The following is a 60,948-nucleotide window of genomic DNA, read 5'->3' on the forward strand; positions in this document are numbered from 1 at the left end:
TTTTTCCTATTGCTAATCTATTGGTTTATAGTGAGGAAGGCAGCCAGTGAGTGGGCACAGCAGAAGGGAGCAGCATTCCCTCTCTGAGAGGGCTGAGCTCAGTGCCCATGGATGAGCCCACAGATGAAGGCAGACAACACAGACTAACACAGACTCTTCCTCTCCTGCCAAAGGGGGCTGGAAGTGATCTGAAGTGCAAAAAGAGACAGAAACCACTGACTTCAGTGGAATGTGAAGCATGCTTTCTCCTTTGTTTTCCAGCATGTTTGACTGTTCAAAGAAAACATTGTCTCTAGCTTTGAATCTTTCCAGCTATAACATCAGTCAAAGCTAAAAGGTGCTGAGCCCTTTCTGAGAAGGTGCAGAGCGCCATGAATTCCCAGTAAGGCAGGAAATGCTGAAGGAGCAGCCTTCCAACACTGAAACGTTTGCAGCTTTCAAACCCTAGTGTTTCTGTGTAATAAAACTGCCCTGCTGGTACTAAATCTAATCAGTACCACGTGCCCCATCTCCCATGTAAGCATGTTTTGGAGAATACTTTCTACAATAGCTCATCTGTGGATTCAACCACAAATGAAATGTCTTGCTTGCGTTGCACTCCCTTTCCTGCCTGCCTGCACAGAGTAAAATGAACTGTTTCTTCAGTTATCAGGCAGTTTGTCTTTCTCTCTTCTTCAGTCCCAATATATTCAGCATCCCTCCAGGGTTATTGTATTTCTGAATTCGCTGTATGCACATAGATGCATAGACATGCAAATATAAAGATAACATGACAGTTTCCTATAGCAATGCAAATGGGAAAAAAAATATGGAATTCTTCTGACTGAAAAGACTTTATGAAGCATTCTGTCACTGAAAAGCTTTTAGTTCTAATTATACATATCTGAAATCAACAGAGTCCTATGAATTGCTAAGTATTTTAGGTAACAAAAATAATACATTTCCAGTGAAATTTTACATTTCTTGAAAAAAAACTGGAAATCAAAATTACTAATATTTTTTAAAGTCTAGCTGTTTTCTTACTTATACACTCCCACTGTCCACTAAGCCACTTGGCCATTCACCAGCATCTCTGAGGAACCTTTCTATCCACAGTTAGAACTTATTACCATTCCCTAGGAAAAATGTTTTGGAAAAAAAAAAATTAATCTTCATGTATGTTAAAAGCTTGCAGGTTCTCTTTTTATTTATTGGATTCCTGGGAAAAATGGGCTTTTCTAACCCTTCCACACTGGCCTCTCCATATACTTTCCTGCACTAAAATTCTGTGTTCCTTACACAGTATAGAGCAAGGTTCCCTAATTCTTGGCTTCCTGAGAGATGGAAGACTGGATCATTCCTTTTGGATTTGTGATAATATTATCACAGCCCAGCCCAGCTCTGCATGCCTTGCATTGCTAAAATGAGTCAGCTTTTGATACAAAATGGTTTCATTTTCTTGACTGAAATTTGAACAGGCTTCTGGTGTGCTTGCCCAGTATACTTTGAGAGAAGTCACATACTAGTTTGAGTTTCATTCTGAGAGGGCTCATTTGTCTTTCTGAGGTATCTCTACTGTTTTTTACACACTGTCACTCCTGAATGGTAGAGGAGGATCCTCTGATTTAGATCAGAGGAAATCATGGACTATTCTCTGATTGACCAAAGTGCATTTTTTAGGTCAATCATACAGCATAGGTGAATGAATGAAAGAAAACCAACTGGAATATATTTGTTATTTCCTCCGTATTTTGGTCTCCTTAAAAGCTCTCTGAGAAATGAAACATATTTCATTAGCAATAATCAGCCATAACCCACTCATGAGTTACTGACCCATTTTAAAGTTGAGGAAATAACAGGAAAGAGATCAAATCACTTCTTTTGAGTCATAAGAGAAACATCAATGTTGGTATTCCAGGAACATGCAGAGGCTGCATCTGAGATTTTTGCTTTAAGGGCTGCACAAATGAAGAGCCTCCAGTTCCACAGAACTGAAATCCTAAATGAAGATAATTAAGAGGTTATGGTGGGAATGGAAGGACAAGAGGGGTAAGTGACTTTCCTGTAGTCACACAGACAGAAATCCAGTTCTCTGATGCCACACCGAGATAAACAGCATAAATGTCAAACCTGCTTCCTAGACAAAGTCCAGACATGTTGTTCTATGCCAGAGGAGCTAAACGACCCTTTTCCCTCCCCTGTCAATCTTTTCTCATTCTTCTTCCATTCTTATATGCTCTTAATCACAAATGTTATTCCAAAGGTTTTCTGGTTTCTAGATATCTTCTTGGATGGGAAACAAAGTCTTAGCTTTCTCAGAACAGAGAGCTACATTCTCCTGTAAAACAGGTACATAGTCAGCCAGAACATGATCCTCCCTTTAGCTCTCAAAGCTACAAATACTTTACAATACATGTTCCATCAATGCTTTGGCAGAACTATTCCAGTAATGATTGCAGGGAAGCAATAAATTGGGAAGCACCTATTATAAAACTTCTTATGTACAAGTCCAGAAGATACAGTAAATGTTTGCATTTTCTCTATTTCTTTTATTTCAATTAGCAGCATACACAATCTACATAGGTTCCTCTCTAATAAAACAAACAAGTCAACCATGCTTTATAAAAAACAAAAGTTAATGGTAATTTGAAGTCCAGTAGGAAATTATCAGGATTATTAATATGTTTTTGGGATTCTTTTACAGTTTGATTACCTTCAGGATTTATGTGAAAGATTAAATTACCTATATAACCAGTTTTGGAGCTATTATTTGTTATATTTGATTATCAAGAGTCAACATCCTGGTAAAAATCATATTGCAGAAAGCATGAATTATTGTGGAGTAACCTCTGGTTCAATGAGACCTGGAGTGGCCAAATCACACGCCCAGGGGAGCAAGAACTCTCTGCTGTATTCCTTCTTCTCATCTCCCAGTTGGACAAGAAGTGCAAAGAAGCAGACAGTGGGCCAATCCTTGGTTCTATTCACAACTAGAGCATTAGTGAGACTGTATGAGCCCAATTGAAACGTTAAATAAATGTATTTTTTTTCAAAATTGCAATCTGTAAAAGACAACAAAAGATTGTCGTCTCTTCCATAGGTTATCTGAGCTGCTTCTAAGAATGGCTCAGACAGAAGTCTTCTGGAAGCTGTAAAGACTATACCATGGTAGGTTTTACCTAAAGTTTATATTGACTATTTAATACCTTATTATTTGAGTGTTTCTTTATAAAGATTAAAAATAAAAGGTTTTTTTTATTGTGATACTGAAAACTAAGTACCCCTCCTCCTTCACCTAGAAAAGAATGTTATTTCTTTCTGTAAGAAAAGTGATTTATACAAAAGATAAATCTTGTTAAATTGAGTCTAAAGCAATTAACCTATTTCTAACTGTCAGATTCAATTGTAATTTGACCTAAATGAAGAATAAAACCTGTCCTATACCAAATTACGTTTTTGTGTTGAGCCTGAAAAAATATCACAACTGAAACAGGCTGTGCATATCTGAATGAAACAAACTCAAATGAGGAGCTGCTTTAGGATCGGTATTTTGGAGGCTGGGTATTTTTTTTCAGTCAAGGGTAAAGCATATCATCAGAAATTCAGTGTGTATTTCGTATTGTGTTCTGGTTTTTTAAAAAAAAAAAACATTTTGAGATGTCCTGTAATGACACAGTTTGTTCAATGTTTAAGCTGAATAATCAGGGGACATATACACACACACATAAATGTATATCTATGACATGATACACCTATAAACAATGCAAAGATCTCCTCCATACCATATCTATGATTATTTGAGCTTGTCTGGAGAATGTCCAGATGTGTTCCCTTTCCATTTTAGTGTCCTGCCCTGAATTACAGACAACCACAAGTGGGAGGCAGTCTGAATATGTACCAAAAAAAAGTAAAAATACTTTGTAGCAGCTTGTTAGAGCAGAGGAAATCACTTGACTGCACCACGGTCTGTGGGATTTGTCATTCCAATAGAGCTTATTTTGACTCCACTGGAGATTGCATGAGATGATTGAATACTTGGGTTTCTACCTCTTTTGCCTGAAAAATGACCAGCAACCAGAATTATCACATTTTGACAGATGGAAAACAACTGTTCTGTATTCTATAAGAACTAAGGTTTTCTTTTTGTCTTGATGGATGTTCAACAATGCAGTTCCACCTCTGCCTCTTCATGTTATAACATGAGAAGGATATAGGAGCAATATTTTGAAATTTAACTTAATTCTTTATTGCTCACCTACAGCATGACTGCACAAAGAGAACACATGACCCCATAAATCCTGCAAGTTGCAAAAGGCCATGGCTATGTCAATTGATTAATTTCTCTGTTACTGGAAAACCACCTTTGCTACAGTAACATGTTGTACTTTAAGGGTCACAGTGAACAGGGCTCTGATAAATCAAGCTTAACACCCACATAGAGGGTCCATGATAACAAAATAGGCTTTAAAATAAGTAAACAGTAGGTAGATCAGCGAGAATTCCATCTTAGCCTGATTAGAACAGAAAAATCATAACTAGGAAAGCAGCACATTTTCTGCTGTCTGAGGCATTTTTCAGGTCTCATCACAGTATTAATTCCAGGAGGACAGGAATCTCATACAGTTCTTTATCCTATATACTTGCTATTAGACATATGTAGACAATCTGGCCATTTCTTCAGAGAAAAAAACATTTCAATTCCTAAAAAGAAATTATGCTTCAAAATTCTTGCCCATAATGGTAACTTCAATTGTCACCTGTAAGACTGAGAATAGAGGGATGAGATCAAATACATTCAAATGAAATTTTAAATACCAGATCTTCTGCAATAACAAAGTAATGTTACATAGATGACCAAGTCTGAGAGAGTCTGGCAAGAATATGCTTCTGGATTTCACAGAGAGACAACAAACAGACGTTTTACTCTCAGGATATACAAAATTGAGTGTAGTGGTTTTGATTATTGCTTTCTGTGTGTTTTATGCACAGACTCCCCATTTATATAATCTAGCCATCTGCATACTCAATGTGCCCATTTGTCTCAGCAGCCAGAAAGGCACTTGCATCCACAAGGCCTTGCTCTGGCTTTCAAGTTTCTTAGTGAAGTTCAAATGTAAGAATTTAATTTATTAAAATACAAGGTGTATATTGCACTTGTGGAGCATTAACATCATAATTAAAATTAGTATAGCAGGAAGGCACCAGAAGATAGCAGCTACTTTCTGCATCTAAAGAAAAATGTCTAAGAAAGGAGAGCTGTTGAAATAGTTACATTAAATTATCAAAATCCTAACCACCCATATGATTGAAATGCTACAGTGTTTTGATTTTGTCTGAATGTATATTTAGTTCTATATCTCAAGATTTAGTCTGAAATTAGCTCACTATATCTCAAATTATCACACAGTATAGACCTAAGGAAACAATGTCAGACTCTCTTTTCCCCCAGACTTCCTTGAGCTACTCCAACAATCCCAACAGTGCTAAACCCTGCTAATTTATTTGGGATTATGTTTGTTTATCACAGCAATCACAGTATGATAGATTAGTTTGCTAGAGAGAACATGAGGCACTGTTATGTCTGTTATGTAGAATAAGGTACAATGCAGTGATTAATGAGATACTGCTACCTCAAACGACTGTTTTTATATGGCATGACACACTGTCAGTAGAGATACCATCTTAGGTACAAACCCCCAAAGTAACTATATTTACTATTTTCTCTGAATATTAATAATTGGATTTTTAAATTAAAAATAAGACCCAAATGTCAGAATACTCTGTGTGCAATGGTGACTAGAAATCGGATTTTATCACAGGAATGGAACAAAAAAAACCAGGGTGCCTGCAGCAGGTTTTGTTTTCATAAAGAGCTTAGAGAAAAGGTATCTGACCAAGTAGACAGGCCAAAAAAATGTCAACTGATCCACTGTAGAGAAGCTTGTCACAAACTGTAAATAGTTCTGCTTTGATGTCATAAATAAAGCCCTTCATACAAACTGGAATGCTTGGTTAATTGAATGTGACTCTTTCATTGATGTGATATGAAAACTCCCAAGGCAACTTCTGAATTTTATCTGACTTCCTTTTCCTCATTTAAAGCTGAATGATTTCCTTCCATGGTTTTATCACTGGGCCAGAAAGGCTGATAATATTGCTTCCTTCCCCTGTTAGATGTGTTTGGACTTCTGCCATCTGTCTTGAAAAGTAATACATTTGATTTCCTGTCCTGAGTAGAGCAACTGCCTTCATTCATAAAATGGAAGATTAACGTAAGCAATGGAAAATCAAGTGAAGAGACAGTTTGCATCTGAGCTATTTGAATTCCCAGACATTGTCCCCAGTAATTTACTGCTATAAGGACATGCTTGAGCAGCATGAAGCACATGTCTCCTCAGAAGACTGACTGCTGTGAACTACTGTGGCCACTCTCCAAGAGGGAGGTGCTAAGGGTCTCAAACTCTCCTCCCACCTCTCCCTTATGGTTCCCCTCTTCCCTCCTCTTCCCCATCACGCACTTTTGATACAGAGCTCTGTTCTTATCAGCCCTGTGCACACCAGAATGAAGTAGGTGTAAGGGAGATGAAAGCATGACCTCATTTAATCCTTCACTGCACCTCTCCTATGAAGGAGAATTTCTTGGGCTACAGCCAAAAGTGATTCTGCACTTTTGAGGCATAATAGAAAAACTATTTCCCTTCCTACTTCAACTCCTCAGCAGGAAGAATAATTTTAGACTTAACAGAATTGTCAATATTTATCATAAATGTTCTTGCATCCCCTCAGCCCAAGGCATGAGGAAGTGCAGCAGCTACAGGGCAGTGACACAGCTCCTGTACAGAAATGCTACGAGGCGTGAATCATTAAAGTTCTCTGGTTCCTGAGCACAAGCACAAAGAAAACAACTGTATTCACAAGATACACAGTACCACATCCTACTGCACCTAAAAGAAAGAATCAGTCCTGAACTGCTGCATTAAATAAAAAATACCCCCACTGATTAATATAAAGTTTCCATAGCTTGTTTTTTGTGTCAGTTTGAAACATATTTAATTTGTCAGGCAGTTTTCCAATAACATTAACCTCAGTCTGCTGTAGCATTCTCATTTCTTTGCCAGGAAGACCTTTTGGAGAACTCAATGCAATCTGAATCACAGCCTTTCTTTGGAAATTTCAGAAGTTATGGGAGAAATATCAATTTCTGTCTATATTGATTATTTTGGTAATTATTATGACCTGATATCTATACTCTGATATTGTGATTTTCTCTTAGGAAATCCATTCTTTAAAGAACCAATCAAACTTCCAGGCCTGCAGCTATATGCATCTTTTTGTTTATATTTTACAGTAAAATTTTACCTAGGAAGTTATTTGCCTTTTTACATTTGGCAACTTAAGTATAACACACAGTAAATATAGACAAATGAACATCACTGCGTGTTTGGAACTGAGTCCTGATTTTGTGGCAATAGGAGATACTTCTTTGGTTTTGCTTTTCTCCTCTGGGTTATAAAGTTGTCACTTCACAGGATATTATTTTGACATCAATTCTCAAAGCAAACACAACCCCAGCAGTCAGCTCTTCTGAGACAGTTACAGAGCAGTCTCTGCTCCCCCTAGCTCCACAGAGTATCTGTTCACCTGTCAGTGAACACTTGTGGTTTTTGGAAGATGCTGCTGCCAGGCACCAGGGACAGTCTTCAGTGCCAGTCTTCAGAAGAGCCACAGCTGTGTGAATGCAGTAGCAGAAGGACAATACAGATCGCAGCTGAATAAATGCAAATTTTTTATACTTTCAAAAATAGAAATTTAGACAGTCATTGTGCCATATTCATTTAATCAACATTAAATCAAACATTTGATATTGCCTCTGCTTTTATGAAGCTAGACAGCATTTTAACATTTTGCTGTACTTATGGCAATGGGATTAGACCTCCAGTAAAAGTTATGGAACTGAAGAAACTTAGCTCAAAAGAAAGTTCACCAGATTCTCTGAACCTGGTGTTTTCTTTCCTCAAAATACATCCTCATTCCTTCTGCTACATTTTAATGTAACTCACTATATGCCTTATCTTAGACAGCATCCAAAGTGGTAAATCGCCTCATAGAGGCCATTATATGATTTGTCTCTCTTTCCTAGGAACTTACTGATAATTTAATTCTTCTCCAGAACTTAGCTTTGTATATTGGGAGCCTTTTCCTCATTTCTTGAAATCCTGCCTAGAGCTGAAAGCGACTCCAAATGAACAGGATATATTGCCTTTCCAGCCCACGTTGGTTGGGAATGTGTGGCATTCACAGTCTCAGAAGCATAACTGTCAAAGCTGGAGAATGGAACAACCAGACACATCAGGAATTGCTTATTTCATTATTTCTGTCTATATGCAGCTTGAAAATCTGTGGAGGCTGTGATTTTCTTTACTTAAATAATTGACAATTATGGATGAAAATTTACAAATTTTCAGCACAATAATTCTTGGTCCATTGTTTGAATAAATCTTTAAGCCTTTGTCATTTCCAAATGTGCATTTTGAGAGGTGTTCCCAGAATCTTAAGTCAGCAGACTGTTTTTTTCTCCTTTGTTGACAAATGACAGATAGGTAATTAGAATATGTAAGTATGGAAAATTGATTTTTAAGTGTTTATAAGGATTTTTTTATTTTAGTATTTTTCCTATTTCTGTCAGTCCATTGCATCCACTCACCCATATCCTCCTCAGGTATTTCTGTCCTTCCAGAATATCCTCTAAAATTTAAAAAAGTAACCCAGAGTAAGACAATCATCCTCTCTCTTTAAATCAGTCTTTCCTCTTTTTTCTTACAATGCATACATTTTCAAGCAATGATGGATATAGTGGTTATGCTAAGATATTTCCTTGGGTGTTTCCCTGATTGACTTGCTCTCATCCTGTGTGTTCCTTATCTGTGAACAGCAGATTCTTTCGTTTCTTTGAATAACTTACATAAGTTTTCATTCCCAAGGGTTAGTGAGACACTATTATTTTAACGTCATTTGAATTGTAATAGTATCTAGAAACTTCATCTCTACATACTGTAATATTTCCTGTACAAAGTAATACATTATATTCCCTTATAATCCAAGAAAAGAGCAGCCGTTAGCTCTGCCAAGGCATGATGGGCCCCTTGTATTTCCAGTGGATTTTGTTCATCAGCTCCTGAATGTTCCAAATGATTTTGTTTTCAGCACTTATTCTTGGAGACTATTTCACAATCAAATATGTCACTCTGTCACAAAGTTCCTCCTGCTATTCAGCTGACAATTTCTGTTCCCTTTTAAAGTGTAACATTTCTGTTTGAATTGCCCAATGCACCTCAGAACAGAACCTCTGGTAAGAGCCACAAGAGGATTTTGACTCATTGGGTTCTTTTACATCTGGGATAACTGTACAGGAAGTAATATGCTTCTCCAAATTTTCTCATTTTATATTTTGATGTATAAACTAAAGTTGTCTATGAACACCTAGAACGTGCCATGCTCAGAAAGAGTATGAGTTTGTAGTTACATAGACATTAAAAGTTCTTTATCCAAGGCTTAATCTGCAATATTTTCTTTATTTCCTATCCTGCTTGCTGCTGGACTGCTTTTGCTGTCATCATTCTTGCACCATATTTTGTTGACAGCCCTACTGTCCAAATTCTATGACATTGTGACAGTCAAAAATGCTCAATCTGTATTATCTTCCCTTTTCCCTGTTCAATTCATATTAAAGGAATTTACTTTTTATTTATAATTTGGGAGAAGATTGAGGCAACCTGCACAACCTTTGCCTGTGCTCAGACCAGATCTAAGCCTTTGAACACCTAGTTGTTAAGTTCAATCCTTCTGTAACAAAGAGGAAAAAAAGAGCTGTGTTTTTAAACTTGAGTTACAACATTTGTAATTTGACATGGTAACTGGCAACTGTGAAGCTCTGAGTACCCTAAGAGAAATTAAGAATGTTGTATTTAGTACCTCAGTTTTCAGATTGTGATTTTTAAAACTAAGTGGCAGAGCAAAAAACCCCATTCCTTTATTTGTAAACTGGGCATACATAGAGTTTTTATCTCTATGTTTTTCCTAATCCTTCAAGAGCCTTTATAGATACAGTCTGTATTACATTTAAAGGCATAATTAATCCCTGGAACAAATCTACTAATTTCTACAAATTTCATTCTACATGAAAGAAACATTTGAATCCCCAAACTTTAAAAGAAGATGTGCCGGGTCTGAATAAGTTAATACATTTAGTGAGACCACAGTCCTAGTGATCTCACTTTTAAAAACTTATTGTTTGATAAACCTAAACCACAGCAGATGGAATCATTATTCTGTGTGTCTCTGTATGTCTCCTGGTCACTGCATTCTTCAGGCAGAAGAAATCCTGCTTGTGATTAGAATGAAAGCAGAGTGGCTGCCAAACATCTGCGAGAAATTGAACATTTTTCATTTATAATCTGAAACCTGAGTGGACAGCTGGTTGTTGGCCTCTTCTGTCTAGACTGGTGTTGTTCCCCACCCCCAACTCCATGTATAAGGGTCAGCCAGGAACCTGCAGGATGGAAAGAAAATGGTCCAAAATGACTAACACTTTTTATTCAAGTAATCAGAGTTCACTTCTCCACTCATTTCTTCCACCTCCATCAAAGTATAAGCAAGAGGAAAGTCTGATTTTAGAGTTGACACCTATGAAAATAAAATGCCTGGCACAGGTTCTAAGAAAAGGCATGCCCTGGTTTTAATTTGTGTTACGTAGAGGGCCCCTAAAAGTGAAAAAGCATGTGCTCAAGGCCCCTTGCAGCTATGAGACTGCAAGGGGAGTAAGATCTTTATGCCCTCACTTTATTTACAGTCCTTTCCTCATGAAGGTGATTTTTTAATTACTCAGAGTTTCATCCTTAACTATGTCTTTGAGCTTTTACTCTAATAAAAATCTCTCTTACAAAGGACACTGTGCCATGTTAGTTAAGCTTCCCAAATAATGCTTAGGTCAAAAAAGTTAATTATAGTCCTTCCTTTGACAGACTGGAAAAGTGAGTTATGGCAATGTATTTTTAGAAAAAAAGTAGTGAGGAAGATGTTTAAACTTACATGCCAACATTTCAAATTAAGAGCAATTATAAGTAGTTAGAGGCTGAATTTTGGAAGGTTGATCATTCAGAAACTCAACTAAGTTTAATAACTAATTAATAACACAAGCCTAGCTATGAAATTGTACTAGGAAATTGTATAAATGAAATGTATAAGCCTGCTACATCCACTGTATCAGTTTGTCCATAAGGAATTAAACAAACAGTGTTATGTGGGAAAGGTGGAAGGATTTGGATGCAGTTAATATCAGCATGAAGCCAGCATAGCACAGCTCATAGGTCAAGATCTCACCAGAGAGATTCCCAATGAAGCTGGAGTCATGCCACAACAGGTCACAGCACCAGTGGCAGGAAGTAGGGGAAAGATGGTGCTGATGGGAGCTCATATATTCAATAGATTTTGAAAATTTATCTTTTTTTGCAAATAAGAGCTGTAATTCTACATTTTAGTTTCCTTTTCATCCATGAGATGGGAGAGTATCATCTTGCAAGATGACCCTATTGTTATTTAAATGCAGCTTTTAGCATTTAATCATTATAATAGAGTTTTGTACCAGCAGATTATATACAAGAATTTGTATAGTAACATCTGTGATTAACATGACAAATTGCCTCTTTTTTAGTTCCCATGACATTATCTCTACTGAGAACTGGATTTTATTTCTTTCAAAAATATTAAGTAAATCTGTGAATTCTATTGTACTTTTATCCACTTAACAGTGCAAATGTTCTGATTCATGGGAAGTGCTTTTTGCTAATAATGACACAGGAGCTATAATATCTAGGAGTTTGTGCTAAACCTTTAATCAAATTCCTCCTGGTTTGCTTTTGCTCTTGGGTATAAAACCAGAAATGGTCACAGAATTGCGAGCTTGGAGAAAGATCAAAGAGACAGTGAAAAAATAAAGCAAGTACACATAACTGCAATGAATATTGCTGATAAGCACATCCCAGTGGGTGCAGAAAACACACGGTACTGTTATGACCATTCTCAATGTTTGAGTTGGAACTTGGTATTTGACTGAACAGAGAAACAAAGCTTGTAAATACATTACAGTTTATTTCTAGTAAAATCAGTTTTTATTACCATAGAGTCTAGACTGAATTGAGATTGGAATTCAAATCTTCATAGGTACTGTGCACCTAAAAAAAGGATAGAAGGAAATGTTGAAGAAACATGGTAATTTTTTCCATTTTATAGGTTGGAAACTAAAACACAAAATGGTTTCAAGCTTAACTCAAATCCCAGTGATTTCTATGGGCTGTGGTCAGACTCTTGGATCACACCCAAGGTGTAGCACCTGCCCAGCTGCAGGCAGGACAGTGCAATGGTGTTGGCAAGATAAGGCAATAATGCAGGTGGCTCTGCTGAATATGGGATAAGGCAGCAGAGACATTGCTAACCAGGACCATGGAGGTCTGCAAGGACTCATGGGAGGAGTGGGTGTTTCTGGAGACATCCCTTAGTCTACTCACAGTGTGTCTTTATGACTGCCCAGGAGCAATCAAAATTTAAGGCTGAGATCATGAGGGAATTTGGCTTTAAGGATACTATAACAGGCATTCTTTTATTCATACAAAATATAACTCAATGCTATATGAGCATTTGAATTTAGACCCAAGCTTCCCATAATTCAGGAATAACCCATTCCTCTAGTTTGAGTCCTTCAGAAATCAAACAGTTCAGTTCAAACACATGCAAGTTTGGATGCTTCTCTAAGTCTCCAGAGTATGCAAAAGCAGGGCAATAAATCTCAAAAAATGTGTGTGACTTCAAGGAGAGTTCTCTGCCAGGTGTGGCTGCAGAATCAAATCTGATGAAGCATTCCTTTTGCTCCAACTTCATTTTCCAGATCCCCCCTGGTAGATTTGGTTCCATGCACATGATGTACCTGGGTATGAGCTATACAGACATTCCCTCATCACCCAAAAGTGGGGTGTATTCATGGAAGACAGAGAAATTCTCATTCCAATGATTTAAAAAGATTGAGGTTAATGACCTGAATCCATGTCCCTGCCAAACAAAACTATATTAAACTAAAGAATTTGAGTGTTTCTGTACATTCCATTCTTGACTGAAAGTTTGTCAGTCAGGTCACCCTTTCTGAAAACACAAAGGATTCACGATCATTAGATTTAGTTTTGTATTTTATAGCTGAATTTTAATCACTATTTACCAAAAATAGAAATGACTATATATATTGTAAGTTATGTTCTCATTTAGTCCACACTGCATTTCTCAATGTATTCTTTAATTTTTAAAATTGAAATTATTCTGTATTAATATTGCATTTCCCATTGTCTTCCATGTATAAATCCCAGCATCATTGCTATATGATTTCTGATTTGTGTGGAACGAAGCACTTGCAGAAGATGTGTTCAGTGCTCAGTTTCAGCAGAGCACACATTTTTAAGGGCATAGAGTCCAGCATTTTTAAGCTACAGAATGAATAGACCCTTAGAATCTCAGACGAATACAAAGCCTTTTCTTGAGATTTTAACAGCAATATGTAGACACGGGTTCCCTGAAAAATCAAAGTCCAACCTGTTTACCATGTACCTTACAAAAGAGTCTTTATTGCTGTAGGTTCTGCAGACTATGTGGTCTGTTAAAAACTTCACAATAGGTCCAAAATAACAAAGTGCAACATTTTTACTATTTTGTTTCTTTATTGCACTTGATGTTCTTGATTTTAAAAACAATTTTTGTAATCCTCCAGCCTTTGACAGCTGCAGTTGCTCTGCTGCTTTGCTCTTTAAAAACGTCTATCATCATTTTCTTCCTTTAGTATTTTGTGAAATTTCCATCTCTACAAATAACCTGCCTTTATAAAGTGATGTAGAAATATGACTAAATATTAGGGCTCAGATCAGCATGCAAGAATTATAATAATATTTTAAATTATTATTTTGATTTTTTTTAACTTTGACAATATTCCTCATATTTACAAGACATGCTGATCCTCAAAAACTATTTCTAGTAGACAATGTGCTATATCCATATAATAATGCAATGACATACAGAGTATGTTTGCAATTGCAGCATGAAACATGCACTAACATTGCTTAAAGCTTTCTAGCTTCTTTTCAGCATTTTTACTGCCTCATTTAGGAAAGCATTGAATAATTGAATAATGCAAAGGTATTTTTAAACTGAAATGTATAGCTTATAGTATTTGACACTAATGGGAACAAGCAGTACTATAAGATGCTTAGCTTAGTCAGTGAAAAACTTATGTGAATTACCATAAGCTTTTAGTCAGACATTCAAGTGAAATCTGTAAAAATTGTTTCCAACAATTCTGAGGCCATCAATCCTACCTTAAAATGACACACCAACATCCATCATTCTTTTCAGATTAGGATTTTCTTCTCTTCTGCCTGGGCCTTGAAGGTTACATTACACATAAATATGTATAAACTACATTTATGTCCATATTATACAAATACTCATTCTCTTTCCTCTGAAAGTCTACTCCACATGTACAGTATTTTTATTTTACATTTACTTTTAATCTAAATTTGTTCAACTCCAAATTTTTTAAGACATCTGCTTGCCTTACACAATTTATTCTAGTGCATTTACTCATTTATTTTAGCCATAGACACCATATGAGCACACACAACTCCTCACCACTGCCCTCTGCCACAGCTGCCACCTTCCCCTCCTGTGTCTGCAGCTCACTCGGGCCCTGGTCTTGCAGTACCAAAGGCTGCAGAGGATCATGTGGGCCCCTCAGTGGGATTTCTCAGTCACAGACTTTTCCCAGCAGGACAGAGAAAGCCGGAGGAGCCTCATCCTCCTGGAAGTGAAGCCTGCAGAGCTCTGTACAGCTCTGCTGCAGTAGTGCAGAGCTGTACGGAGAGGACCCATTGTCTGTGGGTACCCTGCAGCAGGGGAGCACTGGGGCTCTGTCTCACTGCTCACCCTGGGAGAAAAGTCTACATTCGCCATATGCAGTTATGTTTTATTCCACAAAGAATAGACACGGATTTGAGAACTGCAGCTAAAAGCAAGCCCATGAGAAGTTTTAGATGTTGGGATCTTGGACAAAGATCAGATGACTCTGCTCTGCCTGACAATTTGTTTTATGTCATCTGTCTGTAGTAAGCACTTTTTTAAAACGGGTTCAAGTACCTTCTTTCCTACTACTACTCAAGTTCAAACCTCCTCGTGTAAATCCTAGTCTGCCCTCAGTTTGTTTTTGCTAATCAGGAGTTCTTGGAACAATACAAACACATTTGTATTTTTAGCACACATTATGTCTTTTCCATCTGCAAGACAATTATTTAAGCTACTTCCCTTTTCTACTGGCTAAACTATTTTATTATTCTGTATTGATTATTTGGATTTATGATCATAGTAGAGTTTGAGATAGTATTAGGATTTCTGACTTCATAAAACTGGCCAAAGAAGTAGGAGAGCAGAAATAAAATTAAAATTTAAATTAGTGTCTTTTACACTTTTAGCATTTGTTCTCACTGGAATAAAACATATGACTTCGGAACAACTTAGCGATTTAAGAAACTGTTCCTTATAGAGCACGGCCTGCGCACGGAAGAGGCGCTGACCACGGCGCAGGGATAGAAGAGGCCGGCATTTTGAGCTCTGCAGGGGCCAGCTCCGAGGACGGGCGGACAGAAGACAGGAGTAGAAAGAAAAGGAAGAGCCGGCAGCAGAGGTGCAGTGTGCCCTGGGGGGCTCGCTGGTCACAACAAGTCACTAATCACCGGCCTAACCCACCTCCTGCTAAGCTGACACTGCGCTTCAGTAGATAATGCAACTTCTCAGCACTGTGTTGCAGAACAAGTTGTACTTGGCAGACTGCCATGGTGCTGAGTGATCCTTCTCCTGCGGGATTCCAAAGCTTCCACAAACACAACAGGTCACTTTCCACTAATGTGACATAAAAGAAAGGGATTGAAAATGTCAGTGTTGACATTGGCTGCCTGATGAAATCAGTATGCAGAACCAAGCTCTGTTTACAAAGCCAGAGTTAAGGGAACTCATGTAACTCCCTCTGTCCCCGAACTTCCCCTCTCCCACACGCAGATTCCCCACCACGCTGAACAGCTGGCTGGAGCCTGACCTGAATGGCCACAAAGTAATGAATCTCAACCATTTTTAACGAGTGCGCAGCTAGTTTAGGATGAGAATGGCTGAATATCAAAGCTGCATTGTCCTGCTGCACAAACAAAACCAATACTTGATGCCTGAATATGACTTATGAATGAGGAGAATGGCATACAAATAAATTGATGACCTGCAAACATTTCCTAGGTTAGATTGTTAGAAAATGTGATCACAAAACTATTAAATGGAGAGGAAAATAGCTAATATGCTGTGGAACACCATTCATATCACACTTCAGAAGAGGATATGTCAAAATACACGGAGGACTATTGATTCAGCTCTAGCTGGCTTACAGCTATCTGGATTAATTTCCCAAAGCTCTGCTGTGTTCATACCCAGGAGAGTAAATTCTTTAATGAAATCATGAGAACTAGATCAATTTGCATAATGGCAGGTAAAACCCACAGTATTCAGGAAAGACTAACAATTTAAATCAGGATGGTTTTGCTTCCTAAACGGTATTTGGAAACAGCAAAAGCCTTGGTAGGCCATTCTATAAAAACCACCACTATACGAATGCTAATATTTCAGTCATATGCCATCCTCTATATCCCATTACTTTTACATTAGTGAGTAAATGAACTGTGAAAAGACATTAGAAAACACAGGAGACATACATAACACATGCATCTGTTCACCAGCCAAGTTTTAGATTTTTTTAAATTTCATTTATGCCATGCTTCTCTCATCCAGTTGTATGGCACAGCATACCTAGCTCACCACTTCCTGCTTGTCTGGCTTTATTTCTGCCCACTTGTGTTAGTACTGGAGCTGGCTGCTTACAAATTCCATAACTCCATGGATTAGCTCTTCTATTTTCATACATTTTCTGAAGCTCTGGGGCAACTGAATATTAAAATCAATCTAGAGTCTGTTTTTGAATCCTTGCAGTAAATATAGCAATTTAGTTAGTAAAAATTTTGCCTACTGTGGGACTCCAAATCAATCAATAGGTAATCACTATATAACATTAATTTAGAGACACTAATAGAACACTGTATCAGCTATTTTTAGTGGAATGTTGGTCTTAAAATTCTTCTGGCTTTCCTATTATCTCAAATGAAGATAATTATTAATATTAAGATATTGTTAAGATATTATTAATGTGTATTCTTTTGATATTCTACAATATACTATTTATTGAAACTCTTACCATAGCAGTACAAATAAAGAAGAAGATACAGTCACCTCCTGTGTTTGCAATTCTTCCGTTTGTGTGACTGTTTGTGTGAAAAACTGGTCTAGTACACTGATCCAATTCACAACTAAAAATCATATTCACATTTATGTATGTTCTTAAATCACAACACAGCTAAGATTTGAATCTCAGATGCTGTTCTACTGCTGAATGTTTGCATCTCCTGCTACATTGGTTTCATAGACATGAGACATTGAAAAATAAGAAAACAACAGAAGTTCTCTCATTTATTGTACTTTAATTATTATTACTGCAAGAGTTTGAGCCAGTTTTTCTCTGTGAATCTAAGGGTGGAAAGTTGAGCAGTAATTCTTCTCCATATTCTAGACTAACCCCCCCAGTCCAAGAAACTGAAATTTCAGAAAGGCTTTGTCTTTCACAAATATGTGAAACCTACACAAAAAACTGAATAAACAGTAAAAGGGCTACACTGCACTGAGCTACATATGCTGACAGCTACGAAACCCACTGTGAAAACTGATCCTTGATTCTTCTCTATCCTTTAACCACTTGCTCACCCAAGTGAGGATTTTCCCTCTTTGCCTTTGCCAGGTTAACTTCTATGGGAGTATTTGACGTGATTTTTTAACTGACTTTTACAACTAGAAGTAGACTGTATAAACTGCTCTCCTCTCATCTATCTGCTCACTGATTTCTTTAAAGATTACAATAGATTTGTGACAAAAGATGAGTTGACATTTCTTGAATATATAATATTTATAATTGCATGAACTTACGCCACTCTAGGAAGTTTCTATTAGTTTGCCCGGTATGGTTTTCAACATATTTATTATTCTAAGAGAGGGAAACATTATGCATACTTTCTCTTGAATATCACAGAAAAGGGATTTCTAAGACAGACTTTGATTTAGCCATCACTATTGCACATCAGTTACCACCTGGGATCTTGCATAACCCTGTACACTGCACTTAAATGTTAGGTGGCTGATTAAAGAATTTCCAAAATGCTGCATTAGTTAACAAGTTAACTAGTTTACAAAAAGCAATTCTAGCTACTGAAGACAGAGTGCAGAAAGTCACTCAAGGTACGAGAATTAGAAAAAGCTTGACATGAACACATAAGTTAATGAGAATATTTTCTATTGGTTTATAATCCTATTTTGCTCAGTTGCACAGCATGTAGTTTAATAATATCAGAGTGGTGTCAAAAGGACAGGGTGTCTCTGACCTGCAGGCTGAAATGCACCATGGAAATACTCAAACCTATCTTATAGGGTTAATTCAGGTGTCAAAAGCACAACCTGGGGTGTTAGGGAATTCAGCTGGGCAATTTATTCTACCAAATAGAACCCTACCCTTTCTTAAGATGACTCAAGTCATCCACTATAACAATAACTCAGGAATGCTGGGCAGTTTACAATGGAACTATTATAAGTTTTTATCTAATAACAATATATTAATACCTAATTAATATTTTCTGAAACCCAGTATTTTCTCACAGTACAGTGTAGGGCACCTGTGCTGTACCTGAACTGGATGTTGTAGGGAATGTTTACCCAGCAGACACTGGGCAAAGCAGCTGTACAGCTGTGCTGCCAAGGCTGTTGACGTGGTAAGGCTGAGCAGAGGGCCCTGTTACTGAGCTGTGCTGCTCTCAGGAGCTGAGCTATCCCTGCACTGCACCATGGCAGCATCCTGGAGACCCTCTGCTACAGCTCAGGTGTGGCATAAGCACCGTGTGAGCTGCCCACATCACCTTCCTCATTCACTCTAAAGTCCTCCCAAGGAAATATTTCTGCAGGCAAGAAGGCAGACCAAGGCTTTAAATCCCACAGTATTAGGCTTCTCCAGTGAGACTACCAACTGCATTTTTAAGAAAAGCCAGGCTGTGATGTGTATCAGCTAAATGGCAGCCTAATGTTAGTTAAACTTACTGTTAGCTTGTGCCAAAAATTGTCAGTGTTCTTGCCTGTCAGCTCTTGCCCCCACATTCCCAATCTCTTCTGTGTCATGGAATAGCCTAAAGATTTTGACATCCTATGTTTGAATTCCTGCCATAGAAATAAAGCTGTTTGCTTACATCTTACAACTCCAATACCTACAAAGTAGAAAGCCTGGCTCTATCTCTGCTGCTATCCTAACAGAGAACCTTTTGGCTATCAAGTCTGTGAAACCAAAGGCAAACCTTTCTTCACAAATATTTTGGGGTTTTTTTTGTTTGTTTGTTTGTTTGTTTTGACCAAATATCACAGTGGCTTCCTCTGTGAAAAAAAACCTGCTTCTAATGATACTTTCTCAGCCTTCTCTTCTCAGTTCTTTTCCCATTAAAACTTAGTTCTTTCCAAGGTTAATATCACACCACAAGTAGGGAACTGTATAAGGAAAATTTCAGAGTATACACAAAGTACACAGTGGATATTCAGCAAAGCAGTTTTCTAAAATAAACTTTTTGAAGTGATCTTGTGGGTTTTTTGTTAACAACAGTTTATTAAATGTAGAAGAGGGGTTTTCTTACTGAACAGAATCATCAGTAAGAGCTCAAAGCAAAAATTACTTTCAAATTCGGGAAAGATAATTGAAAGGATTGTTACACCTTGCCAAAAGCCTTCTAGATGAACATTTAAAAAATGAACGGAGATTATGGATGTGGTGGTGTTCAAATCTAGATACAGCACTAAATACAGGGTATGTTTTCTCATGAAATACATTCCTGGATTAAAAATTAAAGGAATCACAGACCTGTTGCCTCATCTAGCTGTTGGAGCACAGTGAATTTTCATCTTGAAGCAAGCAGCGATGAGGCATTGAGCAATCTCATTGCTGTGTTAGCTGTGGTAGGACATTAACAGACAAACAGAAGATTCTTCGTGTTTCTGGTCCTTAAAGCCCATCTGCTCTTGTAGAAAGGTCTTGTTTATTTCTTTCTTTCAAGACTAACTCATAATCTGTTATCTTTGATTCAATAGTGTATTTTTACAAAAAAAAAGCAAATGGCATTTCTGACAGTTAAGAATCTAAATCAGACCTGCAGTTCAATTTTTGTTGACTTTCATTTGTGTACTGCATTCAAACCCAACAATTCCTACAGAGCTTTGTCTTAAGTTATACTGAAAAGATCTTCTGCTGGGTCTTGCAGCCTGGTTTCGTAACAAAGAAAAATACATTGCATTACTGTAGGGAAGTTTTGATGTGAATCATGCTATTAAAAATGGTATATTAGAAGAAAATGAATCACTGCTTGGTCTGTGAGCACTCCAGCACACTGTAGGTACAAGTATTTTTCATTCAGATGTGTAGTAGCTTCACTAAAACATTCAATACTTAAATATTTTAGCCATAGACACATTCTCCTCCTGGAATTTGTAACTTCCTTACTTTGGGAACAGACATTCCATTCCGTACACACTGATAGAAACAAAATCACTGTAAGCAAAATAATCCATCCAGTACTACCAGGTGCATGTGTATTTTTTTTCTCCTGGTAGTCTGCCCACACAGACTGAGAGTCCTCAACCCCATCTGATCCTGGAAATGAAACACTACCAGCCCAGGTTAACATTTAAATGGGAAATCATAAGGTAAAGAATCATGGCTGATGAACAACAAATACTTGTGACTAATTAGTCAAAAAATGTTATGCCTCATATATCAAAAGATTCACTTTATTTAGTCCTACTGTTCCTGCTAAATTGCTAGAGAAGTAAAATAAGAAAAATCAAGAATGATGAATTTCTATCTAGAAATGTAATAATTCCACAGATATTTTTCCCCTTTCTAGAAAAAACAGGCAAGAAAATACCACAATAAGTTCTTTCTTCCTTCCTATATCAATTCACAGTGAATAAATCTATAAACTGTTTTAGTTTTCAAAACTGAAAACATACAGTGTTAACAGTTGAGTTTCAAGCAAAGAAAAAAGGAAAAAGTATTTCAAGAAACATGTAACACTTTTTACACTATTGCACTATTTAATCACAAAAAGTAGTCTATTAAAATACAACTGAAATTAAATGCAACTGATTTTAGCCTAAAGGTTTTAACTGTAAACAGTTTGCTCTGTAATTGGATAAATGATAATTTAAAAGTTAATAAATTGTATGAAAACAGAAATGATCATTACTTGTCAATAGGATGGAAGAAAGACAGAGTATGTTATTATAATTAGGGACCTGTATCCTCTTTCTGCAAAAACAAAAATTCTGTTTTCCTCAAGATGAGACATAAATATTTTCTACTTTATCAATTATAAATGCATTAGTATAACATTTAATATATTTAATATATGTTAATATAACATTTTTCATTCCAGTGATTGAATGCAAGATAAATACAGCATTTCAAATGCCACTGTTTTCTATCGACTGACAATAAATTACTTATTCAGTTCACTATTAGGCAAATAGTGCTTTGATACAGCTGACCTGTTGGAAAAGTAATTAGTAATAAAATACGCTTAAATATTTTGAAGGGACTGATCCTACCAGCATGTCTGAGCTGAGCACAGCAGCTTTATGAATTAAATTCACTTTATAAGGTGTAAATGCTGAGTTCTCTAGACATCCACAAAATATGAGATAGGATCTCCCTAACAGAACCCTCTCAAAATTAATTTGTCCATCTTTACATAGAACATAAAAGGAAATTAAAAATCAAAGATCTCTGTTGATTTAAATTGTTTATATTGACGTTATTTTAGTTTACAGTTTTGTTTATAATTTTAGTAGATCTATTAGCAATTTATATTTATTGTCTATAGAAGATTAGAAAACCATTCAGCTGCAGTTTTGCCAGGATAAAAACTGTCCCAGAAAGTTTACAACATTCTTACATATTGTTAACATATTTTCACGATTAAGACTTTTTCCAGTATTTTATATAATTATTTATGTTTGGCATTCTATGCATGACTAACACCAGACTGGGTTCTATAGACCTTTAACTAGCATGTTTCTCATTACTTTATTGTTGTTACAGAGCCATTGGAAACAGGCCATGATAGATACAAACATTGTTGCCTTGGTGTAAACATCCAGTTTTTAGTTAATAAAAAAGAGATTTTTTTTTTTTTTTAAAATTTTTTTAGTTATAAAGAAATTTTACTTCTGGATTCAGTTACTCTTGCAAATTCTGAACTATTTTACAAAGCCACAGCAAGCAGCTGACTTCTGGAGTGCCACTGCCGTCCCGTGCCTACAGCGGGCTGCACTCCCGCCCAGTCTATTGACTCATGAACTCCGTGCCCACTGTTATTCCTACAAATCCTTGTTCTTGCATGTGAGACACAAGTTCACAAACAATACATTTCTAGAGTCTCTATCTTGGTTGTCAGCTTATCACCTGTGAACTCCCTACAAATATTTAAAAAACAAGCCAGGACAGTTGTGTTGACTCAACGGTGTCAGCACCTTTCGGTCAGGTAATGCTCAAAAGGGGAGTCCTCTCTCATTAAAGATACTGCCAAAGGATCAAATCTTGCCTTTTCTGGCAAACCAGAAGAATAGCTCTGTTAGATGCTTTAAAATTTAGAGAAATGTAAAATCCTTGGCACTGTTACTCGCTTCTGCTTGCACAGGCAGGCTCTAACACCTTTTATCCCCTTCAAATTAAACCCTAAATGCATGGGATCACAGACAAAAGAAAACCACTTACCAAAACCTCTATCTTTCCCTTTTACAATTCTAAATATCTAAGTCTAACATCTAAATGCAATTTCATCTTAAGATTTTCATGCATGAATTGTTACATATGCACAAACATTGCAATTTGTACAGATGGACCAGAAGTAATTATTTTACCATTCTATAGATTCAACATCAAGCCCAAAAACATACTAACAGCTATGGAAATAATGAGTGCACCAATTTTTGCATAAGACTTTAGACAAACAAATTCAGACTTCATATAAGCAAACACCCATAGGTGTAAAAAGTTTTAGAAGATGCTTGTGAAAAATACAGTTCTTATCTGAGATTTAACAGGGTAGGTTTTCCTACTGTATTGGAATCAAAAAGTTAGTCTTTGCACCTATTCTTCAGTTTTGAATAAAATTATATGTGACTTTCAGCAAAGCAGGTCAACAGCTTTCAGTGCTTTGAGATCCTAACCAGTTGGAGCTTGTCAAACTTTCAGAAATCTTTCCTGTAACATTAATCAAGAAATCATTTCACGAATATGATCCCACAAAAGCACACACTATCATATTTTTGTGAAGGCACCAAAGTTCAGAGATAAGGCAGTGAGAAACTCACATAAACATCCAGTTTCAAGATACAAAACTTTTAATGTAACATAAATAAAAATTTCAAAGTATTTCCTTTCTCTGTCAAGTGATCTTACTTTCCACGAAGCTGCTCTAGACTTACTGTGCAGCTAAGGATGAGGCTCACAAGGAAGTTACTCATACTGTAAGTAACTTCTTTGCAATGAAAGCACAACGTTCCCTCCCTTTTTGCTCTAAAAGTGTAAGACAGAATTCTCTTTGCAATGCTTGCAGATAGAAAACAAGCATGCAGAAGCACAGGACACCACCCTGGCCTCCCAGTTCAGGCTGCACCCACTCCCAAATCCGCAGTGCTTGTGCCATGCAGCAATTCACTCCCAGCAGCTCTAGAGGAGGTCTGTAGACACAAGCAGAGAACTTAAAAACCTCTGTGAGTAGCAAAAATATTTATGTTTATAATTTGATTAAAAATATCAAGCATTAAATGTTTACCTAAGAAATGTAATAGTTGTTTACAAGAACTTTGAGAATTATTGCAATTAAACACATATTTTAGCTCACCCATGCAAATACGAGCAGCCTTATGCAGTTGTCTTTGTTTTCTGTACTTATTACTCCAGCTAGCAATTATTTTAAAAATATCACAACATGATGTTGTTGCATAATATTATCTGATATTCATTTGAAAACTAATCTCTGTCAGTTCTCCCATGAAATAGAGTAAGACTTTCTATGAAAAATCCCACCCAAAGTAACATTCCTTCTTCTCTATAGCAAGTTCCTTCACCCCCAAAATTTGGAAACATACCAAAACCCCTCTAAAAATACCTCATTTCTTTTTCCACACGAGAGGCAAAGATAGTTTAAGTGATTTAAGTGTGAATATAATCCAACAACTCATTATCAACATTACACAATCTTTCCAGAAAACACCAAAGCTGTGAGGAAATGATCCCTAATTGCAGATATATTTGTCAGACTATTCCCCAAAGATATTATGAAACACAGTTCTGTTTTTTCAGTCTTCAGATTCATGATAGATAATAATGTTAACTTCATTAATGACATTTAAATCTTATTCCCACAAGCAGGCAAGCTACTTTGCAGACCTTGTAGCCATTATAGTTTCTTTTGGCTTCTAATCTAAAGGGAAGTGCAACATTGGTTCATAAATGGGGCAATTTCCAGAGCCAGCAGCTTTCTGGATCCCAGCATTCCGACTCTCGTGTAACCAAAAGCCAAATTCCTGCCCAGCGAGTGCTTTTCAGCCCCAGACACAGCGGCAGGGCCAGATGTCTCATGGACCCAGTAACAGGGCATTTACCCTGACAAGCACTGAAAAGGTGTTTTCAAGACAGAGAATGTAATGAAACAGCAGAGGATGTGCTTCTTAACTGAGCAGGAACACAAGATTTCTGGATAAAGATAAAAGGGTTTTGAATTAATCGACAGCAGCAAAATAAAGACGAATGGAGGAAAGGATTTTATAGTGAAAATTTCCATGCAAATCTTATTTTCCCAAGTTACAGAAATTGACTTTCCCTTTTATCTTCAGCAATGCCAATTTTAAATGAATCTCTCTATTTTTTTGTGTGTGAAATGTTGATAGCTACATCAATGACAGAATGAACCATTAACAGAAATTAAATTTTATGGATTCCAAAGAAGCTTTGGAAAAACAAGAAAAAATTAAATTCCATCTCATAAAAACACTTATAATTTTGGGACCACAATGTGGTTCCAGAAGTGTGTATCCACAAAGGTGAATTTTACATCACATCCTAATTGTCAGATTTGGAGTGAAGTTTGATTCAGAAAGAATGCAATTTCAAAAGTGCAATGATTATACTCTCCTTGTAAAGGTCTGTCTTTCTTATATTAGTATGAACTAATGGACTAACAGGCTTTAGATATTTTTTTGATTCATTCTGTACAAATGCCATCAAATTTTTCTCAGTGCTGTCATTATTGTCCTTTTTATCTTCCCATCTCAGTTTTCTACAATTCCTTATTTTCAGTTCATTTGAAGCATCATTTCTGGGGTTTATGTTTGTATTGTAGATGTGACACAATGAACTTTTACTTATTTTTAATTTTTTTTTATCAATTTACCTCTACTTTTTTTTTACAAGTAAAAGGTCTTTGTGCAACAAAGAGATCAGCAGACAGGGAAACTGTAATGAGGACCATGTTGTGCTACTGATTTATGCTGAAGACAAAACAAAAGGTATCAATCACTAATAATACTTGATGTATATTTACATTATTTTAATACTGTATCCCATTATTTTATTTTATTTTATTTTATTTTATTTTATTTTATTTTATTTTATTTTATTTTATTATTTTATACTGTATTACATTATTTTAATACTGTCAAACTTTGCACATTTCCTATTGTTGTTATGGGAATACAGCTGAAAATTCAAGAAAAAAGCTTTCCTAAATGTAATGCCACACACTGTGGATCCAAATTTACCCTAACCACCGAATGACTCTGGGATCCAGTTCCAGCACTGAAACGTTTCCTTCCCAGCAGAGCAGGCGTGACTGCCGGACTGAGTCAGCGATAACCACCAAACCTACCCAACCACGGACATCCTTTCTCGTAACATGACGGATTTTTCTTACACATCTTCCATTCAAGTACAGACTAGGCCCAAATCTGCTCAGTTTCTGAGATAATACATGATCCTTCCTCAAGCAAAAAAGCATTTAAACAAACATCCTTTCTTAACATTAATGAACATGTTACCTCTTGCTAATTTTGTGACTCAAAGAACAAGACATTGCTCATTTCTGAAGTTTTGTTAGATTTATGTACTTTTCCCACTACTGCAGCAATTGCAGCCTGTATGAAATGAGACACTAAATGAGACTATTACTATAAAAATCTTTTAAAATACCTATATATAAATTAATTACAGAGATGTAGGTAGTATATGTGTAAGAAACCAAATTATTACCTCAAGCCCCATATAATATACTCAATGCTACCACTGATTATTTAATGACTAAATCTATTCATTTAGATATCCATAATTTATAAGTTGTATATGAATGCTCTTTTCTGTTCTGAAATGCTTGCTCCCCAGTGAAGGTGCCTTGTGCATGGATATTGGGCATTACTATACACACCCACTGGCAGACCTGAACTCCTGTTACACTGAGGCAAAGCAACTCTGAAAAACAAAGTCACAAACCACTTATCCATTTCAGAAGAGATTCTGGCTCCACTTGTACTAATATTTACCTTTAAGATACCAGCATAAAGATAAGAGGACCATTAATTTGTAACACAAAGACACTTGGCAAATAACATAGGATTAATGTTACTGTTTGGCTTAGTTATTTATTTATTTGATCTTAGAATGTGAAGGAATAATTAAGGGTGGCTAAAATATGTTTGGAACAGGCAAACTTTTTAATATCTCCCTTACCTCTTCCTACATATTCTAATGCCACCAATTCCCATTTTATTCTTTCAGTTCCATTCTTGCTACTAGACAAATGACTGCTCCCACTCTCTTTGTGTTGCACTCTTAATTGGTAAGAAAATATTTTTGCCTTCCTTCTTTCACCCATATTTTCCCATAACTTCTATGGGCTCCACTTTGATAGTCTTCCAGAGATTTGAAATTACCCCGCGTATCAGTGACACTTTGATGTAAAATGGGGTTAACAAGGTCACTTTGACAGGACCAGAAGTAATGTTTGTTTTGAAATCGAGTGCTCTGTTTAAATCTATTTATTTCTGCACTAAGTCAAGGCACTTTGAGCTGTCATGATGACTCAGAGCAAAGTTGCAAAGCCTCAGTTCTACAAAGAGATTAGTCATTTTGTTTTTTTGCACTGAGCTGCTCTGAGTCAGCTGTAAATTGTTGCACATCGAGTACCTGGGTACAACTTCAAATAGTGCAGGTAACTTCAGTGCAAATTCCTGAAGGAAAGCAGTCTCTGTATCTGAGCAAATGATTGACTAGGTCAACCTTCTCCAGTATATAACTGGGTTTGACAATGAAAAAAATTAGAACTGTGTGAACATTGATTTACATTTTTTCATTAGAAGGAGAAATTTCAGAGTTAGCAGGCTGAGTTTAATAAGCTCTGACTATACTGAACAATCAGTTGAGCTGTGCTCTTAATTCATTAATTATGTCAGAGATAAAAAATCTAGACATCAAAAGGTTTACTCTTTTTTGTCTTAATCTATAAATGCAAACTTTAAACTTAATAAATACACTAACCCAAACTGTCTCATTAGACAGCAATACCATCCAAATGCTTTTTGGAGAAAAGACCCACAAGAGACAGCATAGAAGAAACTGTGACATTTCTCTGAACTACTCATCTCTATTAATGCTTTCACATGGGTCCAAAGAGAAGAATGTGAAAGTAATGTGAAGGCTAAGAGTGGTGAACTTTTTGGAAAGAAGGATGGCCCAATCCACTGGTCAGTTATGGCAAATTAGTGTTGCTCTAAGGATATTTTGAGTTATTTCCACCTGTACGAGGCCTGCATTTGTTCCCCTCTCCTAATAGTATAGTTACCTTCCCATAAAGGCTGTCCTTAGTAGTTTTTCTTTTCTTCAAACCATTTGACTTGTGTTGCTGTTTGGGCATTCAGAAGGCCTAGCACACCTTCTATTCATAGTACAGTAAAGAGCAAGCAAATGCTCCTCTCTTGATTCAGCCTAAAATAATAATGTCACTAAAAGATTTTTAGGAGAAATGTTGTGTTATTTACTTTTATTTCATTTATCTTCTAGAGAATGTACTATGGCAGTGCTCCTCAAATGAGCAATCACTGTATGAAGGAATCCCATCAAATATGACTTTTTCTGCACACTTACTCACCACCTGCTTTCAGTCTGACTTATTTTAAAACTGCCATCTAGTTATTATTAAACTAACAACAGGCCTTTAAATATGCAAATAAGAATAAACATAGGGGTATTATCTGTTTCACTTGTTCATTCTTTAAATGTATTTATGTCATTTCCATGTATACCCTTGCTTTTGTTCTGTAACTACCCATACGTACAGTAATGAATTCTATAAACCTATTTGGAACGTAATTTGTTTGTTAAGCTGTATGAAAGACAGCTTGATTATGTCATACTATGCTTTTCTATTGAAGGGATTAGCATCCAATGCCATGTCCTCTTTGCAAGATTCAAAATAATTGAGATTTGGAACATGAAGACTTTAGAATATGATTAAGGGAGCATCAGCAGGACCTTAGTAAGGATTTTGAAATTTTTTGTACACTATTCCTTTATACACTGCCTGAAGATGAGAAATGCATTGCTATGAAATGAAGTAATAGAAATGAATACCCTGCATGTTTTATCTTCAGGAGTCTTAAGATAGTTTTGGAAAGGTTTTTATTAAAAATAATTATCTCTGTATCTCTTTTGGTGAGAACTACTCACCCAAGCTGTCCTACAGGCTAAACTGAGCAACTGGTATTTGCTTATGCATTGACAGGAGCATAATTTGTCCCTTAAGTAAATGGTTCAGGTTAAGTCCTCTGAAAATTTCACTAGAAAAGTATAGATGTTTAACACTGAAATAACCTATTTCAACACAGACTATCTTATTTATTATAGATTCTCCTTCTTCATAAACCAAGAAATAAAAAAAATGCTATTCACTGCCAGGCTTCACAAAGAATTACTGTTGCTCCCAAAGCAGGAGTTCTCAGTGCTTGATTCCTAATTGGCTACCAGAATCATTAACCTCATTAGACATCAAGAACAATGGACCTTTCCATTGCTAGCCGATCTAATATTAACAAATGAGTACTTTAATCTCAATTTTATTTACAGATAAATCACTGCTCATCTGCAAAAGCTACTGCCTGAATCTGTTAGAAGTCATTGCAGAGCTTAATTAGCTGAATGGCTGATTATTTGATTATGCTAGCCTTAATTCTTAAATTTAGCTGACAAAAAGTGTATTTTTGTTGGTTTCCATGTAAGTGCAACTCGTTTGCTTAAAAAAATGCATAAGAACTCAGATTTGTCTAATCATATTGGTGATTATTGCCAAGTCTGCTGGTAATCAAACTTGAATGGTCCTTTGCAAGTCATGTATGCATTGCTGATATCTTCTCTCACTGTGACAGAATTGCTTTCTATAGGATGAAAAGTGAGTGCCCAAGGAACAAGCACTAGTTTCAGAGCTCACAAGTGAGTAAAATGTCTCACCTATCTACACATGAGCAGATAAACTTTACTCTGGGCATCTGATGGTCACAGAGTTCTGCATGGAAGGAGTAAGGCATTCCTGCATTCTGTGCCATCCTTCCTCAAAGCTGTGCTAAGGGCACTAAATTAATGAGCCAACCTCAAAGAGAAATTAGTTCCTTCCATGAGCAAATGGAGAACTGGGGGGAATTTGGGTCAGAAGCAAACATAATCATCATTCTGCTCCCTTCTATGTCAGCACAAGGAACTGGCTGGACATGAAGGAAGGAACGTGCTCCATCTGGCAGGGTCTGATGGCACACTCCCCACTTGTGCAATGCTACAGCTCAGGGGAAATATGATTCAGAGGATGCCTCTGAGTCACAACTTCTCACTGAGCTGCTCTGAACGGGCATGGCCACGTTTTGTCCCATCCTGGAACAGATCCGCCTCACGCTGTGTTCTCAAGTGTGTCAGGCAACCACTGATTTTGTAAGGGGCACCAAAGCACTGAGCACTAATACCCTTTGCAATACTTAAACCAGACTCATATATACTAACGAAAAGGCAACCACTCTCTGCTAATGACGTCAAACAGTAAAGCAGCACATTTAGTATGCGTTGCCCGAGATGTCTGTGGTGTCATGCTACACATTTAAAATAATTCCTTGCAGAAAGATAAAGGTATTTTCACCGCACCTTTGCGAAGTGGAAATTACGGGTTCTCTGGAGCTCACGGCATTCCTACAACCGAGGGCACTCCCTGAAGCTCGCTCCGGGAGCGCCAGGAGGGGCGCGCCGTCCGTCCGTCTGTCCGTCCTCCTGTGGGTCCGGAGCCGCTCCCGGCCGCCGCCCGGCGCCCTCCCAGCGGGACGGGTACAAAGCCACGTCCTCGGCACTCGCCAGAACGGCCGTGGCCCCTGGACAGAGCTGCCATGGGAACACGCCGCCGCCCAGGTGCCAGAGGCTGCCCCAGGCAGCGGGTGGCAGCGCGGGAGCAGCGGAGCGAGTGGAGGCCGAGATTGATTCGCTCACACCGCTGGCAGTGCTGCGAGCGGAGGGAGAAAGGTTAAGGAGCATCAGGGAGTTCCAGAAAGAGACTGGTGGAATCAAGCTCTGCCCTCCCTGAGATGGAAACAGGGACGACCACCAGAGAAAATCCACAATCACGCTTTCCCCTCCTTAAATACATCATCCCTGAGGCGCTAGCACCGCGAAGGCTGGCATTGGCTGTGCTGGACATGGGGGAAACTCTTGGCAGCTGCTCACAGAAGTCACCTGTGTAGCCCCTATGCCCTGCTACTCAAACCTACCAAAATAAACAACCCACTGCACGTCACCAACACCGTGCTGCCTCAGCCAGCAAACCAAACACATCCCATCCCTCACCTCTGGGTACCATATGCTTAAGAATTATCATGAAAATGCACATTCATCACAAACTTCACTTATATCAACCAAAAGAACTCCCTGCACCAAAATCAAAATAACATCACCACCAACAAAAGTTACAGGCAATACTCCCCTCATTCCTTCACCACAATTACAACTACCAAAATACTCAACAATCATTCTGCTCTTCCCTCTCTAGCATTGTTCATCCATGTTTTGTCCGTTACCTTTTTCTCTGTCCTTATTTCAAATTCCTCATGTCCCTGTTTGGGCATCAAAGAGGCCTTTCTTTTTTTGGTGGGGGAAGATGAAATTAATCCCACTGCCTGGTGTTGCTACAGATTGCTACAAGTACTATAAACCCCGTTGACACAGTCTATCAACCCAGTCTTTAGTGGCAGGGACCAGCACAGTGCCCTCCCTGGCAGTCACATCTCCAGAACTGGCTCAGTGCCAGTCAGAGCCAGCGATCTTCATCTTGCCTGTGGCACCTGCAGAGGCATTGCCTGGAATTCTGACTCCATCACCAACAACCACCAAACAGGGGGCAATCAGCACCTAGCAGCAGACTCACTTCTCCAAGTCATGTCAGTCTTTCTCCGAACACAGTCCTAGGTTTTTCTTACTCAAGCAATGAGGATGGATTCTATGATTCATCAAACTAGTGCAAAAAGCTGAAAGTTCTCATTTATAAACTGTCTAGAGGGCATTTACTTCTGCTAATAATTTTTCAAAATCAAAGAATTAAAGACATACTGGCTAATTGATATAAAAAACCTTTTGGTAGATATGATGTACTGCAAAGAAGGTAGTAGGAAAGGTTCATTTCCACTCAGTCTGGAAAAAAAATGCTTTTGATTTACAAAACCAGAACTGTCTGCTCATTACCATGAATAGCTGGAAACTGATATTAATGATACCATTTTCATTTCCAGTTATATAAATGGGTACCTTTAGTTTCTGTTCCACTCTGCTATTCTTCAAAGACAATATGTGAAACTAGTGAATAAGAGTCTGGTTGCTTTAGTAGTTTCCCTGTCTTAATGACCTGAACATATGGCCAAACTGTGTATAGCAAAAGGGCACATTTATGTTTCTTTCACTAGCAGAGTTGCATAATATTGCACATAATCCTAAATCTATGTATCCCAAACAGCAACTATCCATCAATAGGAAAACAAACAAGCAGAATAATCTTACTATTCATTCATGATCCAGTGAGAAAATGTTGTGCAAATGTGAGCGTATGCCTTTGAAAAACAGCATTCTGTGGCTCTTTTCACTGCGTGGTGACACCATCCCCAATTACACAAAACAGCAAAGAAACCAAGCGTCTGAGTATTTCTGTAGATAATGATGTGATAGGATTAGATAGATGGTGAAAGGAGTATAATGGAACAAATAAACAACCAAATCCTCATTATCAGAAAGGTGCTGAGCACCCACAGCTCCCTCTAACTTAAACTGGGAACTCTTTAATATGTCTGCCTTTAATATTTGTGCCTGAAAATCTTAAATTTAAATCTGTACATTTTCATAAGTGAGCATCATCACAATTGCTATGAAGGTTCCAGCATCTTATTACAACACAGCAAAGAAGGCCTGGATGAGAGAAATAAGACCACATGTAGCTTATGCCGGGCAATGCACATGTGGAGGACTCTTAGAGCACAGTGGATTCTACACAACCATAGGGATGAAGGAAAGCCAACATCAGGCTGGCTTTACAATAATTTTATATAACCTCCATACCAAAATGTGTGAGGTTGTCATGAACAGATTTTTTAGAGATAAAATCTCTAAAACTCTTTTGAGAAAGGGAGGAATTCTTATATCCATTAAATGACCAAGGGATTGAAACAAGGTAGAAGGAGAGATTTGCGCAAGGAAGTAGGGCAAGCCTGCCACAAACTGAAGTGACAACTTAGAACTCCCCATCTCTACCTTAAACAGAGGGTATTACTGTCCTCTGGATCTTGGTTAAGAAATGGCACAATAGTTTCACTTTCTTATTCCACTGACATACAGTGACAGGTACACTTCCCCATCTGCAGAATGACCCGTGCTAACTGGTAATTTAAAACCACTGTTCTGTTTGATTTTGTGAGCTAACTTTGCCTCTTGTGAAAATCACCTTATGACCTACTGTGAGAGCAGAACTTCTAAGAAGTTAATGAGAGCAGGCTACTTTGGAGATGTAAAGTTAAAATGAGGGAAGAGTCTGGGTCATAAATACACATTGTGAACAATTACATTAATTTATTTTGCACAAATGTATAGAAATATATGATTGGTGGAAATGTAACATACAATTAAAAACTGTGAATCTTACCTTTCACTTAACATCCTTTGGTTGCTAAATACTTCTGGGATATTTTTATTCTAAATTTCTACAGAGGTAATTTCTCCAATTCCTTTTCTTTTATGAACATGTCACAAGCACAACTGAACCAGGATTGTGTTTTACTACTCAACAAAACTAATTTCCTTCCTGTTTTTTATTGGGTAATTACTCCTGTAGATGTAACTGAGGATGGGCATAAGATAGGCTGTTGTAACTAGAATAAATGAGCAATAAATCATGCAACATCACATCCAAAAGCATTTACTTCTTATATCTTAACTAAATGAATAATATCACTCCTTGTGGAATTTCAGAGATCCCTGCAGGAACCCATTCTTTGTTCCTCAGTACTTCAGCCACAGATGACATATTTGACTCTCCATGTGGGTCAACAATATGACTACCAATAGCTTAATTGCTTTATATTACACACATTATAGCCACTTGTGGAAACTGTAATGAAAGAAATGGTTTCAAATTTTTGGCCTTTGACAGTGCCTGCTTCATGCAGACACTTTGTAGGATAGAAAGAGCAAATACATGAAACACAAAGCAAACATACCTCCAGCTCTAAGAACTACAGGTTCTTCAAGTCTGGTGAAGATCAAGAGACGTGTGAAGGGGAATCTGGATTTCTTTTTTGTTTCTGAAAAACAGTGCACCCACAGCTAAGGAAACATTCCATACACAGGCTATGTTGGTTTCTGTAAAGAAAAGTGAAGAACATAAAGCTGATTCTATATAAAAAGTGGGGCACTGACTTTACAAAGTGAACTATGGCTTTGTGCCAGCCAAGTAGCCAGAGAAATGGTAAGAAAGAAACCTACAGAAGTTCATGAAAGTTATAATCATTTATGACAAAAAATATAGTAAAATTAGATCCAATCCCTTAGCCAGACAATTATCTCAGTAATAGAAGGGTATAATACACTAACAGGTATACTTAAATGTTTTATATAAGCTACAAAAATAAAAAATCATTACTACAGGAAACCAGTAATTTTGATTCCACAACTGCACAAAAGACTCTAAACAATATCTATTCAAAGACAGAGAAAACAAATAGTTGTTCTTTCTACTAATGAAAGTTGAGAAAGAGTATGCAAATTATAGATTAGCTTGTACTTTTGGTAAGTATATTTTAGTAGTCACATAGGAAAACATGAACAAATTAAGCTTCCAGGAATGCTAAGCACTCCTTTTAAGCCAGAGAGAACTCAGTGGAAAAATCCATTTCTATTAATTCTGTTTCTGCAGGTTCCTGCCGGTCTGATCACGTGTCCACCACCCCAAAATTCTGCATGACTTAATTATGCATAAGTCACTTTCTCAACTCCCTAGCAAAAGCACTGTAAGTGCAATGTAAGAACAAAGGACTTTAAAAGAGACCAGAAAACAGTGATATATTTTTTCTTACTGGGACAGATTATTCATAGTTACTGTCAAGCAAGCCCACAGGTTGATGACTAAAAAAAAACATAAACAAAAAAAGAAAACCCAAGCCCTTTCTTTCAAAAGTTTTCCTTTCTTCTTCCCATGTATATACTTCAGCAACAAGCCCAAATATGCATGCAATGAACTAAGTTCACCTTGCTCTATACATTTAAAACCACTTTAAATTTTCATGTAAAAGTACAGAATGAAACCCAAACAATTATGGAAATCTCAGCCTCACCCAACTGTCGGACCAGGTAGAGAAGAATGAAAAATAAAAGGAATTAATCTTCAAAAACCAGTTTAATTATACCAAGGGCTATTAACAATATAATGCAACATAATTGCATGTTAATTCATGTCACCATTAACTAATGGGGAGTTTAGTTGGGTATTTTTGTGCCAACATGTCTGAATGGCTATAAAAACTATATTTAATCTCAGTTTTCTAGTGTTAATAATTCTTGTTTTGGGAATAAATACATTTCTGTAGTTACAACCTATTTACTGTATTGCCATAACACTTAGGACCTCTAATCATGTACAGGAATAGGCCATGTTAGATGATGTAAAAACATAAACCAAAAAGACTGCAGCTTAAACACTGTGAACAGGCAGTGAATAGAGAATTATAAAAAAAATGAGACATGAACAATCAATATGGCAAGTACAAGGTTTGGCACGTCAGCTTTCAAATTGAGTTACTGGACTTCAAAAAATATCTTTTCCCACACCTGAGAGGCAGAATGAAAGAAAGCATAGAGCTATTTATCCCAAAACAAAACAAGTGGGTGATGGAAGCTGATGTCAGGAGTTGCTGAGAGCTGTCATCTCATAATGAATCATAGGTGAGGGAGTCCAAGAATGACCTTGAAAGCGAATCAAGACAGAAAGTAAAGAGACGTGTGGTCAAAATTACTGGCTAGGGAAATGATCTTTGCTGTTGTATTACAGGAAAAGGATTATTTTTACACTTGACATGACTGGTACACACAAACTCCTAACTCAAATAAAACATACCTTTGGCAGGGATGCTTTTATTAAGAGTGAGAAGGCACCAGGAACAGCATCTGTGGCCAACACCCTGCCCTGCAGTTTAAGCACCCCCGCACCACAGCACAGGAACAAGGCTTGGCTTCTGGGCTGTCACAGGCCCGCCGTGTGCTCTGCCCACAACTTGGACAGCGTCCTCTGCGAGGACATAGGCGAGCTGGCAAACGGAGGAATTAATTACTAGAGGAAGAAAGTGTTGGGGAAGTGGGTAAGGGACTGGAAGTGGCTCCCCGCCCTCCACCGCTGCCTCTGAAATTGTGGGGCAGCCGTACATCCAGCGCTGTATTTTATCAATACAATTAATCTAGATGGAGCAGAGATTTTTATGTCACAGAAATGCCCATTAACTGTGAAACAGAATGAATTTGCTCTTCACTCTTCGTATTTTGATCTAAACCATATGAATGTTGGTGGCCTGCCCGGATCCCACACGCAAAGGATTGCACAGCGGTCACAAGAGTAACCGGGATTGTCACCCCACTGCGACGGGCAGCGGGCAATCCCGAACCCGAGCCAAGGGTGACACAGCAGTGTACGGAAAATAAACACCCCACTGCATGTCACCAACTCCGCGCTGCCTCTGCCAGCGCAGGAAGTGGGGGGTGAGTGGGCTGTGAAGGTTCTGAGGGTGCTGTGGGGGCTCGTGAGGGTGCAGAGGAGGCTCTGAGAGTCTGTGAGGGCTTTGAGGGGGCTCTGGAGGCTGAGAAGATGTATGGGGTCCGTGAGGCAGAGCCCCGGGGTCGGACGTGGCGCCCTGTGAGGGAGGGATCACGCGCAGCGCAGCGCAGCACAGCGCAGCGCAGCGCAGCGCAGCGCAGCGCAGCGCAGCGCAGCGCAGCGCAGCGCAGCACAGCGCAGCGCAGCGCAGCACAGCGCAGCACAGCGCAGCACAGCGCGGCCGCGCGGCCCCGCGCCCCTCCCGCCCAGCACCGGCCGCCTGCGCGCTGGCGGCTTGTTTACTTCCACCGCGGCGCGCGCCCCGCCCCCCACCCCCCCGCGCCCTCTCCGCCGGCCAATGGCAGACGCCGCCGGCTCCGCGCGCTAGGGGCGGGCTCCGCCCCGAAGGAACCGGGCGAACGCAACGTCAGCCGGTAGTGTTCGTCAGCCGGGGCTTTGCGCCGATTAGCCAAACAGCCTGCCCATCTCCTGAGTACCCCGCCTTCCCCCTTACTCTCGCCGCCGAATACACCTCTCCCCCGCCTTGCCTCCCCCGTCTGTGTGTGTGAGACGCGGATTGGCTGTCGGACCGACCGCTCAACACTCCTGCCAATCACGGTCGGCCCCGCCTCTTTCCCCAGCACAGGAAACACCCCTGCAGAGCGAGGACAGCCCGGGGCGGCCGCCGCCTCCCATTGGCCCGCCGCGTTGTCCATCCTCTTTAGCCCCGCCTCCCCGGACAGGGCGCAGCGACGCCCGCCCCTCCTCCCTGCTGCGCCCTCTGATTGGCTCTCTGGCGAAGGACTGCCGTTTCCTATTGGCTCTGCCGCTGCCACTCTGGCGCGCGGCCCGGTCGGCTCGCCGCTGCCCCCTCGCTCCGCGCGCCGGGCGCCCCGCCCGCCGCGGCCCCGCCCTCCACGGAGTCACGTGATGTTTTCGCCGCGGTGCCGCCGCCGCCGCCGCCCGTGAGTGCGAGTGGCCGGAGCGACCGGGGGAAGCGCGGACCGGGTTGGGGGCACAGGAGGCACCGCCCGCTTCCCATGCACGGGGCGCTTCTCCGGTGAGCGCGGATTCCCGCTGCCCGCCCTGTGCCCCGTCCCCGGCGGCACCGGACCCTGCGTGGCCCCTAAGATGGCGAGCGGGATGAATGGCTCGGGCGGCGGCGGCGGCGGCGGCGGCAGCGAGGAGGAGCCGGGCGCCCGGCACACGGGAGGCGGAGCCGCGCCCCAGCAGGAGCCCGGCGTGCTCGGCGCGGCGGCGGGCGAGGGGGAGCCGGCGGCGGGCGAGGGCGGGCGCTGCCCGTCCCCTCAGCCGCACCACCTGCTGCTGCTGCTGCGGCGCTCGCCCAGCGCCTCGCTGTGCACGGCGCCCGAGGCCGCCCCCGCGCCGGGCCGGGCCGTTCCCTCGGCGGGCCGCGGCGGGCAGCCCCCCCCGGCGGGCCGCGGCGCCGGCGAGGACGTGAGGAAATGCGGGTACCTGCGGAAGCAGAAGCACGGGCACAAGCGTTACTTCGTCCTCCGGGCCGAGAGCCACCTGGCCCCCGCCCGGCTGGAGTACTATGACAGCGAGAAGAAGTTCAAGAGCAGCCTGCGGGCGGCGGGGGCTGGCGGGGCGGCCGCGCTGTGCTGCCCGCCGCCCAAGAGGGTCATCCCCTTGTACCAGTGCTTCACCGTGAGCCGCCGGGCCGACGCTAAGCACAAGCACATCATCGCCCTGTACACCAAGGACGAGTACTTCGCCATGCTGGCCGAGAACGATGCCGAGCAGGAGGCCTGGTACCAGGCCATCAGCGAGCTCATGAATCAGAGCAAGAGGGGCTTCCTGGAGCAGGAGGACCATGCCGATCAGCAGGTGGACGAAGATGATGAGCACTATGGGGCCGCCCTGAGGCCTGGCACCGTGTTCAAGGAGGTGTGGCAGGTCAACGTGAAGCCCAAAGGCTTGGGACAAACGAAAAACCTCACTGGAGTGTACAGGTTGTGCCTCTCCAGCAAGGCCATCCACCTTGTCAAGCTGAACTCGGAGGTGCCCTCTGTTCACTTGCAGCTTATGAACATTCGCCGCTGTGGACACTCAGAGAACTTCTTCTTCATTGAAGTGGGCAGATCTGCCTCTATTGGTCCTGGAGAGCTCTGGATGCAAGTGGATGATTCGGTTGTTGCCCAGAATATGCACGAGACTTTTCTGGATACCATGAAAGCTCTAAAGGCCTTTGCAGAGTTCAGGCCCCGAAGCAAGAGCCAGTCTTCTGGTGGTGGCAGCGGTACCAATCCCATATCCTTCATCACCACCAGAAGGCACTTGGGCAACCTACCCCCCAGCCAGACAGGCTTGCAGAGAAGATCTAGAACTGAGAGCGTTGCTGGAGGCACTCCTCCTACCACCAAAAGCAACAACTCCTATCGCTTCAGAACATCCAGTGAAGGAGAAGGAACCATGACTAGACCTTTTAGGTCAGTGACTGGGAGTCTGATCCACCTGAATACTGCAAGGATGAATTTGGGCCGGCAAGAAGGGAGTGGAAGGTACGTGAGAGCTGCTTTCAGCTCATCTTATCACACGAGGTCTGCTTCGCTGCCTGTTTCTCATTTTCCCTCCACCACAAGTCCCATCAGTGTTTCTTCCAGCAGTGGCCATGGTTCTGCTTCGGACATGCTGACCAGGCCTTCTAGCTCATCTGTTTGTGGTTCCCCAAGTGATGGGGGATTCATCTCTTCTGATGAGTATGGCTCCAGCCCTGGAGATTTCAGGTACTTTAGGGTGAGGAGTAATACACCAGATTCCCTGGGAAACACACCACCTATCAGAGAGGAGAACTGTCTGAGTGAGTACATGTCCATGAATAAGCAACAGGGAGATGATGGCTCAAGAGATGATTATATGGAAGCTGAAAAATGCTTCAGGAAAAGAGCTTACTCTCTAACAAAGCCAACTTCTGTGGCAGTGCAGCAGAAGACAACACAAACTACAGCTTTGTTGGATGAAGATTCTGCAGGAAATCATGGACGATTACTTTACTCTGAAACACCAAAATTGAAAGATAACCATGAATTGGAGTACAGTGACACTAACCTTGATTCCATGTGTAACCAAAGCAGGAGTAAAGCCAGGGATGATGGGTACATGCCAATGATGCCAGGAGTTGCATCTTCTCTATCCAGCACCAGCGATTATTTGCCAATGACTCCTAAAAGCATGTCTGTTCCAAAACAGATTAACAATTCATGGTCACCATCTCAAGTTGACTCCCGAGGCTATATGATGATGTTTCCAAAGGGCAGCTCTTCACCTGTACGGAGTCCTTTAACTGGATTTGCTTCTAAAGGAAGTAATGAGAAGATCGTAAACAACGAGTATATGGATATGTCACCTGGCAATTCAGTTCCAAAACACCCCAGTGATTCAAATTATATTCATACCACTTCTCTTTCCAAAGGTTTTAGTTCATATTTTTCTTTGCCCCGAAGCTTTAAGGCGTTATCAGGACAAAATGGTGACCACAGTGAATATGTTCCAATGTCTTCACCTGGAAAACTCTTTTATGGTGCACCAGAAAATGTAAAGGGAGTCAGCAGTGAGACTCTGGCTAATGGCATCTCTAAATTGCCGACGTTGAAAGGTTCGGATGAAGGACTTGTGCAGAACAGGGCTACCAGGCCCACACGACTGCCCCTAGGTACAAGAGGGAGTAATACCATCCCCAGAATGTATGATCGTACAGTTCCACCTGAGCCAGCGAGTCCTGGTGAATACATAAATATTGATTTTAATGAAAAGGCGAGTAACACACCATATTCCTTATCTGCAGAAGGATCTCCATCATCTCTAGGCTCAAGTAGTGACCACAGACAGTCACCACTCTCTGATTACATGAGTGTTGACTTGGATGTGCAGTCACCAAAAGCAGCGAAGGAACTGTCGAACTCTCTAACAGATATTTCAATTTATACAAGTTCCAGTATTCCTAGAAACCAACGAAACCCTGACTATGCCAGGCTTTCATTTGGTGCTGCATGTGTTAGCACGGCAAGTAACAGGACTGATGACTATACTGAGATGACATTCAACATGGCAGCAACACCACCAAGGCCATTTGCCACTGAATCTGACAGTGCTGTAAAGATGGATAGTCCTTCTTCCATCGTTAATAGACTCTGCATTGTTGATCGATATGCAGGTAGCAGTAACTTCTCTGTCCCTAGCTCTGACCCTCCTATAGGACCGAAAGTGATTCGAGCTGACCCTCAAGGCAGGAGGAGACACAGTTCTGAAACGTTCTCTTCTGCTGGGACTGTGACGACCTCATCCTCTTTCTTTACTGACAGTAGCAAAAGACACAGCTCTGCCTCATTCGACAACGTTTGGTTAAAACCCGATGAAAACATTTCTGATGGTCAGGAAAACAAAATGTCCAGGGATACCTCAACTGGATTTCAGAATGGCTTAAACTACATTGCTCTGAATTTACGTGATGACCCTCTAAGCTGTGAGGCGAGTACTACAGCGCCAGCTTGCCATCTCCAAAATGGTACTTCAGGTTTGGACAGTGGAGCTTATGTAAGCATAGATTTCAGCAGATCAGATGGGCTGAAGTGTAACGCGAGAAAAGGTTTGTAACTTTAAAAGCACTTCCCTTTCATGCTTGCTTAACCATAGGAATTAGATTGTCTGCTTAGTGCTGTCTTCAGAGTGGGGTAAATGCTTTTTATAATCTCCTGTGTTATTCTAGTACAACCAGTTTTGTTGTAGTGCAGCAAACTGAACCACTGAACAGCAGTGAAAGGGGATGTGGTCCTTGGCCTAAAGGATTTATGTGCCTCTTCTAGGCAGTCAGAGGTGTTATCAAACTGTTGTCTGCCTTTTTTTTTTTTTTTTAATTAATTTTGCTAGCATAAGCATTAGTGGTATTTCATGTTGTGAATTCTTGTCCTGAGGTTATGGTAGCTCTTTGCTTCTGTTTTGCTATTTTTCCTTTCTGATGACTCTTCATTTTTTTTTCCTGAACTGAAATTTTTGTTATTTAAAAGCTCAAAATGGCTAAATTTGGTTTAGACCTCAAAATCTGAGGCTTAAATATATTTTGTGTTTCTTCTTAATGTAGTTGAAATACATCTTATAGCGTTTTTTAATGTGCAAATCTGCTCAGATTTATATAGCTGAATCTTATGTAAACAGAACTCAGTTTTTTTTTCCCTTGAAGGTTTGGTGGCTGCTTTTGAGCTTTGGTCTCTACAGCATCTTTATGTCCTCTGGAGAAGCCTGAGGACTTGGCTGACCAGTGTGGAGGGGGGCTCAGGCAGCTTCACATTCACCACCTAGGGCTCAGCTGAGCTGCAGCCTTTCCCTGGGATCTGCCTTTTGTGTAGCAGGTGAGGAATACCTGCGGTTGAGGAGGAGCAGGCTCTGAGCAGCGTCTTCCAGGTCTGAAACTTGGTGGGGGAGGCTGCTGCCTTTCAGGTTGTCAGTGGTCTGACCCAGCGGAAAGGTAGTGCAGTTTGAAGTGTGCATAAAAATAAAGGTGTTGCAGGTGGGGAGAAAGAGTATGGGAAAGGGGAGGGACACTCCTGTTCATTTGATAAACTCTCATGGTGGGAGCAAAGCCAGTAATTAGTGGTGTCAGTGCATGTCCCCCGGCTGAGCCGTGGTGTGTGTGAGTGCTGTGCTGGAACTCTGGAAGAATAATCATTGCTTTGGTGCCAGTGACCCACTGAAGTCCTTACAGTAATTCACTCCCCTTGTAGAAAACCATTTTTGTTGGAAATTATGTTTTCCTCTCTTTGCAAATGTACGTATAGGCAGTAATTGTTGGATACTAAGAGGAAATATTTAATCGTGGTTGGACATTGATACTTGTTTACTCTGTCTACAGATAAAGCAGTAAGGGGGCAGGCTGCTGCTGACTTTCATCTTTTTAATTACAGTCTTGAACACTGGAAGGATTTTTTTTTTCCTAGTTTTGCTTTAAAACTAAGTTTCTAAAGGTAGAAGGTATTGCATGACCTTAAAATTGTACAGCTTTTACTAGTGGAAAATATAAGCCTGACTCAGCTCGCATGCCATTCAGAGTCTGGCAGCACTGCTTGGGGCTGCTCAGAAATGTGTGGTTTGCCTTAGTGGTTTTTTTTCCTCTGCTTTGTTTTGTTGGTTGGAATCAAATTTAGAAGACGTTGAAAGTTGCCAGTCCAAGAAGTGCTTGCTTCCAAAGTTAGTCTTTCAGCACTTCAAAGATTTGTCTGCTAAGTCTGCAGTTGGAGGCACACTGATTACTGCAGCTGATTTGTGTTTGTTTTTTCATGTTTTTTTAAGCACCTCCAAAACCAGCAGAATTTTTAACTTGATCTTATTCCCCTTATATGACTAAAATCTGTGTTATAAAGTAATTTTTTTTTTTACATAATTAGGATGAAAAAAACCCAAAGATGTTTTCTTTTCAGTTATATTGTAAATATTACATTGAAAAATATTTTACAAGAGATACTGTATTTAGAAATTGTATTTATTATAAGCATTTTGCTTATTGTTGCTGCAGCAAAGTATTTACAGCCCCGTGCTTGGGGTTTTTTCCTTCTCTATTACAAGTTGCAGAGGAGTGAGAGTCATAACAGCTGCTGGCTTTTGTTGGGAATGGAAGTTTTCTGGAAATGAAATGCATTAAAAGGAGGCAAAAACAGCTCTGTGCAAAAAACGTGGGCTTTGCCAGGAAATCAAGCATCTTTATAATCCTAATAAGAAACATAAAATTACACAAGGCCTAACAGTTTTTTATGAAGGCAGTGTAAAATATTTCTGGTATATAGTAGGAGGGTGGGTGGGGTGTGGACACTTATCACTTGCAGGGGCTCATGAAGGGGTGAACAGATTTTGGGATAGTCCAGGCTGAAAGCAGCTTGCCAGACTTTAATATAGTGCTGTAAATTGGTGATGTATATTTGTTTCTCAGCAATGCCATAAAATTCTTCATTTAAAGGATAGCTGTTTACTTTCACATATGAAATCATGTCTCTGAGCTATAGCAAGCACAATTTCAGAAGTCTGTATTCTTTAAACAGCTTATTGGTTTCTATGGTAATAAAGCTTTTATTTTAATATTTTAAAAGTTTTCTGTAATCCAGAAAAACATTTTCACATTCCAATAAGTAGTGAAAATAAAGTTTCAGTCTTAAACCTCTTGTCTCTTGAGGAGGTGTAGTGTGCCTTTAGGTAATTTATATTTTTAATACTTTTGGAGACTTAGCAGAACTACATGCTGTCTTTCTTACTGCATCTCACTTTTTCAGTCTCTCTGCCTGAAAAAGTGCTCTGTGGCTAAATCCATTTTTAAGGAAAATATTTAGCAGATGTATTTACCCTTAACTTCCTAGAAAGGAGCTATCCCATCTGTATTAAATTCTGTCAGGTAGAGAACTTCATCTCTTCTCCCTGAACCACAGTTTTATTGGAAGGAAAACACTTCCCAGCTTTGGATTGTTTGCTTTTTGTTTTTGTTTGCTTAAATGGCATATTGTGTTCCATGACTCAGCTGTGTTCTCCAAACTGCCGAGGGTGGTGGAGTGATTTCCAATGCATCACTGCTCCCTCATTGTAATTCCCAAACTACTTCTGGTTCAGGTTCACTGATGTGAATCAAACTTTTTGTTTTCCCCTTCACCATTCATTACATGTACGGAGGAAGGGGAGAGCACAAACGTGGAATGGTAACTAGGCCTGACTTGTTATTAAACTTTTTTGGGGGGGTTTTAGGCAAAGCTGAGCTCAGATACTATGTTGATAATGATAATAAGAACATAAGATACTGATTTTCAGCGCTTGCAGTTTAAGGAGGTCATTTGCAAAACAATTTCATCATGAAATTGTTACACAATATTGAAGCAAGTGGTTTGCAGTTTTGATTACATGAATCTGAGTCATGACATTTTGTGCTAGGAGTACAGAACACTAAAGCTACTTCAAACAGGGCTTAGCTAATGTATACCTTGTTATTGGACTTTGTAGAAACTAAGCAGGATAATGAGAATGGGCAGCAATAAAATGCATAATGAGTCCTGTATAATGCAAGTTTCTTCAGTCGTAATTAGAAATATTATAGCTGCAAAGATACCCTGGACTCAAAAAACAGCTGTTTAGTGTAAATGTAATGTTCAGCTTAATAGCAACTTGGCTATTTGACAGCCACTCTTCAGTCTTATGTGCTACTCTGTGATACATATCTGATATTCTTGCACTATGCTATTATTTAAGATGTTCTCTGAAGTGCAGGATTATAATATAATTGTTCCTCACCTTTTTAATCTCTCCTGTGCCAGACTGAGTGAGAGTGCTGTGTACACTTTGGGAAGCTGAGAGGAAGGAAAGCAACAACAGCTGTAAAGCAAAACTTATGTTTCAAATTGTCCAAATCCTTTCTGGTAACTTGCATATTTCAAATGCAAAATCTTGAAGAATATAAGGAACAATATACACTTCAAGAAATTCAGAAGCTGAAATTTTTACCTATTACTAATATAGTAAATTACAGTTTATGGGATATGAAGCAAATAACCACTCCTTTTGGGTTTCTAAGTAGTGGTTTTAAAGTTTGTCTCAAACTGAGGCTCTTCTGTATTGGCAGAATACTTAAGGCAGGGGCCCATTTAAAAATAATTTGAAGAACTCTACTGCAGCACATCCAAGTGCTGCTGTGTATCCTACATCTTTGAAGTAGTGCTGGGATAATAATTCTTAAAAAACCCAAACAACGCAAACCATTTTAATCTTGCTGTAACAGATGCCACTTTAATAATATTGGGTAACTTGCAGCTATGCTTAAAAATACCCTGGTAATTTCTTCTTGGGGTGAGTTAATTATGACATATTTGACCAAGAATCAGTTCAGTTTTACTTGTACTTTGGTGAGAAAGTCTGAGGCAAGAATGTTCCCCTGCCATTGAAAGAGAATGCTTGCTTGGAGTCAGTGTTGAAATACTTCTGGAAATCAGCTTTCCAGACTTCAAATCCATAGTTGCAGCTGATGGTGACATTTGTCTTTTTGGAAGTCTAAAACCTTTTGCTTGTAGCTGTCTAGGAGGTGAAAGCATTGGCTGCAGGATGCAGGGAGGTCTGGAGTAATCCGGCATGGGTTCAGAGTGCTTTTTGTGGATGTTTTTGGGTTTGTTTTTTATTTTAAAGTCTTTAGTTGAAATCTTTTTAAAATGCATTATTACTCTTCTACTCTTCCCTCTACAAGTTCACATTTTCCCGTCCTCCCTTGATGTCTGAGGGCCCCTTGGCTCCCCTGTGGCTGGGGCAGCAGGTTGGAGTTGCAGAGGGTGGGCAGTGCCTGTTTGGTCTTTCCAGAGGCTGTATTCCAGCATGTGATTACTGGGCTGGTTTGTCACTAGGTATTTCTTTGGGGTTTTTGTATGTCCAGTGGTATGTTAGCAGTAGGTAGAGTTTGGGTTTGCTTTTCTCTGCGTATGGTCTTTTTTTTTATGAAAGGATCTTTAATACATTTTCGTCATTTTGATTGCTCGGGGGAGGATTTATACCTTGAGGTTTTGGGTGGTACTAAAAAGAGTTTACAGTACTGTGTTGTACCTTGGTGTGTGTGCGCTCTGTTTGTGGATCTGTGGTGCTCCCAAAACCACGCTGAATTCTGTTGATTGCCCTAACAAGTTTGTTTTTCTGAGCTGAAGAAGGAAGCAAACTCCAGAGTTCTATTTTAGGTACTGTTGTGATCAAATGTGGCATTCTTCAGCTCAAAGGAAAATGGAGTGATAAAACTGGAAGGCAGGTGTGAGAGAGTCAAACTCTCTGGAGTTGTACTATTACTGCTGTTTTCCCTTAAAAATGGCCTATTGTCTTATGACACAGCCTTAAATGGTGTGTAATGACTTGGCTGGAGAACTGTTTGATGGACCACCCTGAAAATTTGCTGTTTAACTTTTTTCAGTTCAGGTTCTAAATATTCTCAACAATCCTGTGAGCAGGTTGTACTGTTGTCTTGCAGGTTTAGGCAGTGACAAGGGAAAAATGGAGAAGTGTGTTCCAGTTTTAATCAAGCCCTGCAACTCTGTGAAGGTCACTCAGGCTTAGGGATGGGTTATGATTTACTTGAGAGGCAGAGCTGTGATCAGGAAGGGATTTCTGACATACTTGAGGGCAGTGGGAAGACAAAGGTGAATGAGCCTGACTCATCAAAAGCATTTCAGAGGTGTTGCTGAGTATCTTATCTAAATGATCTTGAACATATATAAGTGTTTGGATTTGTGGAGATTTTGCTTCAGGTGTAGCATTACCCCAGGAGCAACAGTGTTAATAGACTTAGCAAGAATTTTCTGCCCTCTTCAAGTCATGAGCTGTATCTTAAGAGCCAGAGGTTGCTTATTTCCAGACATTATTTTTCTGTTAATTTAGATCTATGGTTGGATGCAAACCATTGAGACTGCACCTGTATGTAGCATGTATTTTGTGTGCCTGTGACTTGTGAGTTAAGTATGAGTTCTAATCTTTTTTATTCTTCCAGGAAGAGAGGGTTTTTGAAAGAAGTGGCTTATACTGAAATTACTATAGTTAAGGTTTGGCTGTAATTCCAAGGTAAAGATACAACATAATGTGACTCAAGAAAATTGAAAACTTTAATAAATTATTACTAAAGGTAAATAGGGGTTGTATTCACTGCATAGCATATGCATGTTATGAACTTCTATAAATACCAAACTGAATTATTATTATTTAGGACATAAATAGATAAGAATAGTACTTCCTTTTTGCTAGGGTATGAAAGGCTGATAAATATACTGCCTATTTAGAGGAAGGTTTCCTTTTTAGTAGAACAGAATTTTGCAGAAGGACTGAGAATATGAAAATGCTTTTATTTTCCTCTGAAAATTGTAGGAAGTAATATCAAAAGGGCTGCAAAAAACCTATTAAAATTGGTTTCTGAATTTATAGAGGCACTGTTGAGGGATACTCTCCTTCCACAGGGAATAGTGTGATTCTGTTCCTATATTCATGCTGACCCAGTTTGCTTTATTGTTTAGGTTCTTGCTGACCAGATGAATTAGCCATGTAACTTTTTTTCCTGCTGGATAGCCTGAACCTGAATTATTTTTTGGGAACTAGTGCTTCTTGTTACCCAGATCTCTTAGGCTGGCAGGAGTTTGGGAAGTTCTTAGTGACAGTGAAGCAGATGTTGTATCATTGATAAGTATGTATTGATTGCATACTAGCCCAAACAGAGCTTTTCTTGTGAGCCGTGGGATACATCATTTGTATGAAACCCCCGTTTAAGCTATTGACAGGCACTTTCTGTTTCCTGTATGGAATTCTTTTGAATCTTAAGTTAATGTTAGAACAATTTGTAAGCCCTTTCCTTTTCCAGTAGTACATTTGTTCCGTAACAACATTTGGTTTTTGTTTGAAATTTTGTGTGAAATGCTTTGGGAGGCTTTTTTTGTCTATATTTCACTGTGTGATGTTTTTTTGGGGTGGGTGGGATTTGTATTTAAGTGTTTGTAGAATGAGATGTTTTTAAATTGCAGATTGTGGTGAACAGGAAATCAGTTAGAAATGAGCTGAAAAAATGAACAGATTTGATCTTGAGGTCATTCAGACATTATTACAACAGTCTGTTAATGAAAGCATGTAGCCCCAGACAGGATCTCTCCAGACAGGATCTCTATTTGTTGTGGAACCTGAACAGGTAGACAGGATGGAGGTCCCTGTATGGTGCCACAAATGTAAATGTGTTGGTCCCTCTCCTGAGGAGCTTACAATTTAGAGATGAAACTAAAGAGGTGGATGAAACCTAATGTGCTGGGGTGGAGAGAAAGATAGAGATCAAGGCTGCTGCCATCGGCAGAGTCCAGATAAGAGCCTGGAAGAGATAAAAGGCTGCTGAGAGTGGTTGTAGAAAAGGAGGCTGGTGTAGGCACTTGGAAGGCTATGCACATGGCAGGGAGCAAGGGAAGGTAGTGTTGTAATGGTTTAAATGATTTGAAAAGGATGAGGTGAATGTCAGAACACTGGCCAGGATGTTAATCTTGGTAAGAGGAATGTGGGTCAACATGTATCTCTGAGTTAGCATGTCCCAGTGTTTATGTCTCCCTTTTAGATGTGGAATGTGATTTTTTTTTTCTGTTTTTATTTCTTTTTCCTTTCTGTAAGTTAATTTTTCCTGCAGACATGCAGCTGGTAGATTTGGTGTGAGCAGTGATGCAGGAATGCATACCAAAACACAGGATCACCCTGTGCAGCATCCCTTAGGAGTTAATGTTGTGTGGACTGGGGCCTCTGTTTTGGTGAGGTTTTGCTCCAGAAGCAGCCAAGCTGGCGGAACTGCCTTGGCATTACTACTGGCTCGTTCTTGGGGTTTTTTAAGGTGACATCTCTGAGTTTCAGGCAGTCTTCTAGCATTGGAGAGAAGGCACAGTGGGGCTTGGAAGACAGTCACGTTTAGGATGTGTAACCAATGGCCCAGATCATTTGGAGCCCATCTCTAGGTGGGGAGGTCTGTGTGGGACCTGCTCATTGCTGCTGCAGTGCTGTCAGCTGCAGGAATGATGCCTGTGGAGGCTGGAGTGCAGCACAGTCATTTTCACAGGAGAAAGTGACGTTGTGTCTGTGTCTGTAGATCAGGTTGAACAGACGCTGCAGTGGTTTTGGGTAAATCTGGAAGTGGTGGCAGCGTTGAGGCTTGATTCATTGTTGAGGGTATGAGTGATTGAAATATTAATGTTGACATGTTCCACAAGGTAGACACTAAACAAGAGTTGGGCACTGTTGATTAAACATTGTCCCTGTTTAAAGTCAGTTTAACTCTGTCCTTGTGAGCTCCCAAACTGCTCCTAGAAGCTGAAAGTGCAATCCTTGGCTCTTGGGTATGTCCTGAGGTTTGAGATGATGTTGCTTCACACATGAAGTCCAATCTGAACCTTTCTTTTCCTCTCCTGCGTGAGCCAGGGTTTGGGGTGTCCTAATATTAATGGAGAATCAATAATGTGATAATTAGGAAATGTAAAAAATTGATGCATGCCACTGCTATGTGTGATAGCAGAGAGTGACTGATAGCAAAGATATATTTATTTTCTATGCAGGCACACTTGAGCCTGCACAGGTGTGTAACTGTGTAGGTGTTTGGCTGTGTAGTAACTTTCTGCCTTTGACAGTCATTTATAGCACTAGAGGTGAAATAAAGAGGTAGTGCTGAATGCTTGCAGGTGTTGAGGTCTAAAGTGGTTGAGAAGAGGAAAGGGATGAATTACAACAGGTGAAACTTCATGTAGAAAGGAAGTTTTGGGAAAGGTGGTTTGAAAGGTGGGGAGCTGTTTCATTAGTCATGAGTGACCCTGCCCTTTCTCTTGGTTGTGTTCCTAAGAATAGTTTGGCTCACTCAAGCCCCAGACCTGTGCCTGCAAGCAGACACTACCCAGCAGAGGAAGAGCAGGGCAGGTGTGTATAATACCTCCCACAAACATACACCCAAACCTCTGTTTCTATTTTTTTTTTCAGCTTGGGGGATTTCTTGAGCCTGATGTAGTTTGTCTGTTTTGTAATTCAAGTCTGTTTTAGAATTCTTTAATCCAAGTACTTTTCCAATCTCTCTCTGATCCTGTGTAAACTCCTTGTATCCACAGCAGCCTGCAATCCATCAGGACATGCTGCATGCAGACCTCTGTGCATTTTGGACCCTGCTCTGTACCAGCTTAGTTTGGCAGCCCCTTGTTTGTGGAGTGGAAGAGATAACAAATCTTATCTTTTTTCTCCAGGCCACTTAGGGTTGTGTAGATGCTGTGCCCTCCTCTGCCATACACTTGTCCAGTGTGTTGTACCACTCGTAGTGTGGACCTGTGGTATAATCTGGGCTTTGAAAATTTCCTGTTATGTTCCAATACTTCTCTGCAGGCTGAAGGGTTCTTGTTACCAGTCTGTTCCTCACTGGGAAGCTGTGTCACACATTGCAGGAGTTTTCTCTGCCCTCCTGAAACTTCCCAAGTATTCCAAGTCCTTTCTGGATGCAGGAAGCAGGGCTGTATGTACAGAGGTGTTTGCTGTGGCTATTTTCTTTCCTATTTGTTTCCAAACAGTTCATAATGCCCACTTTGCAGCAAGAGCAGAGACAGGAAATATTCCTCCCTATTGGCACTGAGGGGTCCTGACCTTTGTCATGGGAGCAGAGGGAATTGCAGCAGGTGGTATTCTCAGAAGCCAACAAACAACTTTGTTTTTTTTTTTTGGCTAAAATTTACCCATATTTTCTGTGGTTCAGGTCAGGTGCAATAGGTGCAATAACCCACACACTTGCTGTGAGAATGCTTTTTCAAAAGCAAAATCTTTTTTTTTTTATTCTTCTACAACATGAAAATCTGAAGTTTTGAACTATATATTTTGAGGTGCAGAAGAGTTAATTTTTAGTGTTGTTGTGTTATATTGTAATAGAAATTTAGTTTAAAACCTCCAAACAAACAAACTCAAAAAAACCTCCAACAACTTCTTGTCAAGCTGTCCAGTGCAATTTGAGTTGCTATTAGATCTCTGCCAAAACTGCAGGCAAGTTTACTGATTCTAGGAATAGTATCAGCAGAAGAGATGACATTAGGGAGTGCGTGTACGGCCTTCCTAGAAACAACCCTGCTGTTTATTCGAACAGGAAAAAAAGCCACTGTTGCAAGAGATAAGGCATTTCTGCTAAGTGAGAAGAAATTATCTAAAAGCATGGGAGAGGTTTTTAGCTTGTGAAATTGCTGAGCACTAATAGTAGCAAAACCATATTTTGAATGAACAATTCTGGGATATTGTTACCAGTTGCTGTGTTTAAATAGTTTATCCAGTGAAAAGTGGGTCATGCAACAGGGTTTTTTTTTTTTTTTTTTTACCAAATTTTTTTTTTTTTTTTGCTTGTGGAAAGTCACTAAAATTATAGGTTCAACATATATTAGTTAGCTGATTTTGAGCATCCTTAGTCTGTTGTTGGCTGAAGAAAGTAGATGGGGTATGTGCTTGGTGGTCAGCAGGTATTTGAACACCTTGCCAGATCAGGATGTCTCTGTGTCAGGGCCTCGTTTGGGTCACCTAGGCACCGTAACTCCACATGTGGGGGATGCAGCAAGTGGGTCAGGTTTTGATTTGTATTTGTAGACTTGGTGTCTGCCAGGTGCAAATTAAGAAATTCAGCTTTTCTCAAGTAATGCTGCTTGCCTCTAGCAAGGTCTAAAGTTATGCCATTAAAATAAGAATTCCAAGAAATAGGACAATGGCATGGGATAGTGACTGTGTATTTGGTAAAACTTGGAGCAAAAGAAAAATTTTCACTAATTTGTGAAGAATGTATTTGGGCAAATGAGCCCTCCCTGGCCTGCCTGCCATGGGGAGGGCTCCATGTGGAACTCACTGCTGTGCTCCTGCCCTGGCCTGGCTGCTGAACAAAATGCTTTTGGATGCCACATTGTGTCCTGAGGTTGTGCTGGGTTTAGTGCTTTCCTGAACAACAGGAATATTGTGTGGCCACATGCACAAAAAGTCTAGGGCTGCTCTGCTGCTTTTGATCTGCGTAAATCAGATTAATTCTGATTTCCCCCTAACCTGAAGTTCAGGAAACGGAGAACTTCAGCAGTGTTCTCCAGAAAGCATTAAACTGTCTTAGTCTTTGACAAGGAGATTTTAATAATTTAATTATCTTAAACTAATACCTTCTATAAGCAAAGCTTTTATCCTTTTAGGAATCAGTTGCAGAATTATGTCAGTAAAAGCCTTTCCTGTAAAAACAGGTATTATTTAGGATGGATTTCTTTGAGAGAATTAGGGTATGTCTGCTGTGTTCTTAGAGCCTCTCAGTATGTTTCAAAGTGTCCTGACTTGTATGGCCTTGATAATTCAGATGCAGGAAATGAAGTGTAAATTTGGTATATTCTCATCTCATACATTTTCAAGTGGAACACACTGGGTTTGCATCTAATGAAGTACAGCTGATTTATGTCTCTGCCCCTAATTCTTATAAAACTGTGATTTTTGTATAGAAAACTTGCAGAGTGCTTTCTCAGTGTGTTCCTTAATTTTAAATAAAATGTCTTTTAGCAGTGCAGCCATCCTATTTCAAATATTTGCCCCTTAGTTTCTCTTCTGCCTTGTGATAATTTTCCTCTGATTATTCCTCAGCAAAATTCAGGCAGCTGCATGTAGTTCTATAATCTGATCCCATCTTAAACTGATGAATTGAAATGGAATTGTGTAATGAAGAGAAGGCTGCTTCAATTTTCCAAACTTTGCTTATATGTTTCGTGAGATGAACTTCGAAAATGTTTGGATGCTGTCTAGACTCGTTTTCTATATTAAACATTGATAAGAAGCTAAATTTGTATTGTTGTCAATAGTCTGAAGCAGTAGAATAAAGGCTGAAGATTTTGTGCAAAATCTGTTAATAGAGCTGAAGTTCGGATAGAAAAGCCCAGTGTAGGGTGCAATGCAATGAAAACTACTTAGAGTGGTATATTTCTGGGCTGCCTTGAGAGGTTTTTTTGCTGCTTGTTGTCATGATCAGTAATCAGATTAATTTTTTTTTTTTTCTTTTAGACTGTATAGATTTTCTTAGAAGAGCTTGTGACAGTCCAGGAACAGCTGTGTGTTTACACTGCAAGTGGAAGTTCTGTCTGATCTGGCCACCAAGCTTTACCTGGTGGCATTTTTGTTTGAGAACTTCAGGGGACTGCTGGGTTACTCTGTGAGAATTGTACCTCTTGTCTCTGCTAGTTCACATCTCATAATTTGTTTACCTTACAGAAGAGTTTCTTCATCCCTTTTTCTGACAGCTTCCTTTATTGTTTAGTCAGTGCTGAGTTAAATCCATTCATATGGGATCTGGCATGAAGTGTTAATCTGGTTTTTGTTGTTGATCAGCAATTCTCATATCGGTACTATTAACATAGGAAATTGATGTCTGAGGAATCTTACATTATGAGACTGAAATAAGATTATTCAGCTTCACATAAGCACTGCTGTTTTCTTCAAGCACTGCTTGGCCTCATTAGGTTTCCTTCACCGACTGGTTAGTGAAAAAATGGAAGCAGTTCAGATGTGGGAGGGGAACTGTCAAGAAGCTTAATGTGCAAGTCCTTTTGCAACCTCTCATGTCTCTTCAAAAGGATCCTTCTGGTAGGGGCCACAGAGGTGGCAATCCAGGTGTCAGCAGCCCAACACACACTAGCCTTGTTCTCACATTAAACCCATTTTACACCTCTTCTGATGAACAGCTTCTCTTGATAAACCTCCCTGGTGCCCAGGTGACCCCGAGGTGCTGCTTGCCCCTGTGGGCAGTGGGAGCAGTGACCTGTGAGACTCAGTGAGGGGGTGCTGTGACCCAGCCCAGCTCCAGGGGTGTGGGGGTTTGGGAATCGTGCCAGGGCTCGTGACTGTGACTGCACAGCTGCCTTGGGCTGGCCTGCAGACCTCACTCACCCCTGGCTGCAGACTCCACTGGTGGTGACGGGGGATTTCTGTGATGCCTGCAGGTTTGTGGGCCCTTGGGAATAGTGGTGACTGCAGGGCATTGCAGGAGGGATCTTGCAAGACTTTGGTCTCCTCTTAGATTTCAGATGAAATATTTTTCTTTTATGTGGTCAAATTTCACAAGTTGCTCTTAGCCTTTTCTGTGTGAGAAAAGATATATATGTGATAGATATGATACATGTGTCCATATATACACATATATATGTGTGTGTGTGTGTATATATCTGCTTGATACTTTTACACCAAAAAAGTGCTGATGACTCAGGACACCAGCCAGCTGTACTGCTCCAACTGCAGTATTGCAGTTTCCAGCTTTAATAAGCGGATTAGAGAAGTGGTGACAACCAATAGCTCCATGTATGAAAGACTCAAGGCTTTATGAGACTGACATCAGCTTGTAGGTAATATTTATGTGAAACTCACATTTTTTTACAGTTCACATAATTCTGTTTTACCTTAAAAATGGAGAAGAAACATGTTGAAGTGTAGTTTATAATCATGGAGGCAGGAAATTAATGAGCTTGTGTTTAGGATATGCAGAGTTTTGGGAAGGGGAGGTGCTGCAGGGAGGTCCCAGGCTTTCTTCTGGTTTCTGATAAATTAATCTGTGCTGTTGGGGTTCTGCCCAGAGTTACCTGATGCTCTTGCTTTAGAATTGGTTGCCATGCTGCTGTCTGAGTGCATCAGGCTGCTTCAGAGAATTAAACTTAGGACTTAAGCAGGCTTGGGGTTTTTTGCTCTTAAGCCCTTCCCCTTCCCATCCAAATACCTTAAATGTAATTTGACATTAGTTTATGAAAATTTTCAAAACACTTTAGGTGTAAATACTGAGTTCTGCCATATGGGATTGTCTGATTCAAGCAACTGGGCCTTTGCTCTTCAAAATGTTTTGAGGATGTGCTTGGAGAGATTAGAATAACTTGTCAAACAGCTTTCAGGTGTGTCTTGTGTGTAAGGCGTGGAGGAAAAATGTCCTGACAAAAGCAGAGACAGTTTTTGAAGTTCCTTTTATGTGAGCTTACAGGTCCACAGCAAGGAAAGGGTGGGGGGTTGCTGGTAAAGTTAATTTTTATTGAGTATAAGTTTAATATAGAAGCTTTAACTGTTTTAATGTTTGACTTGCATGCATCACTGAGGTGTGATTCATTGCAAGCTGTGGTGCATATTTTCATTCTTTGGTCTTACAACAAAACAATATTTTTCTAAAGAGGAAAATTATTTCAGAAATAATAGCTTCAGTTGGCTTTTGTGAAAACAAAGCCATTGCTGACCACATCACGCTCTGTGTGTACCAAGCGATAGCTTTTTGTAGTGATCTTATGATGTCTGTGAAATAACACAAATAGAGATTCTCAAGTTGTGGGTGTATTTTGGCTGTTTCTTCCTTTAATTGAGGAAAACTAAGTTGCTGTATTTTTGAAATCACTGAAATATTTGAAAAATGAAACACAGCAACCTGGACCTTGGTGAGGCTGCGTAGGATTAAAAGGGAGTTTCTCCTGAAGTGGAAGGACCCCTGCATACTTCCCACAGTGCTGCCAGCCCTGCATTGCCTTTGCCTCTGTCTCTGGAGCCATGGGCAGCCTTTGCTGAGTGCTAGGATGGGGCAGGGCTGCTCAACTGAGCTTTGGTCTTTTTTCTATTTTTTTAGCTTTCTTATTTCTTTCGGAGGGAGAGTACTTTTAGCTGAGCAGAAGTCAGAAGTTCTTTAGCACAGGGTGGAGTTGGTGTGTGCATACCTGATGATTGGTTTGTAAGTAAACATACAGGTTTGCATTGTTACACATAATGCTTGTTCTTTACATGGTCATCTTTTCTTTAGCATATCCCTGGAGTAGAGGCAAGGAAGAACTATGAGATCTTCAGCAGTGAGATGTAACTGATGTCCTTGTGACCCACCAGAAGAGCATGGGCAGGATTAAGCTTTGAAACCCCTTCCTCTGTTCCAGAGGCCTGTGCTGCCATTGCTGTGCTGTGTAATGAAGTGTTCCCATATTGCAGCTCGGGCAGCTCCCAGAACAGCGAGAGAGCTGGCACTGTGTGGCTTTGAGGGAAAAAGTAGCTGAGATTTCTCTATCTGTTGTTTTCTTAAGCATAAACCTCTTGCACTCGTTGTTTCTCAATGAGAGCAACCGACTGTTTCCTTCTTCGCTGTACTGCAAGGAAACATCCTGCAGGTACGTGCCTCCAACCTTGCAGAGAAGGTGGGCACAGACACCTGCCTGGCAGAGGACAGTGCCCTCAGTCTTGGCTGAGAGGACAAAAAAGGTGGAAGAGGACAGTCTGTCTCAGCTGGGAGAGTGTGATTCACTGGGTGGGTTTGCAGTAGCCCTCCAGACTGAAAATTAGTGTTCATGTTGGCCCCTCTTGGGAGAAGAAGGGGTTTTGTAGAGGGCTGGAAAGTTACTTTTTATATTTTTCTCATTTGTGTTCATGCATCTGCAGAAAGCATTTGCATGCCCTTTATCACTTTGTCTTCCATGTCAGGAAACTCCTGAGTTGCTCTCACCTTGGCATGTGCATGGTTAATTGCAGGGCTGATACTGTGCTTTGAGGGCAGACTCCCTCCTCTTTTCATTTGTGCCTCGTCACCCATTTGTACCTTCCTGCAATACAAGAGTATATTTTTTGCCCCTCATTTTAGCAAGGCTTGGATTTCTGCCTTTTCCAGTCAGTTTGAAGCCCCTGAAGAAGGGAGCTGGCTGTAGCTGTGTGCTTTTGTACTTGCGTGTTGCCTTGCAGTGAGACTTCCTTCAAAAAGGGACGAGTGTGCTGTGAGGTGTTTCTAATTATAACTAAATAAAGCTTTTTCCTGAAAAGCTGAGGACGGGGCACGCATCTGTCGTGACTTGCTGCTCCTTGCTTGGAGCTGGCAGGGCAGGAGTGCTGGTGTTGCAGCTGTGCCCTGCTGTGATGGAGCGCTGGCCGCAGGGTCCGGCACACCTGGTGAGCAGCGCCGCTGGGCGCTCTGCACTGCGCAGCCTCGGCAGGGGACTGGGGACAGTGCATGGGACCTCTGAGCCTTGGGCTGTCCCCAGCATGGGCTGGCAGCATGGGCTGGCTGCTGCCCCAGATCCTGTCCCATGTACACGTGTCACTCTGGCTGCAGTGGCTCTTCAGTGCTTGCTTCAGACTCCATCGTTCTTCCTTCCCTCAGGATCTCTGAAGGGTTGGCATCGGGGGGTGTCCCCTCCCTCTGCAGTCAGCAGCTCTCACTCCTGCAGTGGATAAGCTCCATGTGTTCTCCTCCCTAGAAAACATTTTTTTTTCCAGTATAACTTGCATCTGAAATGTCACTGACTTTTTTTTTCCCCCCTCCTTTCTAGACTGATTGCATTGCCATGGAAACCATTGTTGGAAGAGAAGACTTTTCTGCTGGTAACTCCAGAAACTGTGTGGTGCTTTTGGAAGCAAAGCTCAGCTCCAGCCGGCTACTTTCATTTCCACCAGCACGGACATAGACACACATCCTTTTAATTATTTTTATTCATAGACATCAGCTCTCTACAATTGAATTAATTTGAATTGACGTTTTTTCATAGCTGTGCTTTGGTGATGGAATTTGGTCTTTCATGTCATATCTATTTGGGAGGCAGTGTGAATGCTAATAGGAGATCCCTGTATGTCCCTTTCTTCTTCCTGCCTCTCTTGTTATTTTTTTAAAAAACTTTATATTCTGAGAAGTCAAAGCTGGTTTCTGATTGTCTGTTTAACATGGGTTTTACTTCTCTGGTACATTAACAAGTGGTTAGCTTAAAACATGTATTGCTTAGAAATACTTTGGCAGTTCAGGATTTTTCCAGGTGACTGGGCAGAAGGAGGGAGAGAGAGGTGCACATTAGCTTGAGGGGTGAACCAGTGGGACTGGACAGCTCTGAGGAAAAGAGACCTCTTCTGCCTTTTTTTTCTTTTTTTTTTTTTTTAAGGTTTTGCTTTTATGGTACAAGAGGTATTTCTTGAGCATAGGCTAGAGGCTTTTAAGTCAAGTGTCTGTCAGAGCTTAAACAGAAATTTTTTTTTGCTCAGAATTTTGGTATGTACAAAGTAGGATTAATGGGCTGGTTGTCTTGTAGATTGTTTTTGTTCTTGTTTATAAATATGAATTGTGTAAAATGAGGTTTTTGTTCATGAATTCGAATGGAGAACTGCGGAGTCGTATCCAATGTTTGTGACTTCTGCATTAGACTTGTCAGCTGTAGCTTTTTAAAGGGAAACCACCCTAATTGATCTTACTTTCAGCCAAAGTCCCACTTTTAATTTGGGACTATTTTTGTTCTTTCTTTCTGGTATAATGGGGAAGTAAAGTAAAATGTTGGCTCATCGATTGTCTTTATCCCACTGACAGAAACGTGAACAATGACTATTTGACATTTTTAAAATAAGCCCTGATTTTTCTACAATTTAAGTGCTTCACTCTTGTACTGAATTTTTTTTTGGTTGAAATGAGTTTAGCTTTTTAACACTGCTATGAACTTCAAAGAGCATGACACTAGTCATTGGTACATGCAATGGATTATAAAAAGCACTGATGATTGCTAAAGGGTTTCAAAGTGGTACACAAATCCTCATGCTGTACTGCACCACACAGCTGGGAATCCTCCAAATGTATATTGTACAACGGATGTGCCAGGCTGCCTCACCTCCGACAGACAACCTTTACATTGCTGGTACACTTTGTGTAACAAATCAGACACTGTCAGCTTGGATTGTTCCGTGATGTGTACCCAGATCTATTTCTGAGTAGTAATGAAATGTACACGTCACTAAAATAATGTGATTGTTTTAGGATTTTTTTAGGAAACATGGTACCAATCAGTTTACACAGTGTCTAGTGACAGGAAAAACTGTTGCTACAGGGTTTAAAAGCACAGACCTGTTTTTGATTCTGGAAGAGAAGTTTCAGTTGGTACAATTACTTGCTGCTAAACATACAGGAATTAAAAACACAACCACTCTTACAGACCATGATACTGTCTTGCCATATAGCTGTTGGTTGGTCTCATAAATGAATAATGCAATACATAGACAGCTTTTTATAAAGCTTTACATCTTTTCTAAGAAATCAAAATTTGGTGAAGATAGTTCTAAACATTTAATGTGAAAGGAAAAGGTTGTTTTGAAGAAATTTGTTACATACTTATTTCATATTAGAATCCCTGAGGCTGCCATTGTACAATATACAGCACTGATTTAATACATGCTGAATAAATAAGTAAATGGGTAACCTCAAGTATAGTGGTACAAATACTAATAGGTACGGCATAATAAATATGCAATCTTTTTGAATCTCTTAGTTTACAGCAACTAATTTATTCAGTATTGTGCTGGAAGAACATTTTCTGATGATGTAAAACATATCACTATATATACTACCTTCCAGCTACCCGTTTATGCTGCTGTATAGTATGAAAATACCAATGATAGAACAATGTTTGTCCTGTAAATTTAATTTGATATTGGACAGTTATTGTCTGTACAAACTAAAATATATATGGTTGAAACTGTTCATTATATTTGCTATTTCTGCTCCACAGATCTGTTTAAAAGTTGGGCTGATTGATCTGGCTTTGTCTTCCATTGTAAATATTGTTCTGTTGTTTTCTTTGTAAAACACATCGCGTTTGCGGTTTTGGGAGACTGGCTTGAAGCTCTGTATAGTGTTTATATTTATCTTGACTTGGCTTTCCATAGAGCTACTTGCAGTAAATACGTGTTCATGTAGCTCCGTGTCTGGGTTTTATTTTTAAACAAACTTTTGGGTTTTTCCGTCACACCTCCTGCTGCAGCTGCTTCTCCTGAAAGTGGTTTGTCACCCTGTATCCCTGAAGATCTGGAGAAGTTTAGCAGTATTTTCAGGGTAGTGATTCCCCATCTCTCCAGTTTTCTTTGCCTTTCCACTTAGTTTAGAAGGTAAGATACAGAAAAATGCCCAAAAGTTTTCTTTGCCATGGGTTCATAGTGCCTGTAAACAATTATGTTTTGGAGTGAAAACAACAACAATAAAATATATATGTATATATATACAGTGCCCAAAACATCTTCTGCTTTAAATGTAGAAGGCATGAACAAAAAATTGACACAAACTTCATCCATGACTAGATAGGGAAGATTCATGATCAAAAAGTACTAGTGCTGAAAGAAATTTTTAGCAGTGCGTTATCAAATAGGGGCCTGACTTGAGGGCAGGAGGAACAGGTGTGTTTTGGTGTTGTATCTTCTCCAGTGACATTTTGGTTTTAAAGAGACAGTAAATAGGTCTCAGTATTTGAAACCCAAACACAAATAGATCATCTCATTTCAAGTAATGCACCCACCTGTAAAAACAACTGAAGTCAGAAAACACCAACAAAAGGTAGTGCCTTTTCAGATTCCTTAGTGACTTGAAGGGTATGGCAAATAATTTTCTATAGAAAGAGCCTTTTATCCATAGATGGGCACATACAGGATCTCCATAAATGTGGGTGATTACTGTGAAATATGTTGAAATAGGAAGAAACTTTTCTTTAAAATTACCCAAATTAATTCTTACCCTGCTACCCAGAATAGTACATTGAAACAACTCTCTGGAAAGGTCAACTTTGCTGTAAGAATAGGGTTTTCCTCAAATAAACCAGCCCTTTTCTTAGGGTCCATTTGCATAGTGTGGAGCCTGTAATGGGAGGGAAAAGAGAATGGGGCTGCTCAACCATGGCAGAAAGATCCCTACCAGCAATGCAAACAAACAGTGACAATTGTCCAAACTCTGTCCAGGCTCTTGTGACAGTGTAACAGTAAGTGCTGCAAACTACCTTTGACTGGATTTGAAGTGGGCCAACTGCTG

At 39.9% G+C, this 60,948-nt stretch overlaps 1 protein-coding gene and 1 long non-coding RNA gene across 6 annotated transcripts; one reads left to right on the plus strand and one right to left on the minus strand.

Moving 5' to 3' along the window:
- Positions 1–13,566: 13,566 nt before the first annotated feature.
- On the minus strand, positions 13,567–37,281 carry LOC128814396 (uncharacterized). Of its 4 annotated transcripts, XR_008439370.1 has the most exons (5): positions 37,165–37,281; positions 35,961–36,150; positions 34,069–34,152; positions 30,470–30,818; positions 13,567–15,963 (listed from the first exon to the last, which is right to left on the minus strand). It is a non-coding gene; the product is annotated as an uncharacterized LOC128814396 (long non-coding RNA). The 4 variants fall into 4 exon arrangements; XR_008439369.1 differs by lacking the exons at positions 30,470–30,818; positions 37,165–37,281 and adding an exon at positions 20,099–20,188 and having other exon boundaries at positions 35,961–36,756; XR_008439367.1 differs by lacking the exon at positions 37,165–37,281 and having other exon boundaries at positions 35,961–36,756.
- A 383-nt stretch (positions 37,282–37,664) lies between these two features.
- Positions 37,665–57,541, plus strand: IRS4 (insulin receptor substrate 4). 2 transcript variants are annotated; one of them, XR_008439366.1, is made up of 3 exons: positions 37,665–41,259; positions 41,851–42,019; positions 57,455–57,493. XR_008439366.1 is itself a non-coding variant. In XM_053990197.1 (2 exons), the coding sequence occupies exons 1-2, from the start codon at positions 37,782–37,784 to the stop codon at positions 57,457–57,459; spliced, it is 3,483 nt and encodes a 1,160-aa protein (XP_053846172.1). In that variant the 5' UTR covers positions 37,692–37,781; the 3' UTR covers positions 57,460–57,541. The 2 variants fall into 2 exon arrangements, 1 of the variants encoding a protein (XP_053846172.1); XM_053990197.1 differs by lacking the exon at positions 41,851–42,019 and having other exon boundaries at positions 37,692–41,259; positions 57,455–57,541.
- The last annotated feature ends 3,407 nt before the right edge of the window (positions 57,542–60,948 follow it).

Source organism: Vidua macroura, chromosome 14 (genome assembly GCF_024509145.1).
Source record: "Vidua macroura isolate BioBank_ID:100142 chromosome 14, ASM2450914v1, whole genome shotgun sequence".
Classification (NCBI taxonomy): Eukaryota; Metazoa; Chordata; class Aves; order Passeriformes; family Viduidae; genus Vidua; species Vidua macroura.

Coding starts and splice junctions, on each gene's coding strand:
- IRS4 (XM_053990197.1), top strand. CDS start 37,782: ATGGCGAGCGGGATGAATGGCTCGGGCGGCGGCGGCGGCGGCGGCGGC.